Source organism: Phragmites australis, chromosome 13 (assembly GCF_958298935.1).
Source record: "Phragmites australis chromosome 13, lpPhrAust1.1, whole genome shotgun sequence".
NCBI lineage: Eukaryota > Viridiplantae > Streptophyta > Magnoliopsida > Poales > Poaceae > Phragmites > Phragmites australis.
Genome location: NC_084933.1, coordinates 13253157 through 13314104, shown reverse-complemented (window position 1 = coordinate 13314104; position 60948 = coordinate 13253157). Strand labels below are relative to the sequence as shown.

General features: G+C 43.1%; 2 protein-coding genes, 1 non-coding gene and 1 pseudogene across 3 annotated transcripts; all 4 read right to left on the bottom strand.

Moving 5' to 3' along the window:
* Positions 1-7936: 7936 nt before the first annotated feature.
* Positions 7937-12228, bottom strand: LOC133888204 (RPM1-interacting protein 4-like). The gene is made up of 4 exons (XM_062328357.1): positions 11303-12228; positions 8979-9485; positions 8704-8877; positions 7937-8225 (listed from the first exon to the last, which is right to left on the bottom strand). Exons 1-4 carry the CDS (start codon positions 11306-11308, stop codon positions 8202-8204), a joined length of 711 nt encoding a protein of 236 aa, XP_062184341.1. The 5' UTR covers positions 11309-12228; the 3' UTR covers positions 7937-8201.
* Positions 12229-16633: 4405 nt separating this feature from the next.
* On the bottom strand, positions 16634-30665 carry LOC133889375 (uncharacterized; annotated as a pseudogene).
* A 4346-nt stretch (positions 30666-35011) lies between these two features.
* On the bottom strand, positions 35012-35084 carry TRNAA-AGC (transfer RNA alanine (anticodon AGC)). The gene has a single exon. It is a non-coding gene; the product is annotated as a tRNA-Ala (tRNA).
* Positions 35085-51644: 16560 nt separating this feature from the next.
* LOC133889299 (flocculation protein FLO11-like) lies at positions 51645-52624 on the bottom strand. The gene is made up of 2 exons (XM_062329814.1): positions 52389-52624; positions 51645-52225 (listed from the first exon to the last, which is right to left on the bottom strand). Exons 1-2 carry the CDS (start codon positions 52510-52512, stop codon positions 51672-51674), a joined length of 678 nt encoding a protein of 225 aa, XP_062185798.1. The 5' UTR covers positions 52513-52624; the 3' UTR covers positions 51645-51671.
* Positions 52625-60948: the final 8324 nt, after the last annotated feature.

The following is a 60948-nucleotide window of genomic DNA, read 5'->3' as shown; positions in this document are numbered from 1 at the left end:
GACGATGAGGCTAAGGGGTGTGACGGGGGTAGAGCCATCCGGAGCCCTCAGCGGAAGAAGCCAAGGGCTGAGTTGATAGCGAGGCTGAGGTAGCCCGCTACCCCCTCAGCGGTGGAAGTCGGAGGTGGAGTCATCGGTGAGGCTGAGGTGGCCTGCTACCCCCTCAGCGGTGGATGATGGAGGCGGAGTCAACGGTGAGGCTGAGGGGCGTGACGTTGTAGAGCTGTCTAAAGCCCTCGGCAGTAGAATCCAGTGCGAAGTAGACGGCAAGGCTGAGGTAGCATGCTACCCACTCAGTGGTGGAAGCCAAAGGCGGAGTCTTCGGTGAGGCTGGGGTGGCCCACTACCCACTCAGTGGTGGATACCGGAGGTGGAGTCGACACTGAAGCTGAGGGGCATGATGGGAAAGAGCCATCCCGAGCCCTCGGAGGTAGTGTAGACGGTGAGGCTGATGCAGCCCGCTACCCCCTTAGTGGTGGAAGCCAGAGACGGAGTCATCGGTGAGACTGAGGCGGCCTACTACCCCCTCAGCAGTGGATGTCAGAGGTGGAGTTGACAGCGAGGCTGAGGGGCGTGACGGGGCAGAGCCTTTCGGAGCCCTCAACGGTGGAAAGTCGAGGGCTGAGTGGAAAACGAGGCTGAGGCAGCTTGCTACCCCCTCAGCGGTGGAAGCCGGAGGTAGCCCTCTACCCCCTCAGTGATGAATGCCGAAGGTGGAGTCAATGGCGAGGCTGAGGGGAGTGACGAGGGTAGAGCCATCCGGAGCCCTCGATGGCGGAGTCATCAGTGAGGCTAAGGCGGTCCGCTACCCCCTTAGCGGTTGATGCTGGAGGTGGAGTCGACGACAAGGCTGAGGTGATGTGGGGTCGTCTGGAGCCAACATATTCCGAGTCCCACTTAAGTTTGTTGGAATTTCAGCTCCTGCATTATTCCTATAATTGTTTGGAGAATAAGTACCTCTTTGGCACGGAGGGTTTTGCCTTCAAGATGCCGAAGGGTTTCGAACATAATGTGTTCAGACAGGGAATAACAAAATTCTGTAACATGTGCAAGATCGACCAAGCCTTTTGGCTCCCTAACTCCCCGGCCCCTTCGCGCTTTTCGGCCATGAGCGGGTGAAGGGCGCATTTTATTAGCGCTAATGCCATGGCTTTAGCGGAGACAAGGAAGCTTCTAAGGCGGTTGTACCACGCGTATGCCTATGTACGCATGTATGTTGTATGAATGAAATTGTACTGTGTTGACTTTCACCTTTTAACTTTGGTCGTACCAACGCTTCGTTTGTCTTCTCTTTCCTGGCCTCCTCACACTATGTGGTCGCTAGCGGCTGAAGGGTGTGATTTTTTAGGGGCGCTTAGTTGCGTTGGTTGGGGGCAAAACTGAATTCTATGTTGGCCAGCGGTTTGCCGTGACTTCCGTATTTTTTGGAACATAAGGTGTTAGACCTCTCTGGCATGGAGGCTAGGCCTTTAAGATGTCGTATGGTCCTCACGAGTCCGGCACGGAGGCTAGGCCTTCAAGATGCTAGAGGGTGCATGTCGTAGCCGCCACAGAGGCTAGCTAGACATTCAAGATAACAGAGGGTCCAATGCTGATTCGGCACGGAGGCTAGGCCTTCAAGATGCCAGAGGATGCATGCCGCAGCAGTCACGAAGGCTAGTTAGGCCTTCAAGATGACAGATGGTCCAGTGCTAATCCAGCACGTGCCTTCAAGATACCGGAGGATGCATGCTGCTGCTGTCACGGAGGCTAGCTAGGCCTTCAAGATGACGAAGGGTCTAATGCTGATCTGGCATGAAGGCTTTGCCTTTAAGATGTCAGAGGATGCATGACGTAGCCGTCATGGAGATAGCTAGGCCTTCAAGATAACAGAGGGTCCAATGTTGATCGGGTACGGAGGCTTTGACTTCAAGACGCTGGAGGGTTTATATGATAGGTCTTTAAGACCTCTCCGCCACTAAGGCTATGCTATTGGTGAGGAGATTTTTAAGACATCTCCTCATGCGGAGGTATTTAATGAATCTCCGTCACCGAGGCTATGCTATCGATGAAGAGGGTTTTGATGTCTATACACTGTTTGAGCAAAGGCATAACTTAAGCTAAGTTTGATACCTTACTATTATCGGTGAATAGCTAGTTATAGTATAAGTTATGACTAGTTCGGACGGCTATTTTTACCACATGCCAAACTAAGATATAACTTAAGTTTTGATGTCTACTATGAACAGAGATATGACTTAAGTTTTGTTGTCTACTATTGTCAGCGAATAGCTAGTTGCAGCATAAGTTATGACTAGGTTAGATGGCTATTCTTAGCGCATGCCAGACAAAGGTATAACTTTAAGTTTTGATGTTTTACATTGCTAGTGAATAGCTAATTGCAGTAGAATGTCGTGTAAAGGTCGAAAGTAAATAGCGATGCTGAACTTAAGGCGACAGTGGTGGGGCGTACCTGGTGATCAGTAGGAGTTCAGGCACGTTACTTCAGGCACGCGCGGCCAGAGTCTTGTCGGGCTGGAGGTGGAGCCGGCGAGGCTGGAGGGGCTCGCGCACGCCTGAAGGGGGTCCACCAGTTTGGTCCTTGCAAAGCTGAGTCTCAACCACTCCTTGCTCCCAGGCCCTCTCAAGGTCCTATTTTTGGTTCCTAAAAAATAGAGAAAACTATGCGCTCATGCATGCAGATATCACAACAAAAACAAGAGCTACATGCAGACGTGGCGCTCGTGGCCTAATGCCCTTCTCCTTTTATGTGTGAGGAAAAGAGTGCATGCCTGCTAAACATTAAATACACATGTTGCGCTTAGACACTTGGCACATGTTGGCCAGTCGCCGGGTTTTTCAGCTTGCGATGGGCATGACCATGCACCAGTACTACCTTGTAAAGGATATGCATGCAAAGAACATGCACTAGCAGGGTAACACCTACCTTCCAAAGGAATGCATGAAAGACTATGCGCTAGTGGTTTAGCACGTACCTTATTATATTGATTATGCATGTAGCCAACCTACCCCATGCAGCCCAAGATGCTAATTCGCATTGCTGCTCACAGGTTATAGGGGCAAGCTAGCTTGTTCGAGCTCTTGCAGCAGCCGACATAGCCTGAGGAGGCGGGTTTTCTCGGTCGACGAGCACGGAGGGTGGCGGTTGAAGTGCGGCCTCTGTCGAGATAGGTGGCCGAAGCGAGGCCCCCGGCGAGGAGCTCGACCCTCGACATGGAATATGGCCAGAGCACCTCCTCTGGCGAGCAGCTCAGAGCTCGCAAAACGTGCATGCATAGGGAAGCTAAGTGCAATGATGAAGGCTAGCAAGAAACAGACATTAGCTGATCTAATGCATGAGCGCCCGGGGCAAGGACGTGAAGCTCCGGCGGGGAGCCTAGCTCTGGGTGAGTGGCCTTTGGGTGAGGCCTCCGGCGGGAGCACGGAAGGCCTTTGGTGAGGTGCACGGAGGGGTTTCCGCCATGCGAAGCTCAGCCTCCGACAAAGAGTCAGCCGGAGGGCAGCCCAGCCTCTGGTGTGAATGCCTAGAGCATTGCCTGGCCTCTGATGAGTACGCACGGCCTCCGGTGAGGTGGGTCATAGCTCCAACTTCAGCACAGAGGTGGCCTGAGCCGAAGGAAGACTCCAGCGCGACCAGAGCTTGGAGGAGGTCTCTGGTGTGGCAGCGAGTCGGAGGAGGCCCGGCCACAGCTGGATGCTTCAGAGCTGGTGTAGGTGACGCCAGAGTGGAGCGGTCGGGGGCTTCGAAGGCCGATACAGGTGACGCTGGAGTGGCATGCTGGAGGCATGGGAGCCGAGGTAGGCAATGCTGGAGTGGAGCAGCCGGAGGCTTCAGGGCTGGTGTAGGCGACACCGGAGCGGCATGATCGGAGGCATTGGAACCAGTGTAGGCGATGCTAGAGTGGCGCGGCTGGGTGCTTCGGTGCAATCGTGGCCGGAGACTCCAAAAGCTGGAGTAGGCATGGCTTGGAGGCTCCGGTGTAGTTATGGCCGGAGACTCTGGAGGCCGGAGTGGACGCGGCTCAGAGGCTCTGGTTTAGTCATGGTCGGAGACTCTGGAGGCTAGAGAAGGCACAGCTTGGAGGCTCCGGTGGACGGAGATGGGCTCTGTCAGTACCGAGGCAGACAGACTCCGATCGTAGAGCCAGTGGGTTTCGGAAGCTGGACGGAGCTCCAACCGTGAGGTGTTCCTCTCGTGTGTATTCAGTTTGTGAGCTTATGTGGTGTAAGCAGTGTGTAGCGAAAATGACCCTATTAAGTCACGATTGTGATTTTGGTGATTAATGATAATATAGTCATTGGGACTAACATGTTTGTCAAGAATATATGTTAGTAGGTCTCATAGATGCAATACATGAAGAAGCCACCAAAGCTGGGATAAAGTTTGATTGAATTGGAAAAAGTCTCAGGAGAAATGACTACACCGAATGGTCCGGTGCTCTATGTATTTGCACTCACTGGAGCATCTTAGTCAAAGGGGGACAGAGGCATGAAAGCCTCACCGAATAGTCCAGTGATTAATTTGAACACATCGGAGAAAAGCACCGGAGCATTGTTGGCAAAGTGGAGAATGCAGTGACCACACCGGAAGGTCCGGTGCTCTGAAGATGTGTGTACACCAGAGCATATTTTCCAGAGAGGGTTGAATTGGCTCAGATGGCTGAGGATAACGCACCGGATGGTCCGATGATGAAGTGATGTGCACCGGAGAATACACCGGAACAATTTACACAGAGAAGATGTTAGCTCGGATGGCTAAAGTATACTCACCGGAAAGTTCGATGATGAAAATGGAGTATAAACCGGTGTATCCGGTGTTCAGAGAGGCTTGAGTGGGGTTCCAACGGCTAGTTTGTGAGAATGTACTAACCGGATGATCCGGTGTTAGTACTATTGTTCTCACCGGATCATCCGGTATGAACAACTTTTCAGAGTCATTGGGATAACGACTAGTGGGCGAGTTTGAGGCTATAAATACCCTTCCACTTAGTCATTTGAGGGAGCTGGAGCTAGAGAAGTTCATATACACCTGAGAAGACATCCAAGCCACTAAGGTGCTTAAAATGATCATCCAAGGCGATTAAGCACAAGACTAGTGAGTGATTAGTGCTTATAAACCTAGAGAGTGAGTTACTAGGTGATTGCTGCCTAGAGAGTGGATCAAGGAGTGATCCAACACTGTACCTCTTGATACGCCGGCAAGTTTGTTGACCCTCCGACTTGGTGTGGAGCGGTGCCAAGGTGATTATGTGGGGACACAAAGATCCTTGCCTTTGGGGCTTAAGCTCCGAAGTGATCACGACGACGAGGAACCGGAAGAGAGGCTAGTGTTGAGACCTTGCTTTGGTGGCTTAGTGGCTTATCCGGGTGGAGGTCTTGTCTTTGTGACTTGGTGGCTCAAAGGCCATGACTGGGTGCCGAACGGGAGCATATCTTTTTATGGAGCTCCAATGTGGACTAGGGGTGGCATTCATGCCATCGATACCACGGAAAAAATCCTTGTGCCGAGTTTGCTCTCTCTATCTTATTTACGTTTTTGTATTTACTTACTTACAATTTACCTTCTTAAATAGGTTACAAGCGCTTTGATCAGTAGAGTAGACACACTAGATAAACCTAGAGCATATTTAGATAGAAATTGATATAGATTTATCTTGTGTTATTTTTGGAGCAAAATAGTTCTAAGTGTCATAATTCACCCCCCTCTTAAGACATCACCAATCCCTACACAGTATTAGCTTTCTTCTTTGTGTGCATGTGCTCGCGTGTGTGTTCGTGTTGAGTCTGAGTGTTAGCTTCTCTTCAGTACTTGTGTGTGCTCCTTGTTTGGTGCTTAACCCAACAGTGAGTGCGGAGGGCTTCGATCGTGAGCACGGAGGGCTCCGGTAGTGAGCGCGGAGGTGGTCCGACAAGCGGAAGGGCTCCGATGAGGCTCTAGAGTATGGCAAGGCATGGAGGCACCGAAGGTCGGCGAGGCCGGAGCCCATCGAGGCCGAAGTATGGCAAGGCTCCGGAGTATGGGGGAGGCTCTGGTCCGGTCAGGCTCCGAGCCAGGCTCCAACATGGTGGTTCAGGGAGGCTCTCGCTCGGTGGCTTCACGCGTGGAGGTGCGGAGAAGCGGAGGCTGTGGAGACATCGTGGAGCATGAAGGTATCTCGGAGTGCCCGTCCTCCGGCGTGGTCTGTGGAGACGGTGCAGAGCGCTCGACTTCTGTAGCGGCCCGACGAACATCATGTTGACGCCACTCGAGGACCTATCAAAGCTAAGCACACGCTCAAGGTTGCCCTCGGCCAGCTGCATGCATTTGTTAGAATATGTGTATGGTATTACGACAACCCATAGGAGCTAGTGATCACAGTAAAGGTGCATTAAATGTTCTGACAAGCTGGCACAAATTTGCTAGCGCCAAGAAAACGTGGGTACCACAAAAGTTAAGAGATATTCTCCCGTACCGTCCACATGAATGCTACTATCTCTTCTGCATATGGTAAATAAAATATACTACTATTTCTTACACCATGAGAGTAAATATCCCTAGGTCATGGTGTGAACGCAAAAGCTTTCGTCAAGTGTTGCGACGCCATGCTCTGCTGTGGACAGTGTGTGCGTCAGGTGGGATAGTCTATTTTTTATTGGCTACATGCTCTATCTCTATCACCATATGTACGGTGGAGCATTTATAACCTTATCTTGTGGTATTTAAACGGGTCTACTCCATTTTTCACCATTATCTTTCTAGCTTGGGTGCAGATCTTTAGTGTTAATAAATGAAGGTTTCCAACACTCCAAAGCTAACAGTGACTAGGTGCAGTGGACGCTTGCCCAGAGAATAGCATGTGACGATGAAAATACTAGCATAAGTACTAGCTAATCCACTTGCAGGTCCAACTGAACAACAGCTGACACTAGTAATGAACACGGTATATCTAACTGTTGCACAATAAATGTGTGCATGCACTTATCTTGTGCGTGGAGGTTCGTATGAGTTTTACCTTTGCTTTTGCTCTCACATGGGTTAGCCTTCGCTCGAGGCCGGAGGGGGCATGGGGAGCCACACTCATACGTGCTTTGCCTCCAGACAATCTCGAGAGCGGCTCGTAGCATGCTACAGTCGTCGTTCACACTCGTCTGGGCATGCAAGCGCGGGCTCTTCACTAGCAAGACGCCAAATGTGCTGTGCTCATGGAGTGGCACTCGCAGTTGCATCCCCTTTTATCCCAGACGTGTTTGAAGGGGCCCGAGAGGCCCTCGCGTTCTCTCTGGAGGGTGGGCAAGGGCGTACTCCAGCTCGTAGTTGCAGGTGTAGCCAAGTACGAGCTGGCGTGCGCGTACGCACACAGTTTTGGCCACAACTCACTTGCACAGAGGGTGTGGTCGCTGCACGTGCATCAAACCGCCCCTGCTCGCGCGGTGATGACACATCCGAGCCGGAGGTAGCCTGCACGCCGGCGTCTTGCTCGCGACACTTGGTGCTTTCTCTCGCTTTTAGGACACGTAGGGCGTGCCCCGAACAGATACGGTAAGAGCCTCACTCATAAGTGGAGGTTCAAGCTTGGAGACAGAGTCTGCGAGTGGAAAGGAGAGAGCGAGAGATATATCGTTTGTGTAATGGGAAAAAACCACTGGGTCCCCCCTCTCCTAATTTTGGAGGGCATATTTATAAAGAGAATGAATAGAAAAAAATTACCAACATGCTCATAAGATATTATATTACAATCATATATCTAGAGGGGTACTTTTAATATTTCACCCCTTCACATATCACATGGTAGCTAAGATACTATGACAACGATAGTAATACCACAGTGCACCGTCTAAATATTTTCAGGCCAGAACATTCCCCAACAATAGCATATCCAAAATAACTTGTATTTTATGCAATTACAAGGAAGCACGCTTTAGCTTATATCTGAATAATCGGTATGGAATCTCTGGATACTTTTCGAGAGACCTTCTATTATCAGCAAGGGAATTCGCACTCCATACTTTACAGATCTGAATGGCATCCTATGTATGTTCCAAATAAGCAAAGAACTTAAACGAGACAACAATTCAATTACAAATACATACTCACACCAACAACAAACAAGAGTAGCACATGACAAACGAGTTCGGTGAACAAAAATCTTCACAAGAATAGTGATCTGATCCATGAGTAGCATCGGATTCTCCATGAATCTTTAGATCCTATCTTCATTTTCTCAAAGTATGCAGCAAGGACACGTCTGGAGAAAAAGAGAAAAAAGATCAGTCCTTAAATTACTCTGTATCACATGACGGATGAATTAGAGACACACAATGTTACTTGTGCTGAGCATAAACGATTTGATCTTCATAAGAGGGCTTTTCATGTTTGTCTTAATATATTGAAGGAAAATCCAATCATCTGAAGATTTAAAGGCATCATAAATTAACATCGTGGACTTAGCCAATTTAAAGGCATCATGATTTAATATTCACATATCAGAAAGAAGAGTGGGCCAGCACAAAAGGGATTAGTTACCGACTGCCATAGAATTTTATAACCAAATTGCATATTACTATTTAGTTTATCACATATCATCTATCAGACATAATACATGATATTAAAGCTAGCATTGCCCTTGTTCTGTAGGAAATCATAAATCAAACAAAGGTTTGAGCGGAAAAATCCTATGACAGCCTGAATTTTCGACATTTTACTTTGGACAAGCTTTTACATACCTGTTTCACCTTATTTTCCTGGCCACCGGTAGCAGTTGATGGTAGCCTGGCAGAAGTGTTAGGTGATAACTTATCATTCCTCACCCTGTTGAAGATACCAGTATACTTCTCGCCGGATGCTGCATTTGCCTCATCCCAGTCACCAAAGGGCGGTACAGCCACTTCCTCTTCAGGCTGGATTCACAAATGCAAAAGCAACAATACATTACTCTGCAGGCACTTCTAGCCCAACTATTTCCAGACTAACGAAAAGCCAAGGATCAGAAAGGTATTACTTCGTAGCCTCGGCCGCTCTGCTTCATCCTGCTCCTTCCAGGAGTATGCTGTCCATGCCCCTCCAACGATGTCCTCCTTTCTGGAGTCTGCATTCCCGTCGACCTGTGCTTCGACCTTGATTGGTTGTTTGCCTGCATTGGCGAAGCAGACCCAGCAGCTGCTCTGTAAGGGCTTCTCGGTGCACTGGCATTCCCCCCTTGCTCCTTCTGAGGATTTGCATGCCTTCTTGGTGCAAGCTCACGGTGAGTAGGGTGTTCGGTGTATCGATGTGGATCAGTTTCAGGTCTTGTTCGATGCGGTGGATTCCTTGGGCCTTGGTTTTGAGGATCAGCTTTGTACGCCGATGGATGCAAAGGCGACTTGCGAGGAGGTTCGGGATGCTGCCTTGGATCATTTGGGTTGGAAGGAATTCCTATTTTCTTGTTCTTCCGTGCATCCTCGAACTTTTGTGTGTAAGGGGTGTTGCCAGTGATTTCCCAGTCCCCAAATGGAGGAATTTCAGGTTGCTGTTTAAAGCATATCAATTGTAAAAGCTTGTGAACTTTTTGGAGGAACTAAGGATTATAAAAAAAAACTCAATCAACCTAAGAGGAACTATATGACATTGTAAATAAGAAGAAATAAACATCTAAATTCACGTCAAAGAGAACTCAAACTTGGGTGGTCTATGCATACATCCGCATTCTCAACCAACTGAGCTTCGGTTCCTAAAACTAAGGATTATGATTTACAAGCATGTAAATCATCCATCTGTTTCTAGGATATTTATGAGTTTGCGAGAAAAGAATTGGCAAATATAAAAGGGTTCTTGAACATCCCAAACTACGCTAAGGACTTCACAGTCAGGACTCCGGAAATCATTATTTCTGAAATAATGAGAATTGAAACCCCTAAACACTGGGATATTTCGACAACAATGCATATTTGTAGATTGCTGTGCAAAAGGATACTTATGAATTATATGGTACATGCAAAAGAAGAGAATAAGTCATGTGATTAATCTGGATCAAGTGCACTCTACTTTAGTATTGGGAAATTTTGCCGTTTCAGTAGTTTCAACTATGATTTATGTCCCCTCTCTGGGAAAGCATTTGCTATCCATCAATCTTAGAAAAAAAAAACACCTAGAACATAAATAAACCTAGCATACATAGCAGAAACAGTTCACACAAGAACATACTAAGAGCATCTCTAATTGACCCCTCAGATTTGGCTCCTTATTCTCCTACATAGGAAGCTTCCTATCCAAATTCCACTCTCTATTTGTCAGCGCACTCAAACCGATTCCTTAAATCTCGCTCTCTAAATTCCACTCACCTCTATTTTATTAGTATCCTATAAATAAAAATTATTTGCAATGGCTATATTTCCAACGGCTAAATTTTGTATATGTTTGAATTCAAATTGAATTGAAGAAGAATGTCACATTGAATGATAAAAATGCATATAAATATATCATTACAAAAGAATCATTTTTCATCATATAACCTAGGGCTGAAAATAATTCTAGAAATTAGTCCATCACATAAGAAGAATATTAGTGAATTTTCTTAGATTTTTGGGAATTTATTTGTGACCCTAACAATTATTAGAAGTTATAAAAGTAGTATTTTTTGGATAACTTTAGTTTAAATTCTACACTGGATTTTTAGGTGAATCCAATCAAAATGGATTGCACATAAATTATGAAACACGTACAGAAAGTTCTAGGATTTTTAAAGCAACAAAAAACCACTATTTTGAACAGAGAAGATGAGAAAAAAAGTTTAGAGCTGACGAGTATTGTTCACACGGGTCAACATGTCATCGTCTAGTAGCGAATAGCGAACGGAGATAGCGAGCCTCTCCCACTCGCTAGATGTGGCCAGCAAGACGGAGTGGATAGGGAGCGCCTAAATATAGCAAGGCAGTTGGAGAGCTGTCTTTTTGGGTCGATCTCTATTTTTGACAATGGGGAGTTGGATAGGCAGCAGGTTGGAGTTGCTCTAAGACAGGTTGTAAGTACACTGCTCATTCAACAATAGTTCTAGGTCTCTGTACGCCTCCCTTTTTCTTCCAAACAGACTATTTAAAATCAAAACTATAGCAAAAACATGCGCAAACATGAAATGTCTAAAATTTCTCCAACTTGAACAAGACAAGGCTGAACAAAAGTATCTACCTAAACCACTCTATTTCTAACTAGTCAATTAGCTATCATAATTCATAAGACATACATATCAAATGCCCTCGATCAAATCATAATGTATTATGCTGTACCAAGATACAAATAACTCAAAATTTAAACATGACAAGTATGCGAGATCAGAAATGATTTACTCACCGCCATCGGTCACTTTGGATCTGCGAGGTGGAATTGAGCACTGTCTGTACAAAGAAAATTCTGAAACTAGCTCCTTTTTCACCCAAATTCTTGGAGGAACAGACCACGGTTCTCCAAAGGAAAGCACAGAACTACAGTAGTGCCAAAATTTCCCCAGAGAAGTACTAAATTGGACTCTTTCCTGAACAAAAATTAGCACAGTGCTCCTTTCATCTCAACCACCTAGACAGCCCTAGATCAAACCACCAGAAAGTAGCACCAAAAGATGGCTCCTTCCACCCCAAATCCTCCCAGGAAAGGATCACAGAACTCAAAAGTTTATGCCTTTTTACCAAGGACAAACTGAAGATGCCTCTCAACTAACTAAATCCATCTAAAGGTGGAACTGGATTGAAGGAAGCTCTTCCACCAAACCCTCCCAAGAAAACAAGAAGCGCAGGTGACAAATTTGGCACTCAATTCTTCAGAAAACCACCAAAACCACCCCAATTGAAGGTGCCTCCTGCCACACTTCCAACTACTCAAACTGAACAAACATTCAACCACCAATCCTCCCTAAAGAAACGAAGCGATTTCTTCAACAAAGCATAAGAAGCCACCCAAGGAAAAGCCAAAGTTCGATTCTTTCACGCTAAGAACACCAACTCTCCAAGAAAATGGATCAAGGTGAATCCCTCCGCACAAATCTCTCAAGCGAAAACAGAAACCCTCTCCAGAAACTCAAATTTCTCCAAGAAAGCACTCGAATCCCCGCAGGAAGTACCCAAATCACCAAAAAAGAAGTCAAAGGCGGATCCTTTCTTCTGAGATCGCAGCTTCAGAAGTATGTTTTTTGGTATATACACGCGCGCGCGCGCGAGAGAGAGAGAGAGAGAGATAGGTGCGAGGAATTCAGAGGAGGGAGAAGAGGTTGGGGGAGAAGAAAAGGAGAAGGAAGAGGAAGAAGACAAAGCCGTTGACGAGGGGGAGCGCCAGGGCCAGTCAGTTTGAAGCCTTCAAAGCTCCTCTTTTGGTTTGTTTTTCTTTCATCGGATAATAAATATTTGGTACTGAGATATTAATGTTTCCGTCGGATCAATTTTGGCTTTATCAACTGAAATTAGTAAGATAAATGGACACGTGTCGCCCTGCTAATGATTTGTTACCTCCAAAATGCATGTAAAACTCCAAGGGCCTCTTCTAACGCATAAATGAAAAAACATTATAGAAATGATGGTTCGAAGGAAATGCAGCAAAACATATGAATTTGATTAAAAAAAGAATGACACAAAAGAATTAGACCTTACGCAATAATCCCTCCACAACTCCTATGGTACGATCATCTATAGGCAATTTAGAGTAAAGATGTTTAAATAAGTCGATCCGAGACATAATACTATTGGTATGATCCAGGCACGACACGAACAACGGTTAACGGGTCGGGCCGGTATGGCATGACGATTTGGGCTGCGCCTGGGCCGGAGCAGCGGCACGACGGACCGGCACGGCACGGACCGTTTAACTGTTCATATTTTTTAGTATTTTATATAATTTATTTAGATCTAATACCATATAAAATATATGATGCAATGACAGTGTGTTTGACTCATAAGTATAAGATCGGATGTTCGATTCTAAGTGAAAGTAAGTTTTTGTGATCTTTTTTAATTTTCACGGCCTGACAGGCTAAAAAAAATCATCGAGCGTACCGTGCTGCGGGCCGACAGTGCACAGTTTAATCTTAAATGGGTCATGCCTGAGCTGGAGTCGAAGTACGTGGACCGGCACAGCACGAAGCATTTAGCTAACGGGTCGTGCCTAAACGGGCCGTACCTCAGTAGGCCCGTGTTGTACCGGGCCGGACCGCCCATTTGACCATCTCTGATTTAGAGGCACATTTGTTGCTCAGGTCTATTTGAAGATAAAGTAAAAAAAAAAACCTTGTTTTTTTTAAAAAAAACACAACATCAAAATAACCTTTTTTTTTTATAAAGCGTCGGACATGTGTCTTCAGTCTTCCTGTAAATGATTTTTAGCTCCAAAGTGCATGTAAAACTCCAAGGGGGGCTCTTCGAATTCACAAATGAAATATATATAGAGAGAGGGGAATGATGGTTCGAAGAAAACGCAGAAAAACATAAGAATTTAGTTAAAAAAAAGAATAACACAAAAAAATCAGACCTTACACTTGATCCCTCCGCAACTCCTAAAGAAATAACAGAACGAGCATGTATATGCGACTTAGGGGCACATTAGTCCCTCGTGTCTATTTGAAGATAAAGTAAATAAACTCGCTTTTTAACACAACATTAAAAAACATTTTTCATCTCCAAAATTAAATATTTCTTGTGATTGGATGGACCGATAGATTACCTATGCCGCTAAGCTAATTATCTATAGGGTGACATAAGGCTGATGAGCACTACATGACGATCTGCCTATTACCTGGCATCATCCAAACCCTGCCATTTTCTATTGTTAATTTTTGCAACACATTTATTGTGGTCAGAGCAGAGGTTGCCACCAACAACACTCCAAAATTTCACGCCTTGGAAAACATGGGCATATAAATTCCAACGTCTCTTGGGCTGTTGAAGAGCTTCTAGTATTTCTGTGCCCTGTTGATAGATACAGTAGGTTTTTGCACTAGCTGGCGGTACGATGAATCGGTACGAGTCAACCATGGCGCGCTGAAGAAAACTGGAATAAAGTTAAATGTAATTAGTTGGTCTATTGGAGGCAGAACCAAACATGCCCGATTTGTAGCACCCTACCGGCACAATAGGTGGAAAAAAGTGCAGCCCAATTAAGTCGTTAGACTTTGTCTATTTCTTGATAAATGCATCGTCACAAACCGTGCAAAAAGAGCTCAAGGCAGCAACGTAGCATCTACACATTGTTAAACCAGTATAGATGGTTTTCCATGACGCGACAAGTGCTTGCTTTGAAACATGATTCCTACTAATTAACTTGCTTTCACGTACCCTCTATTGCTTTCACGTTCTCTCAGGTCATAACATGGCTATTCATGCTTCACGGCCAATCGCGTAGCACTAAGGTTCTGTTTGGCAGAACTTCCGGAGCAGCTTCCCGGCTAAAATCAGGAGAGCTCTGTCAAACAGCAGTTTTTAGTTTTTAGCTCCCTGAGTGATTCTCTGAAATGACTAAAAGTTGGGGAGCTGAAAAAAACAGGTTCCCCTGATTCACTTCCCGCAAAAAATCACTTCCTCCATATATTTTATTTTAGAGAATCACTTTTAGCCACAGAATCAATTCCTCCAGATAATCACTCCCAGTAGAGAATTTAAATCAGAAAAAACTCTATCAACGGAGCTTAAATATTTAGGGGCGCTTATGAACAAGAGTTACACTAGATAATCCCAAATCTCATGCAAATAGAAGCAAGTCCTACGAGGATGCTACCTTATCGGCATGCTACATACAGAGTATAATTACTAGCGTCATATAACTCCAGTGACCTTTGGCAAAAAAAAAAAAACCTTGATAGCATGTTATTGCGCAGGAGACTTCTTTCCAAGAATCTGTTTTCTTTCCGTCGTCAGGTCACGAGACTAAAGTCCAATGTTCATATTATGCTGTGGTTCCTGTCCTTTATTGTTTGACTATTTCAAGATAGTCAAACTGACCATGGCATGGCATTTATGGTTTGTTTAGTCCGTTGCAATATTGCTTACATCAGAGCTGCAACTCTGTAACCATCCCCTAATTTCACTACTCTTGATTTGGTACAAACAACTAACAAGTCCAAGAAATGGTTGCAAATGGTGTTTTTTCGTTGTCAGATCAATCTTCTCATCTTCCTGCTTCAATCAAATCTTCAAAATAAATAAATAAAAGGAACCAAATAATTGAAAAGGTTCACGTCCTTGTCCTGTACGGATTATGATAGGCTGATTTGATTATGACACAGGTCCCCTTTTGTATAATAATTTGTTTTAGGAGAAAACCATCACAGGATCAGTGGTAGGTAATATGCACTGGATTATGTACCTATATATTATTCAGTGTTCACCATCCGAATCTGACAAAAGTATTTCTCTTTTTTTTAAAGCAACCAATGAATGTGAGTACATTCGTGGGGATCATCTTATACGAAATCCATGGATATTATTTTCTAAGCCAAGGTCCGAATGCCAGCTGCAACATGAAGATGGCAACGATTGAAAAGAACGGGTGGGGGATAGGAAGAAGAAGTCTTCACTGGTTCACGCACGCCACTTGAGCACTTGATTATGATATGCACGTACGGTGTACACAGATATATATTAACATCTTCAGCCTAATTTTCTTTACAGCTATGATGTGTACTACCAGACGAGAATAAAAAATAGTAATAATAATGTCATAGTTTTCATGGATATTGTGACGTTGATGCAGAGGGTACTAAGTATCAATTCCTTCTTGAGGCTATGAGGAGAATAAGAAAAAAAGTTTGGGATTGTAAAGATATATAGCCTCGATCTATCTCGACCTAAAGTTCGTGACGAAAATGATCTTGATATCATTGACAGAGTCATCCCTAAAAACGCGAGCTAGCCTCTTTAAAAAAAAACTAAAAGCGAACTAGTACCACAATTCATATGAAATAATTGCCACACCACCTGTATTTTTCAAAAGGTTCCGATTAATCCTAAAATTCGGGCTCCTTCCCTCATATTTATGTTATCATAAATCGGTCAAAGCAATGCTGGTGGTGGTTGGCAAGAGCTGCTGCTGAACGTATGATGGTACGGTACTTGCGAGTGCAGTGATCGTGGTAGACAGCTCAGCGTAGGGTGCTGACTGGCATTGCTCCAGTGGAGAGTTAGTCGCAGTGAGATGGATGAGGCAAAGCAGATAGACAAGTAGACTCAACTCTGGGCTTCTAGAGAAATCAACCTTCATAGATTTGCCAAAAAATGTCAACCAACAGAAATCAGTCATGATGCACATTCTATTTTCTGCACTCACCTGTTGTTACTCTGTACGGATGCACACTGTTTTACCCATACAAAGTTGGCAAGGCATGAGATGAGATTATGGATATGTTTGGTAAAACTTTCTCTGATTTAAATTTTCTGTGGAGAGTTTTAACTGAAAGTAATTCTCAATAACTCTACAGAGGAAGCGATTCTGTAGTTCATTTTAAAAAATCAGTCCCACAGATTTCACTCAGAGAATTAAAAGCTGAAAGCTACTGTTTAGCAGAACTCCTATTAATTCTAACCGAAAAGCTACTTTAAAAACTTTACCAAACAAACCCTATTACTGAGCCTTTGCAACCTCTTCATATCCGATTCTACATCCACTGGAAATTTCAGCAAATCCTTCAGTTTGGTTACTGCTGTGTCAAGGTGATTGATTTCCAGGTATCTTTCGCTTGGGGATGCAAATAGAACCTCGTTTACATCTTCTTCAAGTTGTAGTGAGTACAGGTGTTCAAAGACCTACAAAAGAAAGTTGTTACAGCTAAATAGCTGTACCTGGAAATCTGAGGTACACTATGCAGTGGAAAAGATAAGGGTGTCACGCATCTTACTGCTTTCAGTCGTGGAACAACCATTTTCCCGGACTGAATATGATCGCGAGACTAAATCGATGATAAAAAGACCACCTTCTGAAAGGAACTGTTTTGCTGACAGAAGGAAAGATTCTTCGACAAAGTTCACTGGCGGGCAAGACAACCCAGAGCTGTGGGATAGTGGGAACAACCATAGGCTTCAAATCAGAGTATATTGAGAAGAAACTGTTTGGTAAAAAGAATGATAATAGAATGCTCGAGGGAAGACATGGAAAGACAATACCTTAGATCAGATGAGTCGACATCGATGATGAGAATTTTGATAGCACTGTTCTCACTGCAATTTGATGCAGAATGGGCTGTAGTACCATGATTGGCAGCAGCAATGTCTTCAACGAATTTGATTCCATCCCCCATATGCACCTAACGTGGGGAAAGTGGGGAAATGTAATGAAGCTCAATGCTAGAAAAACACAGTTCCGTATTACTAACACTGGACACAACAGAAAAATAGGGAGATCACAAGCTTAGTTAAACCAGATATCTGAATTATCACCAAGGCTCATCATTTGCATACTTTGGATTAATCAGCTCCTAAATCTGATTTCCCAGAGGAGGTATGACAGAAACAGTACTCCAAACTACAAGAAACAAGAACATCCATCATGCTTTATTAATAAAAAAATGTAGTTGTTTCTAAAGGCCCCCATGGTGTTACGAGGGGCTGTATGTGCTTCCCTTATTTTCATGTCTTTTTTACCATAAATATTTATTTCTTCTATGGTAATGCTACAATGGTTTACTTACCCTTCTTGTATTGTCTCTCCTAGCTTCTTTCTTTAAAGTTCACATAAAAAGATAGCACATATCTATTTAGCATCAATGTACAATTCCGCACCTTTAAAATCTAATTAATAGTGCCTATGTACTTCGCGTGATGTTCGCATAAAATGATCATGAAAGCTTATTTATCATCAATACAATATTGTTACCTTTAAATATCTTAATAGTGATCGTGTACATGGTAGGCTGCATACGACCAATTTTCACATTATTCAATAGTATACACCTAGGAAAATTATGACTCCTATTGCTGAGAATACACAAGTTTTCACTTTTCACAATTTAAGAAGGAAATGTGGTGTTGAAATCCAGATTTGAGGAAAAATGACATGGGCAAAACTCCATTAACACAACACTATTTTCTGAACAGCAACAAATACGACAAAAAATTAGCCTATGGGATTTAGATTGGACATGTTTGACCAAAAAAGGGGGGTCAAATGTAAGCAATAGAACCAGGGGCACCAGGCGTGGACTGTACTAGAAATCTTTCCTAAAAAAGGGTTAGAAGCAAAATATCAACAAATCAAACTTATTTGGCGTCAGTGTACTTCTATCCAAACCACATAAAGCGTTAATCCTGACCGACTTTAAAACCTTCATATAGTCGTAGGCTAATGATAAAACCATTATTTGCCCAATGTACAAACTTGTAAGTTTTGGTTTATAGTTTGGTTTCTTATCATTATCTTCTGAATACTGCAAGTACCCACTTTTAGCAAGAAATGTTGATGCAAGTCCAACTAGAAAGCATTGACACATACGATATAGGGAACTCCTCTTCATGATTACCAGGTTCTAGATCCTTAACAAGGGGAGATAAATCCTTCTGGGAACAGCAAAAAAACAATAATATTAGGATAGGGCATATATTATAATAGGAGCCTTTGGCAATCTCACTATGTAATCACAAAAATGTCACCTTGATAACATCCATGTCAACAATTGTATGTCTGCTATCCAAGAATACCTAGCATAACACAAATATGAGCAGTTGAAATGCAGTCCAGTCACATAATCCTAAATATCAAAGTAATAAAAACACTAGGTTTGCACTTATAGTAATTGTACCATAATCAGACGTGCAGCCTTTGCACTTTCAACGACATGCCATTGCCCTTCTCCTGAAGCAAATAACCATTCCTGAGCTCGAGCCTGAAACCAAATTATTCTTTAGCTATTGAGTGGAACAGATGGACTATGAGTTTTTCCCTAACTTAATAGAGAAAATCCAAAAAGACTCAAGACAAATCCACCGGAGGCTATTCAGGTTATGATAACAAGCCTAGCCAGGAAGATCAGCCAACCAATGTCCCACACAGAAACTCTTTCATTATGATGCAGCGGAAACTCCAAAAGCCATAATTGGGAGAATAGAGCAAAAAGAATGAGGAATAACAAAGACTTACAAACTAAAACACTAGGTAAGATACAATCTTGGGAATAATAGAGGCACATGCTGACATGCACTGTCACCACGATTCCCCCCCCCCCCCCCCTTTTGGCAAGATAAAATAGATTTGCTAACAATCGATACATACATGGCAACATATTTATAGGTTTCATTAGAGAGATAAAGTATGAAATCTTATTCCTAATAAGGAAACTAAAATTTATCAAAAATAAACATTAGGCACAGCCACGGACTAATATTAGGGATCAACCAAACAGGGAGCGTTAACACCGATTCCCCATTGGCATAAAAGAAAAATAGTGAGATAAATATGCTCTAATAACACAGGTGTTAGTCGCCTAGATTTACTAAGTAAATCCACCCAATTAAGTTTAATCTCATCCATTCACTTCAAATCCAAAGCTTGGTGGTTGCTAAGGATTTTGTATTAGAAAGTAGGGTTGCTTAAGGATTTTCAAATATAAATATTCCTATTATATCGAGTTAAATTACAAGTCTTAGATAAACAATGAACAGCAGATATAATACATATCCACCAGCTTCTTTCCTTGCCAATCAACTCCTAAGAGGTCTCAAACCCTGATAATACCTATAACTAATAGTGCAAAACAATTTACAAATCACTATATCTCATTTGTAGCTCCAACAGTTTTGCATTTAATCAAGCAGTTTGTGATGTTAGTTTGATCAATAAAACACAGCTAATCTAGTTCAGCCTCTCGGATATGCCATCTTTGATTCTGCTGCATCATCCTCCCCCAGGCTGGAGAGAATCCGTCCTCAAGCAGGGAAGTCCTTTCTTCTACAAAGAAGATGACTTTGTGAGGTAGCCCATTTATCACTGCTTATCCTTGATGCTTATTGTTCCGCATTCCTGTTACTGTTCCAGGATCCAAACTTCTGTCAAAATTCACAAGCAAACACCATCTACTCGTCCTGCCTCCTGAGCCTTCTCTTTTTCCACAAAGACCTCTAATGGTGAGAGCATCCACATCACATGCACAATGGAGTTTGACTTGGTCAACTTGACATATTTGCATGAGAATTCCTTTCTTCGCCCAAGTAATTACTTCCATAAGAGGTGAAATTGTAAATCACGCTATAGAAGGAAACAGAATGGTATGGCAGGCCAGGTCCCAGCTTTGTACATATTATATGTGGTTTAAAGTGCCTTGGCGTTTGCATTGTCAAGTATTGCCATTTCGTCATATTTTCAGGCAACTAGCATGTCTTTGCAGTACTAGGATATTAATTAAGGTCACATTTATATTGAAATTGGTGTAAAATGCATAGGTTGAAGGTTTCCATTGAAACAAACAAAAGGGATGCAGAAGATGGAAATGGACCCCCACCTCCCCCCCCCCAAAAAAAAGGAAAAGAAAAATCAACATAGTTTACTATTTCCTCTCTAGTGTGGCTAGATTTTCAAGCATGTTTCCCCATGATAATGTATCTGCTTATTTCACTTGTTTCTTGCAAGACAGACCTTAGGCACTTTATTCTCTGATCAAGGAATAGATCGGCAGGTAATTCAGTTAAAAAAACTAATAGTAAATTGTCATGGGTCAAGATCGAGCCCATGGCCCAATAAGACCGGCCGGTTGGCCCAAAAGCCCACTCATGGATACTATTCATGCCCCGTGAGCAGCACCGCATGTACTGTAGCATCGGTCGGGTACGTGCCATTTCTTGACCGTTAAGTAGATTAGGGTTTTCCAGAGCTTTTCGAATTATAATAGATTACTTAGGGTCAAGTTAGCCTCTCTATATAAAGAGAGGTAAATCATCAATAAAGAGATAAGCAAGAATTAGAAGGAAAATCCTTCTTTTTGCGTCTAGCCGCCTAGCGCCCGGTCGACCCTCGCCCTCTCTCTCTCTCACGCCGCCGGCTCCTTACGCTCAAAACCCTAGCCGCCGCTCACCATAGCAGTTGGCGACGTCCGTGGTCGCCATCCCCCTCCTCTCCTCCCTCCAATAAACAACCATCACTATATCTGGTATCAGAGACCACTCTGACGTCATGGATTTCGTCAGAGGGATCGATTCTGCATTCAACTCAATATCTACATATGTAGATGCGATCAGGACAGATTGCATCGACCTCGACAACGACAACCGCAGGCCTGGTCCTCATATGAACAGTGCCCAAGGTACTGTTCGTCGGGTGAACAGTACCCTTTCCGCTGTTCCACTCGTGAACAGTACCCCATGGCGCTCCAATTTCCTCCAATCTTTGTGCTCCATTCGGATCCGATCATGCGCCCTCACGAGCGGATATTTACAAGCAACTTGAGAAATTTCACCACGAATGCCGACAATGTGTTAATGAGTTGTTCACCATCTTCGCCACTCCACAGAATTCAAATGAGACGCTTGAGATTTCGTGCCCCCTAACACAACGACGCGAGCCTCAGATGCCTGTACCAACATCACCACCGACAACCGTCATCCTGCCAGATGCCATCATCCCGTCATCAACAGCTTCATCGGAGGTCACGAACAAAGCTTCTCGACTACCATCGGCAGATAAACACTCCTGCAACATCACCTACACATCGAACATCGGTGTTCCCTCTACACCGGTCTTCCACCTTATCTCGACGCCAAGCGGTGCTGCCCATGTCTCCCTAGGTGTGCACGACGACAACTCCTCCGCCGGCATCGACGTTGTCCTCCACGACATCTTCTCCGACACGCACGACGTCATCTCATCTCTGCTTCTCCAGAATCTGTGAAGGATATGACCGAAGACTTCCTTTCCGCAGAACCTGTTATTATGACAGCTCCTAGTGTTCAGGAGGAACACATGGCCGCTACACAGGATTTTGTGGTGTCCGCGATCACAGAGACCCTCACTGAGGCTTATGCCACTTCAGCAGTCGCGGCGAACTCTCGTTTGCCACCTGCCACCGACTTGGAGATCACGCCTGGGGCAGGAGGCCCTAGAGCATCTCCAAATGCCGACCCCAAAGGTCCAGTCGCAACAGTCTACAATGTTATGACGCTGGGAGCTACCAATTCCTCCAGCAACCATGACTTCGTCAACACCAAGCCGGGCATCGCTACTCCAACATCCGCTTCAAGTTGCGAGGATTACTTCGTTGTCACCTGCCGCATTCCTGCATACTCCGGCAACCAAACCATTGCACAGCCGATTGATCTTGGTGGACCGAATGATGCGGCGGTCACCAGCACCTTTATTAGGACCGAGGCTCCTGACACTTCAGCAACCGCAGACTCTTGTTCGCCACCCACGGCTGATCTGGAGTTCACGCTCAGGGCAGGAGGCTCCAGGGTGTTTGATGCCACTAAACCACCACCGATCTGCAAGTCCTTCGGTGGGAAACCTTCGAGCTCAGCACCAAACGACCCTACAGTGACGTTGATCCGACGACAACTTCCGTACCCAGTGGCGCGGACCGGCCGCCTAATCCAACCTCCACCCCAAGTGGCTAGGTCAATTCTCAGGCTGTCACCTCCACCTCCTCGACAGCAACCACTCGCCTTCGCTCGTCGCCCATCTCCCTCAACGACGAGTCCTCTGCACCCTCAGGTTCGCTATATCCTGTATGTCGTCGTTCGCATCCTTCTACAACGACTACGTGCGGTATCCCTCCCCAACTACCTTGCCTTCGATGGCGAGAGAAGGCTCCATGGTCGCAACTATTTCCATGCTCCACGACACCGCCACTTATACCTCAACAACGGCGGAGCAACCAAGCACCAGCCCAACAGCATCGAGTGTCCTCCAGCATGCTTTTCCCCTGGTAAGGACAACATGTCCTTTGTGTTGGGTCGATCGACTCTCCTCTTCTACTGCAGTCGACCAAGATCAATGACCACGCTCATCCTATTGTTGACAACTTAATCTTTGAGCGTTCTACACCGACTCTCCACGCTTGACAAGGCTACGCACCCCACTCAACACCAGCCATCAACATCCAGGTGACATGCTCCATCAATGGCTTCCTCACAATAGGTTCCGACGCTACACCTGCTACCCTCAACGTTGTGCCCAAGGAAGGAGGCCTTGTCACGGTCGATGACAGTGCTCAGGAGGAGCGCGTAGCAGATCTTCAAGGGACAAATCCGAGTGGTTTCACCAACGCCTCGTTATTCACGACATGACTATTTGCCACATCTACAGCCGACAAGTTGGTTGGCGTCCCCATTAGCAATCATGATGCAGCAGGAGACCAGAATTGCATGGACTTTACCTTCGTCAACGGCAACTCCAACGACAACGACCCCGCATTGTGTGACATGTCAGGTGACCATGAGGATCGCCTTCATAGGGGGTGCAACATACAATTCCAGACCTTCATCATCCAGATGGTTAGCAACGCACCATCCTTCGTCTTCAGGACATTCACCGCTCTTAGGATGGTCCTCATCGCCTACCTGCTTGCCTCGTTTCCATGGGAACCAGAAGGATCGTGTGTTGCATGTATGATCTCCAATTCCCTTGCCTAGCATTTGATGGACTTCTAGTACATGACAGATATCAACATCCACAAGGTACACATTAACTCTGTCTTGTAGGAATTCAACAATGGACACAACAATGATGTACGTGGATTTTAATGACATCTCTAGCACAAAATACGACGTCCTCATGATCCATGTCTTCATCACGCTCATCGCCGAGTCTACCTCTTTCACCTACATCAATGACGATGCAATCATCTACGTGCTCCTTCGACCCCAGGCCACCGACATCATCATCAACACAAGGCGAATGGAGTTCTTCATCAACCATCTCCGGCCCTGCCTCGTCACGCCAGAGAGTCGCATGGGAGCAGAACTCGTTCTTTAATATGAGGCTTCCTCGAGCTTCAACCATAGCCCCCACCTTGCAGCATGTGGAGCTTTCCCAATTAGCAGCTCAAGGACGAGCTGCAAGTGAATGGGAGGAGGGACAGATGTCATGGGTCAAGATCCAGTCCATGGCCCAATAAGACCGGCCGGCCCAAAAGACCACTTGTGGATACTGTTCACGCCTATGAACAGTACCACGTGTACTGTAGCAGCGACTGGGTCCACACCTTTTCTTGACCGTTAAGTAGGTTAGGGTTCTCCAGAACCTTCCAAATTGTAATAGATTACTTAGAGATCAAACTAGTCTCTCTATATAAAGAGAGGCAGATCATCAATAAAGAGATAAATAAGAATTAGAAGGAAAACCCTTCTTGCGTCTAGCCGACCCTTGCCCCCTCTCTCTCTCTCATGCCACCGGCTCCTTGCGCTCAAAACTCTAGCCACCGCTCACCAAAGCCATCCCCCTCCTCTCCTCCCTCCAACAAACAACCACCACTACACAAATACTTAAAAAATTGACAACATATAACAGACCTTAGGCACAATAAAAACTCCACAGTGGTATACAAATGTTTCGGTATGCTTCTTCGTGTCCAATAAAACTGCCTTGTAGCAATAGAGTGAACTTCCCTATTCACCAAGAATGAATTGCCTCCTTCGTCCTGGTACGATCACCTTCGGATCTCCTATAGCTCCTAGCTGAAGATCTCGCAATGAGAGGAGCACATCAACACCAGAAGAGTATCACTGCCGGATAATGTTCTCATTTCCAAGAGCACGAATCGCAGCATTTGCCTGCAGCACTGACACACACAAGATAGAAGTGATGAGATGAATAAGTATTTTGAGAGGAATTTAATCATTGATTTTTCATACAGTTTATCAGAAGAATATAATAGTACCTGTTTCATGTTACAGTATTCAGCAGATTGATCCAATAATGAGTTTATTGTTTGTACTGCACCGATCTTCCCTTTTACCATGACCACCATGAAGGTCTGGTAGGCAGATTTTGTAGAGGGTTCACAAGCTATAGCTTGAATACTCATATCCCATCCAAATCTGAACTCAGACATAAGTACAGCTGCAAGTTGGGAAAAGGGGAAAACATTGTAAGTCAACATTCGATATTAATTGGTTAATCAAATAGGAAAATAGCCCTTCAATTATATTACTATTTGTGTTTTTAGTATCCATGTAGCCTAACTTAATTAAAAAAAATTATCTCCAATATCTGTGAAAGAATCTCAGTTGGATGCGCAAAAACATAGATTTGTAGTTAACAATGGTCCGTAATCTTACAACCTTCGGATTTAAACTAACATGTAAAAATTGATGGTCAGAGTTGTCTCATGACTATTGAGAAGAAAAAAAAACTCAATAAAATCACTTACAGAAGAACAGAGAAAGTGAATGAAAATTTTGGAACCATCTAAAAAAAATTCAAAGCTTAAAATCAGGAAGACGTATAAGAAGCCAAGGAAAACTAAATGCAGAAAGGTAAAGAAAAGGTGATAATTGACAGAAATCAACCTAAAACATGGGATTCTGCAAGGGTAAGGCACACAAACTTCCCTCCTGATTTTAGAACTCTCTTGGCCTGCAAAATATGCCTGTTAGTCAGAGATATCATGAAGAGAATAACATTTCCATCAGGTCCACTGGATACATCCATTACAACAACTAAACAGTAGAATTTAAATTTCAACATAACTTCACCGACATACTTCAGCCAGATATTTCATCCCCAGTTTTGTCCCAGCCTCTGGCTCCATAAGAGCATCCAATCCTCCCTTATCAAATATAGCATCGAATGATCCATCTGCAAACTGGTAATTTCGTATGTCAGTTGTCAGGTAGTTTTGATAAGAAATATGTATTACAGAATTGCTGGAGTTATAAAGAATAAAAAACTGCCAGGTATGACACCAAATGACCGATGTGCAAGCTGGCATTTTGGTATGTCAATTAGTTCCGACAAGAAATGTTTATTACAACATGCTGGAGAGATACTGCGTAAAAAACTGGCAGATATGGAATCAATGACTTACCTGCAAATTCGATGTCAGGTAATTGTGATAAGAAATGAGTATTACAGAATCACTGGAGTGATTTCAAGCGCATTAAATGTGCCGCCCGATCCTCTCCTCCCCTCTCTCTCTCTCTCTCTCTCTCTGTGTGTGGTGTGGGGTCTGGCCATCAACTGTTTCCTCCTCCCCGCCGTTTCCTTCTCCTCAGCCGCTGCCATATGAATTTCCTTCAATCCCGCACGATAGTAATGGAAGGAGGCCACGATTGTTTGAAAACCGATCTGCATTGAAGAGGCAATCGCTCCAGTGATGGAAAGTGGACAAAATCAAGGAAACCAAACCAATTTTCCATCCGCCTGCTTCAAACGCTGCCGATCGGTTCAAATCCCCCTCTCCTCTCTATAAAACCTCAATTGGTTCCTTGGCCGAGCATCCTCACCTTCCACCGCGCCCAATTTCGCAATCCTCATCAAGTTTCCTCAAGCCGTGAGCCCTAGCACCGTCGCCGAACCCTTTTCTGGACCCCGTCGCCGTCGCCGAGTCGCGCAGAGCTTTCCCGACACCGTCCGAGCCTTCGCTGGTGCTCTCCGTCCGCCCGTAGACGTTCCCGACCGTTCGCCGTCAAGCTCTGACCTTCACTCTCAGCTCCGAAGGCCGCCGAAGCTCGCCGTTGAAGCCCCGCGTCACCGAGCCTTCCTAGTCTTCCCCGACGCCCGATAAGCCGTCAAACGGAGTCGCCGCACCCTCTGCTTCCTTTTCCGCCGCTCGTCGACGTCGTCCAACCACCGCAGCGCCATCTCCGCCGTCTCCGGCCATCCTCCGTCGCCCAAGCCATCATCTCCGTCACCGTCACGTCGGAGAAGAGGTAGGCGCCTTCTCGACTGTTGGATCTTCGTACTGCGGCGTAGATTAGATGTAGCGTACCCCTTTGCGTTGGTTAATCTCAGCCGTCCGATCCGAGATCAACAACTCCGATTTAATGAAACTCGCGCCGAGTCAGCCTAGCCTAGTCAGCAGCCACGTGTGCGTCCGTGTCCAACGTGGCTAGCCCAGTCAGCGTTTTTAGCCAAATCAGCAGCCTAGTCAGCAGTGACGTCAGCGATTGCGCAATAATTTGATTTTTCCCGTTAGAAAATAATTCGCGATAATCTGAATATTCCGAAAATAGGTTTTCTTTATTAGAAAAATTCCAGAAAAATAGATAATAGTTTAGATAAATATTTATAAATTTTTTAGCTTTGTTTTTAATTCTGTAAATTATTATTTAATGATTTTCTAATCTAAAAATTAGTGAAAATATTAGAATAAATTTATAATTTGGAGAGTGGTTTAGAAAATATTGATTAATTATGATAATGATTAGAAATGAATTCTTTAATAGGGTAAATGCTTTAAATTTGTTGTTATGCATATAAAAATTAGTTTATTTCCAGAAAAATGCAAATAAATTCCATAAAATTGTTTTAATCATTTCTATGCTATAAAATAATTCTACAAAATTATAAATAAATGTTTTAGGCCTTTCAAAATTAGGTTTAATTCTAGAAAATAGTTTTTGTCGTTTTTAGTCGTATAGAATTTCGTTTGGCCGTAGTTTTTGTTTCGTTGCTCCGATTTGGGCGGTTCTTGCGCCCAAATCTTCCTGTTTTTGTGCCCTAGCTTGTTCCAGTGTTCGTTTTATGTGTTTGCTTTGTTTAGTGTCTGTTCTTAGTGGTGCTTGTTTGCTCGCTTGTAGAGGAGTTTGTTCCGGAAGCGTTCGACAACGTCCAGGATCAAGACTTCGGAGATTTCGAGCAACTCATCGGAGAAGGCAAGTGTCCTTGAACATTTTGCGCCTACTTTTATAAAGTTTTGATTTACAAATTGCATGCTCGTCAACATGATATCCCATTGTTAGGGTTTACTAGTTTTTCCTCAATCTTCCTTGTAACCGCAGATGGGTTTTTCATGTTGGGTAGAATGTGCTTAGTGATGCTTACTCATGGATAGTATAGCCGAATTATGTTGATATTAATGAACCTTGGTAAAAGTGCTTAGTCTAAGATAGCAGGATTTGGGCAAGTTGGCATGTTGGTTGGCCTGTGGATGTGTTCCAGGCAGAATTGTAGGCTTTCAGATATTTGGTTATTACCCTGTTGATGGGTTGATGGCGGTCTTGCCCAGACCATATTAAGGACCGGTTCGTGGAACGACCACCCATGAAAACAGTACAACCACAAGCTCGGTATGGGACGGACCTAGCCCAGTAATTCATTTTTCTCTCAGCATTATGATGATCACTTGGTGGTACGGAGATGGAAGGGTGTACTTCCTAGAACCGTAAGATGCAAGAGGGGGCTTTTGGGGTGGAGAGTGTACTCCATGTATGTACGACGGTGAAACCTCAGCGGGTCATCACGTGCTGAGAGAAGCGTCAGAAAGGCTTTGCAGTGGAATCCTGGCCGCACACCTCGGAAGTGTGTAAGTGTTTGATCGACATGGGCAAAAAGGAGGACACGTCTTGTGGGTAAAGTGTACGACCTCTGCAGAGTGAAAACTGAATATTCAGCCGTGCTCACGGTTATGAGCAGCATGAACTCCTCACATGATTAGTTGGGTGGTTCTTCAGGTTAGACTTGGGTTGGAATTGGTGGATCATAGTGGTGGGAACTGTGATTCCAGTTAGCTTTGTTTAGAGGTGGATGGAACCTCGGTTGTGGAGCAAGGTGGTGGGAACCTTGGCTCTTGCCTTAGAGAAATTAATCACATAGAAGTAATTCGCCTTTACAACTGTTTACAAATAAAATAGCATTTATACCAATAAACCTTTTTAGTTAAGCCTATCTTGATTTTTGGCCTCCATATCATAGTTTTTCCCACACTTGTTGAGTATTCTATGTACTCACGCTTGCGCTCTCCTCCATAATCATGTCACGGCTTAGAAGCTGAAGACTACGAGGACTTTCCTGAAGATGGAGCTGAGTTCTAGGCAGGCGGCTTTTCGGTCGACTTCCCGTGGAGATTAGGTTTCGTGCTGAGTTTAATTTCCGCTGCTTTGTAATCTGCTCTTAGACCCTTTGGGTTATTGATGTAATAAAGTACATTGTAATAATGGATATTGCGTCTGCTACTCGCTTATGACGTCACTACGTATATGTATTTTGATCCTAGTATATATATAGTTTACATTCGGTTTGGTCTTAAAACCGGATGTGACATTAAACTAAGTTTAGGAGCACCTGACAATTCTTAACGGAAAGAGGCAACAACTAACTATAAATAGGTAAGACAAAGAGATTTAGGAAATAATACAGGAAACATTGTTAAGGAGGACGTTCAGCATCCATTTTAAGAGGTAATTACAAATAAAGCCCAGCGTGTGTAGTACCACGGTCATTCAGAATCTCAAGCAAACAAAATGTTTTCCTTTTATTTTGGTTTAACCCATCGCACTGCAGAAGCCATAAGTTAAAAACCATAGTATCCTTCTTGTCACAACTGCCTTAGGGTGACAGTAAACTATTGCTGGAGAGATAAAGTGCATTGAACTAAGTTCAGGAGCACCTGGCAATTCTTAATGGAATGGGGCAAGGACAAACTATAAATAGGTAGGGCAAGGAAATTTAGGAAATAATACAGGAAAATTTGTCAGTGAGAAAGTTCAGCATCCAGTATTAAAGGTATCACAGATAAAACTCAGTAGATATAGTACCAGGTTTATTAAGAATCTCAACCAAACAAAATGTTTTCTTTTGGTTTTCGTTTGATCATTCACGCTGCAGAAGCCACGAATTAAAACACATGGTATTTTTCTAATCAAAGCTGCCTTAGTGTCACAATAAACTATTTTCATTTACAAGATTTCACAGTTCACACTGACACTCATTCATAAACTCCAAATTGATCAAACATAGCTGAATTATCCGCACTGCCTACTCAAATCGGCCTAGAGCATTGAGCTCAAGGATCACGAGACCACATGCTAGGTACTAGATAGTGAACTCAGTTTAACGATACATTGGCATTTTATCCAGAGGCCAATGACATGTTCTCTTACACCATCAAGTCCAATCGAGCAAAGCAGAAACTATGATCCTACCTACACCATCATCAGCAAGTTCAAAGTTCACGATTCTAACTAAACAACACTAATTCCAAGAGATGTAATCATTTCAAGTTTCAACTAAAACAAACTTCATGGCTCCAATTACAGAACCATCAATGCCCCAAATTCTTACCCACGCGAATCGGTCACCGATAAACCAAAACTACAAGCTCCACGCCAACCAACCATACTCCGCATCGCAGTTTCTGGTGCTTTTCACGGGCCGTACCTGCATGTCGGTCATGTCTATGACGTGCCACCTCATCTCGGGCCGTGCGCGTGCGTGGCGGCGGAGCATGTCGGCGACGACGACGCGGGAGAAGTCGACGTTAGTGATGCGGCGGAACCCCGAGTCGTAGAGCCGCTCCGAGAGCGCCGAGCTCCCGCACCCGGGCACCAGGATCTCCGCCTCCGCAGCGCCGCAGCCCCGGAGGAGGTCGATGAGCGGGGCCTGGAGGTGCGGCCACTCCGCGTACCACTCGAAGCTGTCGCCGGCGCCGCGGACCGCGAAGAATCTGTCCCAGTTCTCCCGCGACGTGAAGTCGGCGAGCGTGTCGAGGATTGCCGCGCCCTCCGCCGCCGCCGCCTCGGGCGTGGTCGCCATGGTGCGGGAGCGAGAGGCGTGGAACCCGAGCTTAGGGGTTTAGGAATGGCCGGACCGGGCTAGGGAGGAATAAATCCATGGTTCGCCGCTGAAAAGATTGGAAGTTTAATTATGGTATCACCTATATTAATAAAATATATGATTATATGAGTTAATGATGCTAGAGTGATAAATAAATGAAACGCTACTTAAAAAATTCAATTAGCTCGTTAGGGAAGAGGAAATGTGGAGTACTGGTTAACTAAAACTAAGTCACTCCCAATGTTCAGTCGTCGCTTGTTATGAAATCTAACATGACAAGTAATTGAATGAGAAAAGAGAAAGCCAGTGTCTTGTATAAGAAATAAGTTAGGCCTAAAATTCAAGAGATAAGAAATAATTAAATATGTATTAGAGATAAATAGTATCATCAGTACATATACTTATATTTATCTATTCGTCGTATAAAACTCTCCTAATAAAGATATATACATTATATGTTCGCAAGTTATTTCTTATCGTATATTTTTTGTAGTCCGTCCTTCAAGAAATAGCTATGGATAGCTTGGGAGTGGCATTTTTATCGTTGCTAACTGAGCAAATCTAATCCTCATTAGCGAGGTCCCCTTCTTCCCTCGTCTTCTCCCGAACACACCCTTTCGTCTGCTTCGTCCCATCTTACGCGCTCGCAGCCATAGGCATTCGCGCACCCGGCATCGCGAGCCACGTCCTCCGGCCCTCCGTCCTGCAGCCGACTCGCCAATTCCAAAGATTTTGGTCATGGAGTCCAAAGTTTTGTTGATTGAATAAAAAGTTTTTGTTTTCCAATCCAAAGTCTTTGCCTATGAATCCAAAGTTTCTGCTCGCGAATCCATAGTTTCTTGGCGATGAATTGAATGTTTTGCTCACGAGAATCCAAGGTTGCTAGTCGCGAGAATACAAGGTTCTCTTCATGAATCTAAAGTTTTTTTTTATGCAAATCGAAAGTATTCCTCACGAATTTGGAAGTTTCGTTCACCAATTTGTGAGTTCAAATTTCTGTTTTCTTTTTTTTGAAGAGGGCCACGAAGGTGATGGAGGTGTTTGAGGGGAGGAATGGGAGAGGTAAGAGAAGCACAGGAGACGTACGGGATGCAGGGTGGGTGGAAGACGGCCACATGTCGCGCGCGGGTGGCTAGGAGTGTCGTATGTATGTATGCATGACTCTACCTGCTAGTGATGTTTAGACCATCTCCAACAGCTATCTTAAATTTTCATCCTCAAAATACTATTACAGTATCCCTTATCACTATTACAGCATCCTCTATCCCTAACACTGTAGCAGTACTGTATCACTGGATACAGACTCTGTTGGAGACGAATTTCCGGTGCTACCGTACCGTAAAGTACTGTAGCACTGGAATTTTCAGATTTGCAGATCCTGTTGGAGATGACCTTAATCACTGCACGATATAGAAACTGACAGGGTCATCGATTATTGAAAAACGGGAAAACCAAAACAGGAGGCCTCGCGTTTAGCCTAACGAGAGAGCCCCAACCCACGAGGCTTTACCAACGCGTGTAGAGAGCCTCGCGTCTATGCACGCTCCGCCCCATAGACGATGCATTAGTGTGGGGTTAGGGTTCTCCCCTGGTTGTAGAAAGCCAGGAGAAAGGTCGGTCTGACGATGGTGATGAGGTAGGCAAAATAGCAAGGCACCGTCAGCCGCGGTGGTAGAGGTCGAACGGGGTGTGATGGTCAGTGAGGTTAGGGTAGGGCAAGGCTCGAGTGGCGGCGGTAGTGTGTGTGGGTGATGTGATGCCACTGGCCCCTAGAGATGGAGGCAGGCGGTGGCTGCTGGTGGTGCGGCGGATGACAACAACGCTGGAGGTCATGAAGGCTAGAAGGCCGCGAGGGTGGGGGCTATGGTCGACGGGGAAGAGGAAGCTAAGAAGCTGCAGTCGACATGGACTGACAGAGAAGAAGACGATGTGCATGGGGGTTGAATCTAAACTGCTCTTAGGCTAATGACCTCTTTGTTTTAGTTGGAATTTTGAAAAGTAGTTTTTAGATTATAGATTAAAAAAATAATTATAAAAAGCTAAAGTTATTTGGCATCCTGGATTCTATGATGGGTTAGATGTTTGCTTTGGTTACGTAATATCCGTAATACCTTGAGTTTTTCTGAGTATATATTTATGTCTATTTAACGTTTTTTTTTCATTGTATATTTTGAGCATAATAGATAGATTGTCCGGTAGCTGAGGCTACAACCATAAGGCGGCCTATTAAAGTTAAACTTGCCTATCAGCGAAGCTCGATTACAAAGCAGACAAGGCATAACCTGTCTTGCAGGTTCACTAGGTTATTACTAGTCCATTGCAGCTCCAGATCAACCTAGAATAGGTGAAAAAATAGCAGAGAGAATCTACCAATACCAGCATTGCAGGTAGTCGCCTATCTAGCATACGAACCAAGGGTTGTACCAATTTGATCGCTATTGTTTTCTGAACCACTAATCGATCGGAAGAGGGTGTCATGGAGCAAGAGATCTCTAGGTGCCGCTGAGAGTATGATTGCTAATGGGTGGGGTGTATCTGGCGAAGGCGAGGATGCAGGCGGGCAGCTCCACGGTGAGGAACACGAGCTTTAGGTGGAGCAACTGCTCGATAGCGTCCTACGCGGTCGTCGTAGCCATCAGTGACTAGATGGGGTTCCGCTGATTTTGAGATGCGCTCGGGGTTAGTACAAACTGAGCACGAGCGATAGGAGCACCCGGTGGTGGCGACGGTTGACCCTTTTTTTGTGCGGTTTCAGGATGGGACAAGGATGACGGGAAACAACAGGACGAAAAAAATATTTCGGGAAGAAAATAATGGCATTGGTTGGTAATTACATGATACTTATAAGGATATTTCTATTTTTTCTATAGTCATAATCTGTAAAAAGTTAATGAAAGAGAGCTTGTAGATTATGGTAGAAAATAGAGCTAGGTTTTAAACAGCAGATTGTATAATCTAATTATTTGTTTTAGCTTCAATTTTTAAAATAGCGTTTTAGAATTTAAAGTTAAAAAAAACATATCCTAACCTTATTTGGAGGGTCCCTCGTGATGTAGTCGTGTCCTTGAAAAAAGAACAGAGAAGACAATAAGACACGCACAAGTGCACATCACAATAGCGGAACACTAATGATTTTCTTTTATACGGGTAGCGGAACACTAATGATGATGTTGTTGTTGGCATGGGTTCTTAAATGGCGTTGCTATACATCATCCGGATCCCTTCATCGTCTCTTGTAGATTGTATCGACTTTTTTTTTTTCCGGAAACGACGTCTTGTTATATATATAATTAATTTCCTACCGCATGCATTCATATGGTTATTGATTCCATTGGACCTTAAGTTGTATGAAAACATTTGGTCTCTGGCCGGCCAAGAGATCGATGTCATGTAACATTGGCGATTAGCTAGATAGAGCCTGAAATGAAACAGCTAGCCGTGAAAAGCACGGATTACCTGAACACAAACGATATTACCAGGAACAAGAACATGCAATTTACGTCCATGCATGCCTTTTGTCTTAGCCACACCCACACACACAGTTATAAATCTTTTAACAAAAAATTTAGGAAGCACACAGTTACAGATCTGATCGACAGTGATAATGCAAGCTGTTGCATTATATTGACGTGCAAGAAGAATCCTTTGATCGTGTAGCTTCAAATACAACAGTCGATTGGCAAATACCAGAACAAGTCAAACATAGTAGAGGATAACTCGTTCTAAACACCAGCAACCTTCTAAACACAAGAACTGCACTCGATCAGGGATGTAAGGTGTAACCATAACTCAGATCACATGAGAAGCAGCAGTAGTTTTGTCGGTGGCGGATTCCTCAAAAATTGAAGGGATTTCCAAGTGCACTCGGGGTGGAAGGGCTTGAGTCCGCTCCATCCTCACCGTGGATTTGCCCGTGGTTGTTGCAGGCATACTGTTCACCGACCACACTCGAAGGCTAATCATCGTGCAAAAACATTAAGCTGGAATATTGTAGGGCCGGCCTTGTTTCTTCATCGGCATATCTTTAAAAAAAACTTTTTCACGGGTAGCCAACATGTGGACTAGTGTAGCATAAGCTCATATATTTTTTTCAAAAATTTTTTCTTAAAACTTCTAAGCAAACTTTAGTCGTTAATTTTTTCTAAAAACTTTTCTTGTACAAACTTTTTTCGCAAAACTTTTTGAGAAAAACTTTTCTTGTATGAACTTTTTCAAAAACAAAAAGACACGGAAATTTTTTTTCTTAAAAAAAGAAAGAGCAACAGACTGTCGGGAGATTCGCGAGTTGGCGTCCTAGCGCGCTAATTAGCTGTGTCCACATACTTTATACCTCATAAAAAAAAGATAATGAGCACAAAGAAATAAAGACGACAACAAAAACAATGGGCTCCAAAATGGAGATGCGGGGTATCGATCCCCGTGCCTCTCGCATGCTAAGCGAGCGCTCTACCATCTGAGCTACATCCCCATCGATGGTGCAGAATTCTTTCTACGTAAGTCATTATCTTTGCTTTTGATTCCTTTCTAAATAATTCATTAACTTTGCTTTTGATTCATGGGTGCCCACAGCCGAAGGTTTCAGAGATCACGAACCCACTAGCTGCGGTACTGTCGATGGAGAAGACTCTGATTGCAGTATCATATATAGAAGCTGCTAATATAGAAGATTGCAATATCTATCGATCACTACTACTGAACGATACAGCTTCCAATACAGCCATCGACGTGCTGATAGCATGCACGGGGCGTGTCAAACTACCTACCGCCCACAGGAAATGCAAAACCGCGCATATATATATATATATATATAGTTTATCTTAGATGTTTATCTCATACCTGGTATTTATCTATTTCTTGATTTTTCTTATTTATCCTATAATGTTTTAAACTACTTTTCCAGCATAAATCTTAATATAAATAAACGATCACAATAAAGCACATATACAGATGTGAAAAATTTCCATCCGCTACCACTGTCAGCTATCTTCTAAGCCCGCAGTCGTGCATGCAAGTTGTAACATCTTGAGTTGAACATGTTTATTTAGTTACAGATTTAACTTCAAATTAAAACTTTTTAAGATTAATTAATTTAACTAAGGTTAAGAAGATGAGTATGTGGATGTATATATATACCTTCATGTACATTATATGTGCTAAGGTGAATAAGTGTTCCAAATAGCACAAGAGTCAATTCGAAAGTAATCCCTGTATTAGGATGGTTCATATACTTTGGTAGAGATTCTTATGGTTCTTTTTGTGGTAGTTTGAAATGGAATCTCTCTCAATTTCAAACCCTACTATTAGATTATGTTCAGCTCAAATCTAATTTAAATTCAAATTCTTAGATTCAAATCATCTTCAAAAAGTCTCGAGATCCAAAGATCAAATATTGTAAATGAAGTTGATCTAAATTCAAAATCAAATCTAAATTCAAATACCTCAATTTGAATTTAAACCTTACCCTTATCCCATTTAATTCTTTTTCCTCTTCTCGGGCCGAATTCATCTCTCTTCTCTCTTTCGGCCCAGCTAGCTCGATCCAGCTCCTTCTCTCCTCCCTCCCACGCGTAGCCCAGCTAGGTGGCCCACCAGCTTCTCTCCCTCACGCGCGCCTACGCTGGCCAGCCCACACTCGCGTGCTCGCGTCGTCTTCTCCCTCCTCCACCTCACGCTCGCGCACCGCCGGTCGCCACTCTGCTCCGGGAAAGATCTCCTGACCGACTCCCCGTTCTCCGCTCTCTATCTCTCTCTTCTCTCTCGCACGCATCCTCTCTCCTCCCATGCCCTACACGTGCGACTTCCACAACCCTGCCCATGCTTGACCGGCGCAGACGGCCCATGCCCCGGAGAAAAAGGTGGGCGCCGGCCGCCACCTCACCGCCGACGTCCCCATGACGCCAGCCTACGCGCACCGCCTCTCCCTTCCCTCTATAAATAGCATGCTCGGTCTCTCTCTCACCCCTTCCTCGTTTCTCCATCCACGCCGCTGCCGCTGCCGCTGTCGCCATTACTGCCGCCGCGGCCTCGCCGTCATCAATCCGCCGACCACATGCTGCCGAGGAGCTTCAGGACCTTGCCGTCGTCCTTGTGCCACCGTCCAATCACCGGAAGCCCAACGGGAGCCCGCCTGAGCCAGTAGCCGAGCGGTGGCACCGCCGCCCCTTCGACAAATCGCCGGCCGCCGCCCCGCCCGTCGCCGTTCCTGAGCTCGGTGAGCCTCCGAGTTCCTTCTTGCATCTGCGTAGGTAGCGTGTAGGTGCCCCGGGGCTCCCTTGTAGCTTATCGCCGTGCGCCACCGTGTTTTGGATTTTCACCGCTATAGTTGTGCTCGCCGTCAGTGTGTTTCTGCCCTGTGTTGTGGCCTGGTCGTTGCATCGTGATACTTAGAGGTGCTGGGCCTCTCTTCTGTGCAGGTTGGCCCCTCCCCGTTTAGGGGAGGTGCTGCCCAGCTCTGGCCGTGAGGTTGCCCCTCTTCGGCCACCGTCTGGTGGTGCTCTCGCCGCCGACAGCCGTCGACGTGCTCCCCGCCGCATCCGTCGTACCGCGTGCAAGCCCGTTGTCAACTTCTCGTCGCAAAACCACGACGGAATCCTAATGCTGGTGAGCTTCCCCGTGCGCGCCGCCGTGAATTTCTTGCCGCCAGCCGTTCCTTCCCCTCGCCTCCACCGCTCACGCTGTGTCGGCGCGCCCGCGCGCTCGCGTAGCTCGGCCTGGCCGTACCTCGGCCTGGCTCAGCCTAGTGGCCGGCCCAACCGCTAACAGGCCGTGCCCTATGGGCCAGCCCAGCTCCCTTAGTCCAGTAACCACCAGCCCAAAACCCGAGTGGGCTAGCACTGTGCGGCCCAGTACTATCTATACCAAGCCCGATCCAGGCCCATTTAAGCCTGGATCTGGCCCATCCAAGCCCATTCATCCCAAACATGTACTGTTTATGTGGGTCCCACCGGTCACTGTTCATGTGGGGCCAGGTTACTGTTCCATGGGCCCTACCTATAAACAGTGCTATTTCTTAATTTTCCGATTTAAATTCTGATTAAATCTTCCAGGAGCCATAACTTTTCCGTTCTGGCTTCGATTTCGGCTATTCTTTCACCGAAATTCATCTAAAATCGAGATCTATTCATCTGTCACATTATGGTATCCATTAGAGCACATTTGGCTTTCCATTTAGTGTTAATTGATTCTTCTTTAGTAACGCCATTATTGATCGTAGTCGCGATTTCAAGGCAACCAGAGTTCTGCGAGTGCTGCGCAGGAAGAATCTGGAGCGAGGAGGATCCCGATTATAATCGAGACTTCGAAGAAAATTCCAAAGAAGGCAAGTCCTATCTCCTTGATCATATTGAACCTATATTTTCAAATAATAAAATGATCAACTAAAACCGAACTTATTATCTCATGTACTATGTATTACGCTTTTATAAAACTACTTATAATAGTTACACCTATCAAACACATGCCATGTCTTGAATATTATCATCCAGATTACATATCACCCGAGAATTACCTGTTGTTATCTATATTAACGTCGGACGACGCCATGATATCTAGCATGCTTAGGATTGAATACGTCTCTTCGGAGATGTCGCTTTTAAAACACCTCTCCTCAAAGACAAGATTTATTGTTATCAATGACAACTCATATACCATAAATTCTTGATGGTTGTGAATTCTGTGATGGTTGTGAAATCCTTGATGTCATGTGGGATATAGAGGGTGATGTGTAAAAATAGGTGAAAACTGTTTTGACGGGTAAGTAGAGTGGTCCTCCAAGGAGGATGCTCTTGGCGGCTTGAGTTACATGATGGTATTCATTGCACATGAAGATGCCTGGCCCGGCCATTTAAGGACCGAGTTATTTCGCAGTCATGCCTTAGCGACCCCATGCAACCATGCGTCCTATATGGGCAGGACTTGACTTTTCTTTCACTAGACTGAGTTGGGCATCATACCAGGAGGCTGAGAGTAACGAGTAGCTAATGGTCCATCTGTCTCGTTGTTTGGAGGTTTCAGGGACCGACTTAGGCTTAAAAAGGACTGCTGGCCTTCGGAACATGCAGCTTTGGGACTTGGCGTGTCTCATGGAAAAGCCCGGCAGGAAAGGTGTTTGGAGGATCTCGGTATGATTCGCTCCTCCGCTTGCAACGGTTGGAGGCTGAGCATATCGCACGGGTAAAGCTGTACAACCTCTGTAGAGTGTAAATCTATTCGAATAACCGTGTCCACGGTTATGGACATGCGAAGGTAGAACCTTTTTGACTAGATTTCGGGTGCGTGTGTCTTTATGAATGAGTGTGTGAACTAGATATCCGTGTGATAAGGTTCCTGGCTCAATCCGTCAGAAGCTGTGTGGTACTAAAGGTACACCATATGTGATAATAGGGACTGCGGAGTGAGGTATAGCCCCTCCCAGGACCGAGAAACCCCAGATACATCTCATCACTGGGTTTTAAACTACTTAAAATGTTTTGAAGTCGATCATAATTGATACGATTGGATATCTGCATAAACTGTTTTACGCTTAAATCTAAACCGTAAAGCTTTATCCTTGAATAAACTCTTTATGCATCTATCAACACCTTGAAGTAATTTAGGGATTACTGAGTACCTTCTGTACTCACTCTGCTGTGATTCAGATGAAGAAGCCAACACCGACTTCGTTGTAGGTGAAGCTGGGGATAAAGAGTAGTCTCTGAAATCGTGTTCGAACCCTCGCTACTTGTGGTTTGGGCTTTTGCTTCCATTATATATTTTGATGGCTGCTAGGCCAGACTTGTAATATTCGATATGGATTGTAAGTATTTTGTAACAAGAACTTTACTATTTATATACGAAGTTTGACTGTGATACTATAATTGTTATACCGTGCGTATCAGCTACGTAATCTAAAAACTGATACAAGAGGCACATGAGATCCCGGTACGTCCGGGGTCTTACACAAGCTACATGAGCTAGAGCTGATGAAGAGTAGGTCTTCAGTTGAAGAGTAGGTGAGCCAAAGCTCTGCCTCCAGCACGCCATTTTCAATCTGCCAGTGGAGCTGGAGCTAGCTACCCCTTGTCTCTTTATTTTCTTGACAACAGGAAACTCATTTCTATTACTTTTGATAACATAATAGTTTGATCCTTACAACCAGATTAGAAGATGTCGTGAGATTTTTTAAATAATATTATTTTATTAAAAAATTAAAAAAAATAATATCTAAAATCATATATTTGTATAAATAGGTATCTATCGATATATGGAGTGCCGACTATATAGCTATCGGCACTCTGCGCGCTAACATGCTACGTTAGGGCTTGTCCGTACTTCACGTGCTGAAAGATTCTATATCCTGCAGATGATATTAAAAGAAAAATTCATAATTTTTTCATATAATCTCGGATGGAGATGATCTTTATACTAAAATTGTACCTATTGAAGATATCTACAACTTTATAATTGAACAATTTTTCACTTGAATCTGTTTAGATTCCAAAAAAATGGTTATAAATTTTAGATCTGAAAACTCTAGCCACTTTTTTTTTTATATAAACAGATTCAAATATAAAAGTGTTAAATTACGAAGTTGTAGATATTATTTATAAGTATAATTTTTGTATAAAGATCATCTCTATCTAAAATTATATGAAAAAGTTATGATTTTTTTTAATATCATCTATGAGACACAGGACCTGTTGGTACGCGAAGTATCGACACAGCCCGACGGGCCCTAGTGCCTACTGACACGTAGCATATTAGTACGAGGAGTGCCAATACGTACGTATTTCTACAAATATCGAATTTTGTGTATTATTTTTACAATTTTTTAATAAAATAATATTATTTTATAAAAGCTCGGTGATAAGAAAGGTAACAAGGAAGAGAGTTCAACCACCGAAGCCTGAGATAAACTCCCGATCCCAGAAACTAACATGGATTTGGAAACATAGCTAACATAACAATAAAAGAAACTGATCCACCAAGTTCACCACCAAGATAGCAACACGTCCCATTCAATCATCTTTCTCCTCTGTCGGCATGGGGTTCTCATCCGTCTGAGTAGAGCGGGGAAGCATCAACAGTTGACCTCCGGAGCGGGGTGCGTCGGACGCCGAGCAGACATGAGTTGATTCACCGTTTCCAGCAGCCTTGAGCACCTCGCAGCAGTTCTTCTTTTGCTCATGTCACTCAGAAGGTCTACCCACATTACCTTAAAAAAAAAGGTCTACCCACATTCGTAAAGATGAGCAAGCATAAAAAATAATGTCAATAAGGTCATGTATTAACTTTTTGTAAAAGCAAACTCTGTTAGATGCAATTCGGAACATTCTCGTCAATCCATCCATAATATTGAGACAGAGATTCTCTCTTTCTCTTCACGGAAAGCTCTCCAAGCTCTCTCTGCTCCGCGCCCCGTGCCCAACGCTGTGCTCTGTTGACTGCGACCAAGACCGCAACCAACCATCCAGGCGTGGCCCCGAATCCCTCCATCACCGCTAAGATGGGTTTCACACCTGTCCTCCTCCCTATTTAAGCCGGGTACGTTCACGACACATACACCCACCTCCCCTCTTTCATTTCATTAGATCATCCTCAACTATATTCATTTCATTTCGTTCCCTTTTTGATTCCCTCTCTATTCTCATTCCCTTTATTTTCTCTCAATCTCCAACAGCTTCCCTTCGAAGAAATTCGTGAAAGAAAATGAGAGAGAATCCTGTCTTGAAGAGAATGGCCTTGAAAATCCCTTCGTGACGGGAACTATGAAGAGAAACCGTTGGAGTGCTGAAGGGAATCGAGGACGTCCTAAGAGAAGGATGAATTAGGACACTTAAAACTATTGGCTCCAAAAATTTCACAAGATAAATCTATCTCAATTTTATCTAAATATGCTCTAGACTTATCTAGTGTGTCTACTCTACCGCTTAAGAGAATTGCAAGGTAAATTGCAAGTAAGTAAATGCGGAAACGTAAATGAAGTATAGAGACAAACTCGGTACGAGAGATTTTTATCCCGTGGTATCGGTGGCACACAAGCCACCCGTAGTCCACATTGGAGCTCCACAAAGGATATGCTCTCGGTCGCTAAGTCTCTTCTGGTCACGGCTCTTGAGATACCAAGTCACCAAGACAAGGCCTCCAGCACGATGAGCCACCAAGCCACCAAGGCGAGATCTCACCACTCACCTCTCTTCCTGTCACTTGTATGCCGTCTTCACTTCGGAGCTTTAGTCACAAAGACAAGAGCCTCCACGTACCTGCACAATCCTTTTTCCACCGCTTCACACCAAGTCAGAGGGTCAACAAGTTACCGACGAGTCATCAAGACTCCAAGGTGCCGGTGTACCTCTTGGTACACGTTTGGATCACTCCTTGATCCACACTCTAGGTTGCAGCAACTAGGAACTCTTCTCTCTAGGCCTATAAGCACTAATCACTCACTAATGGTGTGCTTAATCGCTTTGGATGAACACTTTATGCTCTTGGATGGCTTAGATGTCTTCTTAGGTATACAAGGGTTTCTTTGGACTCCAGGTACTTCAAATGAATGAGTAGAGAGATATTTATAGCCTCAACCCCGCGGACTAGCTGTTATCACAACGGCGCACATATTCTGTGAATACCGGATGATCCAGCGTTAACAGAGGTACAAACACCGGACCATCCGGTGTGTACATTATTAGAAACTAGCCGTTAGAACTTCATTCAGAGTTCTTCTGAACACCAAATTGTCTGGTGTAATCTTCAATTCATCACCGGACTATCCGATGAGTTTTCTTGAGCCACGTCGTGCCAAACTTTTTCTCTGCACAAAATACTCCAGTGTGCATTGTCTTCATCACCGGACTTTCCAGTGTGTAGAAATTCTTCTTTTCTGGGTTTTTCACACACTCTATTAAATGCTCCGGTGAAGCCTTCGGTGTGCATCACTTTTTCATCACCGAACTATCCGGTGAGTAGATCTTCGATCTTCTACGCTTAGATTCTTCTTTGCAAGAAATAGTCTGGTGTACATCTCTTCTGATCGCCGGACCTTCCGGTGAGTATAATCCACTCTGACTCCTTCTGTCAGAATTACTCCAATGTATATATTCCTTATCACCGGATCATCCGGCGAGGCAAACTGACTCTGGACATAATGCTTCTGTGAGTGCAATTCTTCCAGCGTCGGACCTTCCGGTGAGAACAATTTCTCTAGGACTTTTTCCAATTCAATCAAACTTTGTTCCGAATGCGGTGGCTTCTTCGTATATTGCATCCATGCGACGTAGTAATATATATTCTTGACAAATATGTTAGTCCTATTAACTATGTTGTTATTAATCACTAAAATTACAATCATAAATTAATAGGGTCATTTTCGCTACAAATACTAAAGGTAACGAGAATTTACGAAGGGATTCTCGTCCGCAAAGAAAATCCCTTGATTATGGTCTTAGGACTCCAATTGCAGCTAGTATCATCGATCTAGTGTTCATACTGATCCTCGAAATGTGTGCGACGACCCATATATCGATAACCAGCCAGGTAGCTAGCGGGCCACTGGCCGGAGACAGAGGTGAAGCTCCCACCGCCGGAGGTGACCATGCCGGTCCTCAACGTTCTTAGTTGCTGGTTGTTCGTCAGTTACGTGCTCAAGCAAGGGGAGTAGCAGCGGGCCGCCCTCCCAGACAAGGCGGCCAACAAAGACCTGCATGTGCGAGGTCTCCAGGGACCGCAAGGCGCCGGCGGATACCGCGGAGTAGTCCGGCCCGCTGCCCACCGGTGGGGCGGACCTCCGTGCTTAATTCATAATGTCGTGGTGTATTTTCTTGCAACTTATATCTAATCTATGTTAGTCGTTTCCGTCAGCCGTATCATCCCATCTCTAGCAAATTATGTGTTCCTGTTTTCCTACGGCGTTCATACTGATTTCATTAGGCGCTGTGGAACTTTGGTCTCTGGCCAGGATGATGTTTCATAGCAAATTGGTGGCTAAACAAGTCTCAAGAATGGAAGTATCAATGAAAAAAAAATACTCCCAAATTATCTGAACAAAGAAATCGTTCCCAGGAAAAAGGCCCTCTGGATTAAGCATATTACGAACTGTGACGCGGCCATGCCTTCAAGGGTGACTTTTGCACAATATATATCTATCTATTTTGATTGGTAATGCTAATGCCCACTAATTCCAGGGAACACACTGAAAGCTTCGCGTCTAATTCCAACAAGAGTGAACTATAGGAGTGTCAGTTTGGATATGTTGTCATTCATTGTAGGAGAAAAGGACTAGGTCCATATGACCGGCAGCTTTGTTAGAAAATCTGGAGTTTTACAATTGAATATGAGCCCGTCTTGATCTATTTGATTCTATCTCTTAGGGGTTTTTGGCATTATATATACGGGATAGCACCCCTCATTGTAAACACAGATGAATAAAGAATAGACAGTTTTTCCTATGCTTGTGTCTCATTTTGTAATTGTTTCAGAGAAATCGCTGGACTACACCTGGTAGTAGCGGTTTCTCAACACGTTATCAGCACGAAGCTCTACCGGAGATCAAGCTAGCGGAACGAATCTACCTATGATCGATCTGCACTATATCAGTATCGACATCAAGCGGACAGGTCTTTGGCCTAGCCTATATGCCATAAGCGGCACGAATCATTCGCAAGAATTGAAAGGTACGATCGATTCGGTACGTATCCTCGCAGCTACTGTCTTTTGCATCAAAATAGATCTGAAATCTCGCATGAACAGTAGCCCCATATGTACGAACAATAGCCCGTATGCATGAATAGTAGTGGATCACATCTGATCTCGTGGGGCCCACAGCCACCACTCGCCGCCGGTCAGTACCGACGTCCATCATCTCTACACAGATCAGAACACGAAAAGGAAGGATCACACCGTCGGCCGAACTCGGCCGCTGTCCTCAAGCACAATATGCGGTGGCTCGAAGGCCACCACCATAGATGAAGAAGAAAAAAAAGGGGAGGGGGATATCGCCGGCATGTAAGCAGGCAGCCTTGTAGCTCCACCGCGCCTCCTGAAGCGGCCTGGCCACCGCTTGCCGTGCGCCCGAAGCCGCCGTGTCGCTCGCACACGTGCGGCTGCGTGCTTGGTGCTGTGCCACCACCAGCCGACCGTCACCGTCCCTTGGCTGCATCGGAGAAGCACCCACGCCATGCACCGGCCGTTGGATGCTGCGCCACCGCAGCCCTGTAGATCCGCCGCGCCGCCCGAACCAGCGCCGCCAAGCCACCGCCGGAACTACATACCGCCCGATCTGCGCACCGCCCAAAGCGGCGTCGCCGTGCTGGCACGCTGTTGTAGCCCTGTCGGTGCGCCGCACTGGCCACGACAGGCCTCTGTGGGCCGCCGACACCTCCCCACATAAGCCACGTGCCGTTCCTCGCGCCTGAACACCGTGCGCCAGCCGCCGCCGGTCTTAATGGCAGCTAGGGTTTCCAAACCCTAGCCGCCCCTTGTATAGGAGGTGCCGGCGGGCCAGTTGGGTAGGGCCGGCCCAAATGTTAAGCAGGCCAGCCCATTAAGGCTGAAAATTGGAGGAAATAAGAAAAAGAAAAGAAAATCCGAATTTGCATTTAGCCCCTGGATTTTCCAGTATTTGAGCGCAATCCCTGAAACTTTTGCGTTTAGTCCCCTAGTTTTTTAGAATATTATCCAGCGGCCCTATTTTTGCGTATTAGACCATGTGGTTTTTGGAAATTACGCAAATCTTGGAATTTTGCGTATAAACCCATGGACTTTACAGAAAATCCCAAAAATACTTTTTCCTGCATAAAAGTACTCCTAAAATTTGAATTTTGCATATGTTATAGCCATTGTGCAGTATTTATTTCTATGTTATTGTTACTATTTAAATTGCCTCTAATGCGTTTAAATTTAATAATATTCATATAATAGCATAGAAAATATCAAAGAAAAAATTTGTAGCAACCCAATCTAGCAACATGAAGCAACTTTACTAGTAGTAATGAAAGTGCCTAGAGGGGGGGGGGGGGGTGAATAGGATTTTCTGAAAATTAAAACTAAAAACAGCAGATTAAAAGTGCCAGATATTCCGGTGAAGGCCGGATACTCCGGTATGGTCCGGAGTATCCGGTCTAGTCCGGAGTCTCCGGCCTCAATGGGAATTTCAGAATAAATGTGAATTAAAGATAACATCTAGAGTCTAAGGTTTATACTAGGTCCACTAGATATCACAGAGCTAAAATAACACTTAACACTAGCAAGATTGACACTAGAGCAATTTATATGACAAGTCACAAAATTCACGCGATAAAGTAAATTGCACAAATAAGAACACGTGAATTTATCCCGGAGTTCGGCCACCTCACAAAGAAGTGCCTACGTCTCCGTTGAGGAGCTCAAAAAGAGCCGGATCTTTTCCAACCCTATCCTCTTCTAGCGACCACCAAGATCAAGCTAGAAAAATCTTACTCAATTCGAAGATGTTTACAAACTTCCCGAGGCACACCATAAGTTTTGGGTGCTCTTCGGGCGACTCCTTTCCTTCTAGAAGCCCAAAGCTTCAAGAGAGATGATTGCTGTAGATGCTCGATGAAGAACTCAATGCTCAAGTGGCTTGAACCCTCTCCAAACACAAACTCTCAAATTTTTGCAAACTTTGCACTAGAGGTGGTTGAAGGGTCTTTGAATGCTCTTAAAGTGCTTAAGAGGTCTAAGGTTTACCAGCCACAGCAAGCTCTAAATGCCATGGGGTGAGGGGGCATTTATAGCACTCTTTCACAAACTAGCCGTTACTGTTTTTGTCAGAGCTTACCGGAGTATCCGGTCCTAAATCCAAAAACGGCGTCAGAACGGTCACCGAATGTGTCAGAGCTAGCCGTTACAGTTCTGTTGAATTACCGGAGTCTCCGGTGAACACCGGAGTCTCCGATCCTGACAGTCCTTCCAAAATGTTTATCCGGAGACCAGCCGGACCCTCCGGCCTCTCCAGGTACCGGAGTATCCGGTGTACACCGGAGACTCCGGTCTCTCTTTTCTTTTATCAAAAAGATTAAATGCTAACCGAGAGTCTCTGCCGGAGTCTCGCTCGGAGACTCCGGTTAACTCTAAAACATTTACCGGAGTGTCCGGTGAACACCGGAGACTCTGGTCCCCTTTTAATTAAAATAAACACTTAACCGAAACTCTCTGGCGGAGTCTCCCTCGGAGACTCTGGTCTGTTAACCCTTAAATTACCGGAGTATCCAGTGAACACCGGAGACTCCGGGCTTTTTCCAAAAAGAATAAACCGTAACCGAGACTCTCTGCCGGAGTCTATCTCGAAGACTCCGGCTAAATACTGAGTACCGGAGTATCCGGTGAACACCGGAGACTCCGGACTCAGTGAAGTTTTTTTTAGAGAGAATTCTGTGTCCGTGAGTGAATGTGTCTCTCAACTAGGTGGTTCTAAAGGATCTCTTGAGTATTGAGACACTAACCAAGCAATCAAAACCAACCTTCTAAATAGAGCGTCTATCCTAGACTCAATTTCAAAAATAAAAGAATGTAAATCCTATTAGTACTCTTCGTTGATTCTTCAATTGTTTTCGACGAGCGTCAAGAGTCACTTATCTTCACAACTAGTGCTTAAACCTGTTCATAACTAGAAAAGCATGTTAGTTCTTTAATCGTTTTGTCATCGATGATTATTGCACTAGTATGAGAATTAAAGTTGAACATTTTGTACCGTATGTCCATACACAGAATGGACTAGCTGAAGCGCTGATAATTTGCCTACTACATGTTGGGGATACATAGTCTTACATGCGGCAGCTCTCACTAATTATATATTATCCTCCTACAACATCCAGTCACCTATGCAACTAATGCAAGGGGTAATTTCGAAGATTTCTCATTTACGCAAATTTGGATGCATGGTTTATGTGCCAATACCGTCGCCACAGTGAAGCACTATGGGACCTTTGCGAAAAGTTGGAATATATGTCGGTTAGCATCCATAATCCGATATTTAGAACAAACAACTGAAAATTTGCATACGGCCCACTTCGCTGATTGCATTTTTGATGAAAATAATTTTCCATCATTAGGGGGAGAAAATATACCCTTGGATGAAAAATGTCAGAAAATTATATGGCAGGCTGAAGGAATTACGGCACATGATCCTCGCACTAGTGAAGCAAATGGTGAAGTACAGAAAATTATCGATTTGGAGAAATTAGCAAACAATCTGCCTGATCATTTTTGTGATTTGAAGAGCGTGACTCAGTTGCATGTGCCTGCACGCAATGCATCGGAGAGGGTGGAAGTACCAAAAGAAGGTACCCCTCATCTTGTCCTAGGAGCTCCAAAAAATAATAAAAGGACAAGAAATTTGGTTTTTCAAGTCCCAAATAGCCGGAGACATCCGATGAAGGTGGGAAATGACAGCTTACCACAGCTGATCGCAAAAGTGCCTTAAAGGAAAAAGAAGGGGAGCCAGTTGAGACCTGGCGATGGTATGGAATCTCAGGAAGTAGGTATACCAGATTTGAATCTTCCCACATAGGAAGGAACCAGCAAAAATACGCACGCTAAAATCGACGCTGGTAAACTAAAAGACCTTACTCCAATAGTAAGAAATTATGAAGAGCAAGATGAAGAAGCATCTGAAAGTGCAGCCTATGATGAAATAGCAATAAACTATGTGAATTCAGGGGAATCCTAGAATAGAGCAACCACAATAGTCGACACATACTTTGCAAATAAAATTACCACAGTCATAGATCATGACCCTGAGCCTGCATCGCTCGCTGAATGTAGAATGAGGTCAGATTGGGAAGATTGACAGAAGGCAATAACAGCTGACCCTGAACAAAAGAGAGGTTTTCGGGCCAGTATGCCGCACACCTCCCCACATTAAACCAGTCGGATATAAGTGGGTTTTTGTTCGTAAGAGGAATGAAAGGAATGAAATTTGTGAGGTACAAAGCACGACTAGTGGCACAAGGTTTCACTCAACGACTAGGCGTTGATTATGAAGAAACCTATTCCCTGGTGATGGGTGGCATTACCTTTAGATATTTAATCTCAATGGCAATCAACATGGAGTTGAAAATGAAATTAATGGATGTTGTGACTGCATATCTTTATGGGAGCATAGATTCAGTCATTTATATGACGGTACATGAAGGAATACCGTTGCCGAATCAGGATAGAGGAAATAGACACCTTTATAGCGTATAATTGAAAAAGTCGTTGTATGGGTTGAAACAGTCAGGTAGAATGTGGTACAATCATTTGAGTAAATTTCTTAAAAAATAAGGCTACACAAATAGCACAGATTGTCCCTGTGTATTCATAAGAAGGTCCCAGAATGGATTTTGTATAATATCAGTATATGTAGATAATCTGAATATCATTGGTAAAAAAAAGATATATAGAAGCAAGTTTCTACTTAAAATCTGAATTTGAAATGTATGATTTGGGTAGAACTAAATTTTTCTTGGGCCTGCAGCTAGAGCATGTGGCAAATGAAATTTTTGTACATCAATCAAAATACATTCAGAAGGTGTTAGAGCGGTTTGGTTTTGAAAAATCATTTTCTGCTAAACCCCCATAGTCGGAAGGTCATTACAAGCAGATCAAGATCCCTATAGACCTAGAGAAGAGGGGGAGAAAGTATTGGGACCAGAATTCCCATACTTAAGTGCAATAGGTGCGCTAATGTATCTGGCTAATTGCACTAGGTCAGATATAGCGTTTGCAGTAAACCTACTTGCACGATACAGTGTAGAGCCCACTAAAAGGTACTGGAAGGGCTTGAAGGATATTCTGCGCTACTTGCAAGGTAGTAAAGATCTAGGCCTGTTCTACAGAAAGAATCAGGATCTAAGTCTGGTTGGATATGCAGATGCTGGGTACCTGTCAGACCCGCATACAGTGAAATCATAAACTGGCTATATTTTCTTATGTGGTGGAACTGCAATATCCTGGAAATCGTTGAAGCAAAGTCTTGTATCTACTTCGACGAACCACTCGAAAATAATAGCTTTATACAAAGCCGCACGAGAATGCGCATGGCTTAGAAGAGTGATCAATCATATCCAGCAGTCATATGCTTTGAATACTACTAACACCCCTACCATTATCTATAAAGATAATGCTGCATGTGTTGCACAAGTGCAATCGGGATATGTGAAAAAGAACTTAACAAAGCATATCAACCCCAAGTTCTTTTATGCTCATGAATTGCATAAAATGAATGATATAAAGGTAATGCATACCAAGTCATGTGAAAATCTTGCAGATTTATTCACTAAGTCTCTCCCTGCATCTAGTTTTAAAAGATGTGTTCGTGGGATTGGGATGATAAGGTTTAGAGAGTTGCACATTTCAGGGGGAGTTTTTTCACATAATACTAGTATTAAGAATTAAATCTTAGTCAAGAAGATTAAGTGGTCAAAGTTAATCATGAAGATTATATGAAACATTTTGGATGGATTGTACTCTTTTTCCCTTAGATGAGTTTTTTTGAAGTTTCTCATGTTAAGGTTTTTAATGAGACAATTCGTGTAACCATGTCACGGACTATGTACTCTTTCTCCCAATTTTTTCTATTGGATTTTTAGGGAGTTTTGATGAGACATATGCATTCCGCGAGAAGTGTTCAAGGGGGAGTGTTAGGAAACCTGGAGTTTTACAATCGAATGTGGGCTTGTCTCGATCTCTTGAAAGATTCTATTCTATTTCTTAGGGATTTTTGGCACTATATATATAGGGCAGTATCCCTCATTGTAAACACAAATGAATAAAGAATAAATAACTTTTTCCTTAAGCTTATGTCTTCTTTTACCATTGTTCCAAAAAGATCTGTAGCAGCGGTTTCTCAACACTGTTAGCCTAGATCCAGTTCTCCTCTCTCGCTCACGTTCTCCTGCATGCGCTCACGATCTGTTACACACGATCTAGCTCATGCCCTGTATAAGTATACACGAATACAACGAATAGAGCTGTGCATTGCCTATCTTTCTTCCACATTCATGTCCTCGTCTAAAAAGATCTGATGATAGCAACGGATGTGGTTTGAGCTTTGTCAGGTGATGAACTGGTGGTGATTGAGCATCTAGTAAAATTAGAGAACAGAACTGGAATATGAGATGCTTTTCTTCTGGTACTTGTACGCCTCCGCCGTGAACCGAAACATTGCATTGCCTGATTTAAAGTGAATGCCCGGCTGACTGTGAATCTTGCAAAAACGTGATGCTCTGAAGTAGGGATGCAGGTCATATATACATGCATGGGCTGTCCTGGCCTTCATTTATATATGTCAATTTGTTTAGTCGGTGAGTAGAATGCTTTAATTTTGTGGCTCCGATTGTAACTCGTCGGAGTTCAGTACGGTTCGTGTATGAGATCTGGATTCGTTTCTTCGGCTTGATCACTCGGTTCGATTAACTCTTTGATCTATGTTTCATTTATCTTTGGTTGTGGTCGTGCTACGTCGGGGATGTATCCATAGCTCCATTTGGCTGTTGTCACTCGATGTTTGCCTTCGCTTATCTTTTAGTAATTTAGGAAATATAAGAAACACAAAGATACATCAGCATCTTCATGGAGGCCAGGACACGAACAAAGTTACACGGGACTCAATTCCAAGATCCATTGAGAGATGGAAAAAAGGATGCAGAATTAGGCATATGAGGAGATAAATATCATGACACCAAAGGTCAGAACAGCTAAACACTGAAAAAGGCTAGCAGGCTAGGAGTCTAGATTTGTAATTTTTCATAACGGATGCATACATTTATAATTCTTTGATTTAAAAAATATATAAAAAAATCTATAGATGCATACATTTATAATTTTTGATTTAAAAAATATAAAAGTTCTAGAGATATTCGGAAGAACACTAAAAGAAATGAGAAATCAGAGGACATGTTTGGAACAGAGGATCGGGGATCCTCGTAGGAAAGACTAGAAGTTCGGCGCGGCTTTGCCTTGCCCGATGGCCCGTGGATTGGGTCTTCTATTTACTGAACTCTTGTAATTTCTTATATTTAATAGCATTATTTGTCTTACTTTTTAATCTCATATTTTCTGCCAGTTTTGTAATCCGGTGTCAGAAATAATAGAATAAAGCTCCACATTGATGCAAAATGAATCCAAAAAGAATATATGAAGGAAGCTCAGAAAACGAAAATTCACCATCAAATATATCGAGATTGGTAAAATTAATTTCAAAGTCATCTTGTTTGTCTCCATCAGAGGAGGTAGAGGCCTTCTCACAAACCTGCTCATTTGAACCTTGCCCTGCATCAGTACTGTCAAAATTCAACTTGCCTTTGACATGTTCCCTTTTCGATGTCTTGTGGGTGGTTGATTTCAAAGGGGAGGAAGCAATGTCCTGTTGGGCTTGGGAATGAGCATTTGCAACCATATATGATGATGTTCTTTCTGTTTGATAAGCAGCTGGTTGTTCTACAGGATGGCATTGTTGCGGTGTGCAGGGAGATGAATGGACTTGAGATTGGAGTGGGCTGAATAAGCTTTTTGCAACAGATGAAGTGTGGATAGGAAATTTTGCCATAACTGAATGTTCAGCTGAACTTGGTTGAGCAGCGTTCTGCTCTAGGTTATGAATCGACAGTTGAGAGTTTACTGCTACAGCTTTACCTGGGATTAGAGTGTAGCAAGTTAATATACTTGAGATGGTGCAGGAAATTAGTATTTGTTGAAGTAAACAGGAAATTTTAATGAACCTATAGATGGTACAGGGAATTAGAACTTGTTAAAGTAAACAGGAAATTTTAATGAACCTATTGTGAAAATGAAATACCTTTTGTGTGCGAGCTTGTAGCCGGTGCAGTGCAGGATTTCTTGGAGGATGAAGTGGTCTTTCCTACAGACTTTGTAGCCTTCCTTTTTTTAGTGGGCAAAGAGGTGGGAGCTGGGGTGTACATATCTGATGAGTTATGGACAACAACTGACGGGAAGCCATAGCAGTGACAACGCCCAGGGAGCGGAGATAACTTGTTCAATACTCAGAACCGTCTATTTTCCAGGGAGAAAACATGAACGGACTGCAGATCGTTATGAAAACAAAAGAGGACTTTCACTTGAACACGATGGAGTTCCAAAGATCAAGGATTGAGCAGGAAGTTAGCAGCTACTCCAGTACTGTTTTAATACATCATATTATCTTTTCATGTTATCCTTCAGCAGTTACTGTTATTTCGTTAAGTGTAAGGACCCTGGAAGCTGCGGTCGAGGACTTCTGAACTTTGAATGTTTTTTTTTTCTATCTAATGTAAAAGGCAGCGCTCCTGCTATTTCCGTCAAAAAAGAGAAGCAGAAGCATATGAATGTAACTGCAGGAGTAGAGTAGAAAGAATCTTGAGATGCAAACAGAAATGCTCCCTCTGAAAGTAAAGTACAGGTTGATACTTTCCTTCTTTGGTTCAGCAAGTTAGTGTTTGGTTGTAGAGCGAGTTGAGATAGAATGATTCTATTAATATATTTGAAGATGAGATGATTCTATTCATACATAGATGCTTGTTTAGTGAGTAAGATGGAATGAGTCTATTTTAGTACCTTGGGCCCACCGTCAGTGTTATGTTCGAAGTGGAACGGCTGTGTTCCACCGTTTTTTTGGAAAGACTTCGTCCCGAATCTTTGAAGAATATTCTCTGATTCCGAACCATTACATCACGCTGCTCTCCATCTAAACAACTCAAAAACGGAATAGATCTGATCTGTCCTGTCCCGTCCCATAAACCAAACACTACCTAAATGTGTGAGTAAATCGAACGAATGCATCGCAAACAAAACAAAACGTCGAACATGGGGTGCAACAGCTACCTTGAGAAGGAGAAGAAGATGGGGCGGCAGGGGCAACGACAAAGAGTGACGGGACGAGCAGGGGCAATGAGGGCTGAGCGCCACTGGGGCTGGCAGGCAGAGGCACAAGCATAAGAGGCGTAGGAGGAGGAGATGAGGTTGTGCATTGCAGAGTCGATGGCGATGCGTACCTCCTTGAGGGCAATGTAGTCGTGGAGGATGTCAATGAGGGGGAGGAGGCCCTTAGGGGCGGGCTTGAAGAGGTGGGTGGCGTTGGAGAGAAAGGTGGCTAGGGCGGCGGGGAAGCCGTCATCGGCGATGTAGCGTTCGACGAGGAAGGCGACTTGCACAGGGGTGACCTTCTTCTTGTTCGTCTTGTCCTTCTTCTTGCTAGTGGGGTTGGAAGCAGCAGAGGCAAGGGGAGTGGACGACACCATGCCTGTGGCCATGGCGTTGCTCTCGCTCTTGCCCTAGATGACTGTGTGTCTTGCTCTCCTCCTCCTCCTCCTCTAATTCAATTCAGTTCACTCTTAGATCTGCCATGCCGGAGAGCCAGGGATGAGGATTTGGATTTGGCAGGGGGGGAGGCGGTTTCAGATTGGGAGCCCGCATGGTGGAGGCTCCGGCTACGGCTCAAGCTAGGAGGAGGTGGAGGTGGCCGCGACTAAGGAGAGCGGGGTGGAGCGAGCTGCAGAAGAGGTGGGCGCCGCAGGGGCTGCGCCGGAGGAAGATACCGGCCGAGGAGGCCTTGACGCTCACGCTATACCTAGCGCTCGGTGGCTCTAGGAAGACTCACGAAGTCCAGATCCGACGGGTCTTCTTATTGCTGGCTTGATCCGATGACACATGTTTTGTTGGTGACGTGGCTCAATGATGTTTGAGAGAATGGACGGCCTTTACTAGTATACTAGGTGGATTGGTATGCCTATGCCACACCCATTTCTTTGTTGCACAGAGCATAAAAAAGAAGTCTAAAAAATTAGATTTATCATTTTTGGACATCTCAATATTTATTTATGAATTTATCAATATTTAACACATTCATTTAATTATGAGAAAAACAGTGGTACTTTCATGCATGCACATAATTTTAATATGTAGACGACAGTAATATGAACCTAACTAAATTTGTTTCATATATTTTTTTAGTTTTAGATATTTTCCTATGCATTTTAGATTATTTTGGCCCATTTATCAATATAACTATTATTCCTTTTGCTATTTTTTGGAATTTCGAAAAAAAATTATATGTATATATATATGGATACATATACATATGCGTATATATATACATATACGTGGGACCCACATGAACAGTAGCTACCGTAACTTGACCCCATAGAATTGCACCAATTTTTGGCCCTTTAATGTATGTAATAGACTAGTGGAGAGCGGCGCACGATTGCATCGCCTACAGAGGGCTTTGAAAAAATATAGGCAATGTATGTGTACTTTACCAATTAAACCTGCAGCAACATCTAAATAATAAAAGGAGTAGCTGAAGAAAGCCAGAAACTTAAATAGGTTCCGCAACACAAATATTTAATCCACGTTGATACAAAGAACATATGAGAGGAAGGTATATTACATCAATGTTAGTAGTGGCACTATGACATAGCATCATAAGCCAAATAGCCTAGTTACCATAGTTGGGATCACTCTCAACAGTCATGGCCTACTTGCATTTCAATATGCTCTTAGTCCCCAATACCAAAGGAGCCAACAACCTGAAAAAATCATAAAATTTGTACATTCACAATGCCCACTTCACATGGCTAAGGAAGAACTGAGAAATGAAGTGCAACTTAGTCTTAGGAATCTAGCAACCAAATGCCACCCTTATGGATCAAAAATTGTAACCCATACCTGCAGGAATGTAAGTAGTAGGAAAAAAACTCATACTATAAATGATAAAAACTATCAACCCAATGTCTTGTAAATTTGCATCGACTCCCTACCAGGACGCCCATAAAATCCTATAACTTTGCAGTGGGACAAAAGTGAATAACGACACAAATGGCAAGGAGGAACACTTACCCAACTCGATGCTTCGGATCTCCTTTTGGAGACAGCCTTGACGCACCTTCCCTCATGTTTGACTACTAGTGGCTTGCCAAATTGGGGTGCAAAGAAAACATCAACAAGCTAATTTTTGTTGTTCTGCAACAGATCACAGGAAGAGGGAAAAAGGGATGTTTTAATCTCATTTGAGAATACTAATTTCATGTGCATATCTATTTGTCCTTTTCTTGACATGATAATTTCCCCAATAGAATTGATGCATCAGCAAAGCGTAAATTATATACCACATTATTGTCAAGCATGCTCAACTAAACTGATCCTTGATTCGAGTATACCATTGTACACTTCTACCAAAGCATCTAACAATCACATGCATACAAAAAATGAAGAAATGTACCATGCAAAAGTCAAATGATCAACTGGGTAGACAACATAATCGTGTTATGGTGATGAAAGTAGGCAAGTGCACGCCAATAATATCTCTTTTCATCTATTTCGTAATAATATGAAATAGAGAAAGTAACCTAACTCTAAAAATAAAGGTGGCAACCAAAGTTAATATGAAAACAGGAACCTGAAATTACCCATTTCTTACCTCGCCCTTGCCATTTGGCAATTGGCATCTCTACTAAAACCTCGAGTGAACTATTGTCCTCAATAGAAAGTACCAAATATCCTTTTTTTTCTACAATGGCAATTGGCAAGCAAAGATATGCTTGAGATACAATAGCCAAGTAAAATGGGTCATAGGAAATCATACCACCCAAAGTGACCAATGATATCTGAAAAATAATGCTCATTCTGGGAAGAAATGCAAAACTGCACAAGGCCGCTATTAGAGAACCACTAATTCTAAAAGAAATATGTTCAAGCACAATCGAACAAGATCTACATACAAAAAGACATCAATATGTATGTAAAATACCATCTCTAAGTCACCGAACCTGCCTATTACATGGTCTGCATCAAGTTGAACAATGCAACGAACACATCACTGTGATGCAACATGTTGATCAAACAGAGACTTCTAATATTTAGAGGTAAAGAGCGAAGTAGCTTCTCATAATTATGGGAGGACATCGTTGGCCATACAAGAAACAATCTTTAGAGTTAAAAAGCAAAAAAGTTCCTCACAGTTAATGAACTCGAAAGTAACCTCAACTAAACAAGAAACAATAGTCATACAATCGTTGTACCTAAGGGTCCACACCACTTTTAATCATTTGGATCATAAGACTAGATGGAAGAATTGAACAAAGGCTTTTTTTTCATAGTAAAAATATTCAGCGCTTACAAATAGCACTACGTAAGCTCTACCTAAGGGTCCACAGCATTTTTATTCAAAAAAGAACAAATATGCTAGAAAGCATACAACACTGAACAAGGGTATCAAATATGTGACGATACAGAAGAACAACGAACAAGGGTATCAAATATGTGACGATACAGAAGAACAACGAAAATGGTCTAAGTAATTCAGTACTCCATCTTACCTTTTCTATCGGATTATGCCCAAAAGGCTCCTAGTGCAGTACCTCTTTTTATTTACCATGCTGCTTAGAATATAGGAATGAAAAAGGAAGAAAAAAACAACATTAACGGAGCAGGGACACTGTTAAGTTGAGCAGTGGTAAAAGGTGTAGCATAGCAGAGCCAAAGATCCATGGAGGAAATGAACAACGCACACTCGAAGAAGAGAAAATTTATACTTTTAAAATGCTCCACTGCTCATGCCCGGAGGCGTCGAATCAACAAGAAACAAATATATCGGTTGTTACAAAAACATGTTCTTGCTCACCTTTACATTTTACTTGGTATAAGGCAACAATCTAAAGTATGGCTACAAGTCAATCATTTTCCCTTGCAGTTGTTTATTATTTTTGTTATTTAGTAGTTCAATGATAAGAGCTATAAAGGTACCAATTTAATCTTTCCAATTTTGAGAAATCGTCTCAATATTCCACATAAGCCAATACAAACACAAAAATTGTGGATATACTCATGGAGAATGAAACACACTATAACACTCAAGGTCATAAATTTTATTAAAACAATTTGTTGCAAATTTAGATGAATATACAGAAGGAAACAATCAAGTGACATGCATGATCGATCTGTCTAAGTAAGATAAGGCAAATGATGTAGCAGAAACCATATTCCTATATTGAATGCAAGCAACTATAGGTCTGTCTACCAGTGAATGGCTAATAATTCAGCGTGAAAATTCACCCAGGTTTGTGACTATACTTACTAACCACTTCACTGCAATTCTTTAAACTTGCATACCTGGACAGCAACATGAAATATGTTATCTTTAGTCTGCCCTACGAAATAGAATACATGATAGGCACTACATGGCCTTTTTTTTTTGCGTAAACACCTATCAAGCATAAAAAGCGTATATTAAGAAAATCAAGATGAATAGCAATGAAAATAAAATCAATATTGCTAAAATCAAAGGAATTAGTCTAGAAAAAGGAGGCTAACATCATCACTTCATCTAGAAGGATGCAACACAAGGAAACTATGATGATGCACAAATATATTCAAATTTTTAGGATGTCAATTTTATCATGAAAAGAGGCTAAGTGGTATCTCAATGCTCAGTCCACATGTAACACAAAAGACAAAAATATCACAAAACATGGAAGGGCCTCATATGATTGAAGGCCGGAATGGTTCACTGTATAGTGTGTTCCATATTAAGGGGAAAAGATGGTAATGTATAGCAGCAGCAATCAGCTTGAATAAGATGTTGATACCATTAACAATCATGATAAAATACCAATTCAATATGGACAGTGCCTGAATGCAATAAAAAAAGGTTTTGCAAGCATAAATTTTTGAAGCCAAAAAACCATCATGCATCACACATAAGTTATGGAATTTGAAGGCCCCCTAAGCAAAAAATCTTGCACGGAATAGGTCTTAAGGTAGCCAAATGCATGATCTGTTCTCGAATGTAACACATGACAACGAGGAGTCTATTAAGATTATTCTAGATGATTGTTTTTTATTCTCTGATACCATATGATGCATTGATACCCTAGTTAACAACAAGCTTGATACCACTAGGGGCATCATATTTTTTATGGGGAAATGCATGATGCAAGGGAGATCTAGAAACTAGTTGACAGAAGTGAATAGAGGAATGGATTAATATATTATGCAGTAGTCCATGTAAAAAGCCATAGGTCATCAATGGTTGTAAAATGTCATGGTTATAAGCACATGTACCAAATAATGAGCTGATAGATGATAAGAGATGCCATGTGACAAAGTATCTGAGAAACGGCATACCAAACAATGCACATCCAATTGCGAATCTAAGGAAAACTGACATACAGGCATATAAATGGTTCGCAACCATTTGATATGCACCAACAAGTTCTCTTTCTTACCGCTTCATGTCGAATGCTTTAATCGGTACCTGCATGTGGCAATCAAATATAAGATAAACAAGCAACTTGAAAGTTTGTGTGTAGCAAGGTGCAAGATGATACAGACAAAGCTTTTCCTTATAATCGTAACAAGGTTTTACCAAAACAATTCTAGTTCCCATTGCAAAAGGAAGAACAAATCAGAAAAACAATTGAAGTACACATTGCAAATCTCCACGCATAAATTTGGAATTTAAGCTGACTCAATCAAAATGGAAAGTAGTAACTAATTTCATAAAAAAAACACATTTGAGGATGCTGAAATTTGAACATGATCATGACAAAATAGGAGGCAAGGGTAGCAAATTTGTAGATCAATGAAAGGAAATCTAAAAGCTTATTCAGGAACAAAATTACAAAACCAAGTGATTCAAGATTAGGGAATCAAGCAAGTTGTAATTTTGTTACTTAGAAAAATTGTCACGTTATTAAGATACCAATGTTCAGATGTCCATAGAAAATTACTACATGTGCACGGTAAGGGAAATAGGCCATCATATTGTCCACAAAACCGAAAACATATAAATAACATTATGGCTACAATTGAAAAGGCTTTACAATTAAAAGAGCATCAACCAAAAGGATGGTTGCAATTCAAAACATGATGAAGAAATTCGACACTCGTGGAAGGTGGATAGATATAAATATACAACGTCATTTTATACGTCCAACTATGGCTGTAGGCCTGGGGGAATTTTAGAGGAGGAGCTAAATGTCCACTTTGGCAGAACATCATGAACTCTTTGGAGGCAAAGAGGCAAGACATTCCAAATCGGCAATCTAGGTAGTGGCTTCTTGAGATGGCAATAATCATGAAAGGCTTTGTCGGCACACTAACAAATTCTGCCACGAAGTTCAGAGTGAAACATAAACACTTTATTTCCATAACAAATGTACTCGGTCAAATGGTTCTATTGGGATACTCCACAACCAAACAAAAGTGGCATTAGTGTGCACCGACACTTCTTATGCTAAAAAAAGACAGCAAATCCAAATTAACTCCATAAAAAATTCAACATTATGTACCAGAATCATCTTGGAAAAGCATTAATATTTTTCCTCTGGAGCTATGTTGATCATAAAATAGAATATGGTTATATGCCGAACAGAGCAAGAATGCACAAAAAAGCTATGCAAGATAGCAGCAGTGATCATTACTCACCATCAGTTCAAAGCCTCAAATAGTTTCAAATACATACGGTCTCCCACAACTAATCATTACAAACTGAGCTCGAGTCTTATATTCCATATTGTATTAAGCTATCTACATATTTATAGATTGAAAAAAGTAGGATGGAGCGAGTGCAAAAATCAAATAGCTGACAGAGCATACCTGAACCAAGTTTAACCATTTCCCAGAAAGAAGAGTGAATTATTGGTGCATAACCGGAGAACTCATCGCAGCTGAGTTGGAAAGTATGACTTTAAAAAACTGAAGCATTTATCACTTTTCAAGAAAAATGCAGAGCTGCATTGGAAGTGTAAGAATTATTGTTAGAAAGTTGATTAAATGAATTGTAGTTAAATAATTACATACACTAACACTCGATTGAAGGCCATGAATTGGGGCATGCATGAACTTGATGTGAATCCATACATTCTATGAAGTCTGAATAGATGTTCAGATAGAAAATGAGCTCACCTCATAGCATAACCATGGCCGAATTTTTTTCATAGTGGTCAGGTTGAGAAGCATAACCAAATGCTCACTTGTATGTTTCTGGAAACCATGCAAAGGCCAACCAAATTAAAAACTCCTAACCTTCCAATCATTACAGTTATTAAATCCAGCATCAAATTACAGTCTTAATGATGATTTAGATGGAAGGTTGCCTTGCATAATAATAGACAACATTATTAACTTGGTACAACCATGCCTGGACCTGTTTACCCAAGAAAAATGAATAAGCACAACACATATTGAGAATCTATTACAACTTGCATACTTTGAATAAAAAAATAATTAGTAATAAATAAATAATCTATTGAGCCATACCTTCCCTGGTTTCAGGACAAGAATTAACCAAAGAATTTTTTTGCCACATTGTGAGATAGCATGAAGCTATATTAGAGATCGAAGTACAAAAAATGGCAGCA

Coding starts and splice junctions, on each gene's coding strand:
- LOC133888204 (XM_062328357.1), bottom strand. Junction 8,878..8,978: donor AGAGCGGCCGAGGCTACGAA/GTAATACCTTTC, acceptor TTGTGAATCCAG/CCTGAAGAGGAAGTGGCTGT. Junction 8,226..8,703: donor AGGAAAATAAGGTGAAACAG/GTATGTAAAAGC, acceptor CTTTTTCTCCAG/ACGTGTCCTTGCTGCATACT.
- LOC133889299 (XM_062329814.1), bottom strand. CDS start 52,512: ATGTACACCCCAGCTCCCACCTCTTTGCCCACTAAAAAAAGGAAGGCT. Junction 52,226..52,388: donor TACAAGCTCGCACACAAAAG/GTATTTCATTTT, acceptor CTCTAATCCCAG/GTAAAGCTGTAGCAGTAAAC.